General features: G+C 40.6%; 3 protein-coding genes across 6 annotated transcripts in view; 1 reads left to right on the plus strand and 2 right to left on the minus strand.

Moving 5' to 3' along the window:
• klc1b (kinesin light chain 1b) overlaps positions 1–7,223 on the minus strand; it is a 22,826-nt gene extending 15,603 nt beyond the window's left edge. For all 3 annotated transcript variants that reach the window (XM_058651134.1, XM_058651133.1, XM_058651135.1), the window contains exons 1-2: positions 7,154–7,223; positions 146–416 (exon numbers count right to left, since the gene is read on the minus strand). In XM_058651134.1, the coding sequence (XP_058507117.1) occupies positions 146–394 (249 nt within the window). In that variant the 5' untranslated portion in view covers positions 395–416; positions 7,154–7,223. The remainder of the gene's footprint in view (positions 1–145; positions 417–7,153) is intronic.
• A 1,627-nt stretch (positions 7,224–8,850) lies between these two features.
• On the plus strand, positions 8,851–11,962 carry mrpl2 (mitochondrial ribosomal protein L2). The gene is made up of 8 exons (XM_058651617.1): positions 8,851–8,946; positions 9,193–9,276; positions 9,849–10,005; positions 10,354–10,495; positions 10,584–10,699; positions 10,811–10,921; positions 11,467–11,540; positions 11,638–11,962. Exons 2-8 carry the CDS (start codon positions 9,205–9,207, stop codon positions 11,845–11,847), a joined length of 882 nt encoding a protein of 293 aa, XP_058507600.1. The 5' UTR covers positions 8,851–8,946; positions 9,193–9,204; the 3' UTR covers positions 11,848–11,962.
• Positions 11,963–12,933: 971 nt separating this feature from the next.
• Positions 12,934–54,702, minus strand: zmp:0000000755 (phosphofurin acidic cluster sorting protein 2). Of its 2 annotated transcripts, XM_058651615.1 has the most exons (25): positions 54,104–54,702; positions 37,366–37,453; positions 33,128–33,217; positions 31,586–31,711; positions 28,745–28,907; positions 27,386–27,477; positions 27,136–27,216; positions 26,713–26,772; positions 25,269–25,420; positions 24,933–25,026; positions 23,886–23,969; positions 23,134–23,261; positions 22,845–22,977; positions 22,634–22,738; positions 21,880–21,986; positions 20,942–21,096; positions 20,733–20,843; positions 19,285–19,387; positions 18,715–18,747; positions 17,577–17,619; positions 17,452–17,494; positions 17,051–17,189; positions 16,706–16,929; positions 15,082–15,195; positions 12,934–14,913 (listed from the first exon to the last, which is right to left on the minus strand). In XM_058651615.1, the coding sequence occupies exons 1-25, from the start codon at positions 54,478–54,480 to the stop codon at positions 14,798–14,800; spliced, it is 2,961 nt and encodes a 986-aa protein (XP_058507598.1). In that variant the 5' UTR covers positions 54,481–54,702; the 3' UTR covers positions 12,934–14,797. The 2 variants fall into 2 exon arrangements, with proteins under 2 accessions (XP_058507598.1, XP_058507599.1); XM_058651616.1 differs by lacking the exon at positions 18,715–18,747 and having other exon boundaries at positions 54,104–54,623.
• Between the last annotated feature and the right edge of the window lie 17,387 nt (positions 54,703–72,089).

The following is a 72,089-nucleotide window of genomic DNA, read 5'->3' on the forward strand; positions in this document are numbered from 1 at the left end:
CACATAACCATTGAGTTGTTACTATACAATGCAAACCACTTCATTTAACAGAACAATTTCTTTCACTTCTATGATAATGGCGACCAAACAACTACTCCTAATCACGCTTTATTTTCCTCCTCATTCCTCTTTCATTTTGTCTTACCTGTGCTTCTCCCAGGCCTAGTTCAATCATTTCCACGGACTTGCGGAGCAGGTTGGACTTCTCGTGCACCAGGTTGGCCTCTTCATCCTTCTTTAGGCACTTGATGGTCTCCAGGAGGCTGTGGAGGATGGAGTTGTGCTCATTCTTCAAGGCCTCCAGACCCTGGATCACCAGCTTCGTGTTGGAGATGATCTCCTCCTGAGAAAGCTTCTCAAGCTTCTCTTCTCTTGGATACACCATGGTAGACATCTTCTATATAGCCCAAGGAAACCTATTAAGGTTAAAAAAAAAGAAAAAGAGAGAGACACAGAATGGCATTTTAATAGTGATCTTTCTCTTTCAACAGTACACATTACATTTCCTGTTAAAAGATATCAGACTGCTTGTCATTGATTCTAACCGGCGTCATATCATTTCTGTGTTTGGCTAATAAGATTTAAACATGATCCTTCAGTAATGGTTCAATCATAATTATTATCTGTGAGCTTTCTCTATAGCTAAGACAATGGTTTCAAGACAACAGTATACCGAACTATACAAATTCAGATGGGTATTTGAATAAAAAGAAAACAATAACACTGCCACCAAATCTAGGTACACTTCTCACCTGTAAGTACACCTATGTATAACATGCACAGATTGTCTACTTTGTAAACTACTTCATAACAAAAGATTTTATTATTTAGGGTCATCAAGTTCCTCCGACATGTTTTAGTACTGCTAATTCAGGTGGACTTCTTATAATGAGCTAACATCCCTGGAGATCAATTCTTTCTTACACTGCATTTAAGAACAAATTTGAAAAGAAAGCTTATGACCAGCAGTGCAGATTATAATAAAAGGACAGATTGCTGAGACTTGGCACCTATATTTGGGCTTTGGTTGGGAGAAGGACTGCAGCTTGCAGTGTGCCAGAGGGTACACAATTTCTACAAAGTGGGTGCCTTCTTGTGCCAACCCTATCCAGAAGGCCTAGCTGGCGGCATGAATGGCTGAGAGTCACGGAAAAGAAGACTCAACAAAAGCCTCAGCAACACAGCTGCTGGTTAAGTCAGAGGGTGACAATAATATTGTGTAAGTACATGGAACAAGTGCTATTTTCCCCAAACAGTCTGAAGATAACCTATGACTCATTGAGCCACATCACTGAGCCATGTTGGCTCCATAATGCAAATGTCAGTGCAAAAATCAGCCATCTCTGTCCAAAAAAAAAGCTCCACACGATGTTGAGCAAGTAGTGCATTGTATAATTCATCATCATCATCATCATTATCAGCAGCAGCAGCAGCAGCAGCAGAAGTGCGAATGAGAGATTAAAAATGAGGGGGCTTGCGGTAATAAACACCAACTGAGAGCCACCTGTCTCGGGGAAAATGTACAACACCATTAGTGTGCCTCTCCCTGCTTTGCTTTTTGCATTTCAAAAAATGATCTAGAGAAACTAAAAAAGACAAATAACAGCAATAAATAGCTATTTCTCATGGAATGTAACACCATAATTAACAATAACAGGTACTTTGGCTTTTTAAATTAATGGAAGTGAGGAAAGATTTATCTTAAGTTTTAGTGAGGTAGACTGATGGCTGGGTTAAGACTGCAACAAATCAACTGAGAGAGACCATAATAGAAAATTGCTTAAGGACAATTTCCATCAAAAATCCGTAATGTGTGTGCGATCTTGATATGCAGTTTTGTCTAACCAAGGAAACTAGACAGCACATACATATGAGAAGCTTGGGATTTATGTGACAGTGACAGTTAGCCGACAATGACCTCGAAGACCAAGAACCTTCACAACCTTTGGATCAAATTGCCTTAATTTATTTGCTTGTGTCTTTTCAATGAACCCTGACAAAGTTGACACTTGCAGCCGCAGACCCAGGACAAGAAATCAAACTGAATCTGTTACTGGTATCCAGTAATTACACCCATTTTTGAATGTATGCATGTCACATCATGTAATCACAGCAGAGCTCTGTCAGAGTGATGATGATGCTAATATATTTCATGACGAACTCTAGACAAGCACACAGAAACAGCTACTGCAGTCTTTTAGAAGCCAACTGGATGTCAGTCAACCAGTGGAATGGCTTTTATCAGGATGACAGTGGAGCCTCCAGGTAAAAGGCACTTTAGTCAGAAGAGCAGCAGTGATAAATTATAAAATGTGTCAGGTGACGTGCTTCCCATCTCTTTTTCTCATTTCCCCAGTTAAATGTGTTACTGTCTTTAGATTCATGAACCCACAAACTAATATCCATATAAAAAACTAACAATGCATTATTTATGAAGGAAATTGTATCCAATGACTCTCCAACAAAAGAGAGATTGTGTGTATAACCATGGTATTCACATGTTTAGGAGACTAAGAACAAAATGACCAGAGGGCTTACAGTCATCAGCTACAAGAGGTACATCACAGAAAAAAAAACTGCTATTGGGGAAGTTAACCTGCAGGCAACAAGTAACAGGAGAACTGACACTAATGACAAATAGAGGGCAGCACAGACATGTGAAAGTCCTACAACAAGAACCTCTAGATAAAGCTGTATTCTCATTGGCATAGCAATTGACATGAAAGACATTCAGAAAGAAAATATTTCAGTTCACTTCAAGGGTAAGTAGTCACATGCATGCTATGTGACCATTATGCTGTAAAAGGGGGAAAGCCCTGAGTAAAGTCAAGGCAGGAACCATAAAACTCTATAATGAAAAGAACCAGAGACAGACTTGAACAAGTCCACTGCTACTGAGTCTTGGCACCAAAGCTCTTACCTGCTCTGAAAAAGATATGAAACGATTTCTTTGAAAACTAAATCAAACACATTCACAGATCAAGCATCTTATTCCCCAGAGCACTCATAGTCGCAGCTGTTAAACACCTATGGGGATGAAAGAACCAACTAACTTTCTATACACTGTAGCTAACAAAGGGATGTCAGCCAACAGAGAAACCAGCTGTTTTTCCTTGATAAAATACACACAAACACATGCCTCAAGTACCTGCACTCACGCTTTCTTCAGACAGCTGAAGTTAATGTTTTCCAACTCTTTAAAGAGGTGAGATAAAGTCCAACAGGTGCCTTGTTTCCTCAAAAGACTGCACTTGAATTAATATTTAACATTTACTTTTTCCAGTTTTAACTTTGTTTAAAAAAAACCCATTGCAAATTAAACTGGTGATAGCATCGAATGAATAATAAAATGCCAGTGATGTCATAATGTGATGTTCGCAATACAACCACGTAGGCTGTACAACTAAAATGGGCGATGAGGTTTTTGGGGACAGATAAAAAGAACAAGCTGACCACATTACACATTACACCAAACAGCCGCATAAATTCACTTAGTCCAGGCTTTTATCCAAATCCCCTCATGATCAGCTGCAGGAATGACCAAGATCAGGAAAAGTTCAGTAGCAGCAAGTCAGGCAGTAGCTAGTAATCACAAGAAATTCAAAAAAGTTAACTCAGGAACAACAAGGAAACCCCTCATTGTGGAGCTACTTGATGTGACTTTAATATATACTATACACAATACAGAGGAGACACGGTGCATTAAGAAATGTTCGTGCTTCTAACTGGTAGTTTGGAAAATACTGGACACGGTCCTGAAATGTAACCTTGCAGTTGGGTTGGAAAACCACTGAGCATCATTATGGATAAAATCCAATTCTGAACAAAGCTACCATGGTTCTTCTAAATGCACTAGGAAACAACTAGTAAAACATGAAAAAGTGAACATTACATCATCAAGAGGAATCTAAATGCTTATGTCATCCATCATTCATACAAGTAATGATTTGAGCTGCTACAAATTGCTAGACCAGCAAACCAGTCTTGGTTTCAGTGGAGGATCAGAGCTTCATAGTTTGGCACAGGGAAAAGCTGATGGAATAATGTCTCCTCCTCCAGCAATAACATTACACACAAGCTAAACGCATCACAAACCTGCTGTGTAAATCAAAACGAGCAAGCCTTCCATGTGAAACTGAGACAAGAGAGTGAAAAACAAGCAGGACTGTAATGAGGGAGATGAGAGTTGATGTTGGGGAAATGAGAAATGAAATGAGTGACCTTCTCGCTGCTCATTCAGAACAACTCACATCAGCTTAGGCTGCACATCAAGAGACAACCCCACCCAAAGCAGGAGGAAAACAGAGTGCAGAGGAGCAGGTCGGACGGGGGAGGGAGCTATCCTGATCTAGACACTGCTTCTCTATATGACAGACACAAAGGATCATACCTAACAAGACATGATGCAAATCACCTCAGTGACTCCCCTTAAAGACTCCAGGAGCCGTTCACACACAACAGACGCTGACAATACACAACACATAAAAGCAGGTCCAATTGCCTACCACTGTCTACTGAAGATGACCTGGACGGCTGAGAAACTTTACAGACATCGACAACCCACAAAATGCCCTGCTCGGTTAACACCCACAGTTTCTTGGTACTATATGGTGTGTGTGTGTGTGTGAAAGTACTGCACTGCTCTCATCTACTCAAATTTGAACACGCCATAGTTCCCTGGTGAGCTAATACCACGTATAATCCAAAATCAAATCATTCACAATGTAGTCCAGTATTGTCATGTGGCTACAGGTACATTTGGAGCTAACCAAACACTTGCAGCATGAATGATCAAATACACCTCGTGAAATATCTACTTATATAATTAAATATGCTCTGTGGTGATCACTGACTGACTAATACAAATGTGTTGATGAGATCAGCACCAATGACTATCTGATAACATCACACCACTGAACTTATCTAACACACACACCCAATATTTAAATACGCTTGAATTGAATCCAAAACAGATCAGATAGTGTGACCTTGGGTTAAACATCCATCGAAGGATTTATTCATCCATTTCAAAAGTTCAACTTATCCACAAAAACTTCACCGCACAGCATTTACACATTCACAGGGATGTTGTGATTATATATAGTTGGATTTATTTAAATATACTAAGTCCACAAAGACACAGACATAATGGCTGCACCTAACAAATAACTAATATGCGGATAACTTCTCTGCGACTACTAGGAATTCAATTATATTGACAAGTTACATGACTCAATCTCATGGGAGATCAAAGGTCACAAAATATATTGATGTAAGCACCTGACAAAGAAGACAAAGTAGTAATTTGAGAGGAATGCAGTTTTATGAAAGACAAGTCTGTGTTTGCAGAAACAACTCACCACTGGCTGTGCAGTGTTTTCCCCCCTGATATTATTTTCTAACACAAATGGTTGGACACAAAACCTTTCTCTATGTCACATTTGTACACCCAGAGCACTATTCTTCATTGCCTTCATCTCTAGAAAGGCTTCAAGCCTCACACATCTCCATTTAGTATGCACTCTTCACTCGTAACCTCTTTTTCACTGATGCACCAGTCTTTCAACGCTATCTTTTATATCTTTTATGCTGTTCTCAATAATGTGGGTAAACTTAATTATCCTAAATTGATAGTGCACAAGATTGAATCTGCACACTAAAACCAAGTGTAACTTCATGATAATCTTTCTGACTTAATGGATGATGCCATTCTTCACTTTTAAATTGTGTTTTTCTTGAAAATGTCATGCGTTTGGTTTAAGGCAAACATACAATTTAAATATATGAATTACAATTTCCTATTAAAGCTTAGCTCAAATGAAAATACATGATGGCAGAAAAGCAACGTACATATAAGTGTTGAAATAATAAAAAAACACATGGATAGGAAGAGGGAAGACTCCAGTGGGAGCATCAACAACTCCTTGGCCAATAGATAGATACTTTATTAATACCGAGGGAAGTTTTGGGCATCTAGTAGCTCCACACAGTACACCCACATATAACATACACATAACAACACTATACATTCAACCCATGTACGTACATAAACCCACAAAGATAATTGAATGTAGTGAGGATGTAACTGTGATGTATACTAAATTGATTAACTTATTAGACATTATACCTGGCTGTGGGTGCTAAGAAAATAAAGAATGAAGAATAAAGAATACGAGTGCCATCTTGACTGAGATGCATATCCTGTCTACCTTAAGTTTGGCACACCCTTATTAATACCACTTTATCCGTTTCCTGCTCAAATGTCAACCCAGCACTGTGGCCTCCATAACACGGGCCAGACACAAAGAAGAGCCTGCCATCCAGGAGGGTGTGGCAGAGCCTGGGACAGCGAGGAGCGAAGTGCCGCTTGACACTAACCGCGGTCATCCATCACTCCACTGAAACCAGCTGCTGTTTACCTAATCACACGTCTGAAAATGTCTCCACCAAATCTCCAGTGATGCAGTAACAGATGTTAAGAGCATCATCTGCCTGACTTAAGCGGCGTTATGTAGAAAATATGACACCTGTATACACCACCTCTCTCTGCTCTCTCTGTTCCACATCTGAAGCAATGCAGGAAAAAAACAATCGCAAGACTTTTGGTTTAATATCGTGGTAGCTACATGACAATGACTGCGCACAACCTCAGTACTGTTTAAACAGCAATGGGCAGCCTAAAAATATTGTCTAGGAATGTTACAACATAAAATAAACCTATGTTGTATTTGTCATATGGCATAATCTCTACAGCACTGCTACTTAATCACATTGTGTTATGACTTTCGCAGTTCACAACGCGATAATGCCATTGTCTTGCAGATTACATTGATCAGGCCCATACTTATATCATATATACGTATTTTTTCGAATGATTTATTGTGACATCTAGATTGATATTTAAGCCAACCTCACACCAACGCTTACAAAAGGTTGCTTTTCGATGTGTTTCGCTCTCCCGTCAGCAATTAGTAATAAGCTAGCTTTGGCTAACTAGCTAGCATCACCACTCCCTAGTTGTTCAGCCTATTGAAACCGCAAAACTCGTGATTTCTACCGACAGTGTCTTGAGATTATACCGTTCAAATAAACGGTCATATACGAATACCTCGCAAATATGATTTAAATTAGTAGGAATACCGCTATTACTTACCGAGAGCTAGGACTGACGGACGTTCAGCCCCTTTAAATCCAAAATGTCTCCGGGACTGCGAAGATCTCCCAGCAGCCTCTGCGGCTGAGGAGAGGGCTCGTGACGTCATGTTATGTTTTGCCCTCCATCTTTGTTGTTCCATAATATGCTATTATTTTTAATTTTTTTATTATTTTATTTATTTAAACTTCTCATTGTATGGCATTTGAGATAAACAGAGTATAAACAACACTACAACAGACAATTAGATACCAACCATTTTTAACCATTCCAAGTGTTTCCAGAATAATTGAGCATGAGAGCACGAAACAAAGAGATGTTCTGTTGTTTTAACATCACGTTTACAAAAAAACAAAAAACATTACGCTAAGTCTTAATCTTATAAATTTGCTGGAAGGGTAGATATCATTCATTATTTTCCATTTATAGAAGGTGTGGGTAAATGTAAATGTGAATTGGTAAATTTCAAAACTGTATTATTCTGTAACAGAAAAGCTATGAAACACTATGTGCTCCAAATGTAATCATGTACATTTTTTGTTAGGTTAGATGTAAGGTGTTACGGTGTTTTCTATACTATTCGTGTAGTTATATGTTCTTGCTTTAAGTACAAGTTGTAATTTAGTCGCTTTGTTTATGTTGTTCTATTGCTGCTTCATTAATATTTCCATGACGATATTTTGCATGTACCAGTGTGTATAAAATACTGTGTGATATGTGAACTGTTACGCTTAAATAATAATGATGACGATCCAAACAAAACACTATTTTTAAGAGAAATGTGTGGCACTGAAAATACCATTTACAGCCAATATCCATAACATTCCTCAATGTGACATACAGTATGTGCCTTGTTTGTATTTGCCTCTTTTCATATTCTGAATATATTCCAGTTGGATTAAATTAACAAATCTTGCAAATTGCTAGTTCTTTTATTGCTGAATTTACAGACAATTATAAATATTGTATAAACAAAATATAAACGTTATGTGTCACATTTTTGGACAGATCTTTTTTCTGAATCAACTCTTTCACTATCTTTCTTCCATCAACCTCAATGCTATTATATTTTAGTATAATAATCCAGTACAGTTCGACCTGCACTGTGGAAAAAAATGATCTCCATCACAATTATTTACAGTACATGAATGTTTGTTGTTGGTTGAATCTCAGTAACTACACGGAAACACATGGTTTCCTTAATCAAATACAAACTAAAAAACAAACTAGCAGATTATAATAAAGGCTTGGCAGATAATGGCTAATTTAGATGGAATCATGACAGTTTCATCATGTTCTTGTGGTGTCATCGTTTCTCTGTTGGGACTTACAGCGACACCAAGTGGCCACAAGTTAAGTCGCTAATGCAGCTTAAACAGTAAGTAAGTAAGCAAGTAAAAACCTTTTTTAATTTCTATTTATATATTTTATAGGGTGATCAAAGACGCTTTAAATGTTTGTTTTACATTAAAGGTCATAAAACAAGCATAGGCAAGAAAATACACAATTGAAATAGAATAGGTAGTGTCTAATCAAAACTCAACTAAAAATACACACATAAAAAAATGCCCAGGTTTTTTTATAAGAATCTTTAATTTTTTCAGGTCATATAAAATAAAAAATCAACCAAATATATATATATATATAAAATAAAAAATCAACGTTAACTTTAGTTTGTAAATAAACATGAAAAGGAGCTCCTACGTCATCAGAGCGCGACTCGGCGTGTACGACCGTGAAGGACGCCGACGACAGGCTTGGGATGAAATATTAAAGTTAAAACAAACTTAAAGGTGAGTTTACGCTGCACGATGAATACGATCGATGGGCTGCCTTTACAGGGGATTATATTTTGAATCGTTGCGATCAATTTTTGTTTTTTAAATTGGGTTAGCTTCACGTATTTTACAGATGAAACTAGCTCTAGCGCACAGTTGTTAGCCACCTCGGTACTGATGAATACAGTTATGGTTGTGGCAGTTAAAGCACAGTGGTGGCACAAATAGAACAATAAAACCTCCTCTCTTCTGTTCCGTCAGGAGGACGCTGAGATGGCGTTGTCTTGTCTGACTCGAGCTCTGCGCTCCCTGACCGTCTCCCAGAATACCCTGCTCTCCTCACAGGTAAATGTCCTCTCTCTCTCTTTCTTCTCCCTGAAACATCACCAGAATAAAAAGTAGAGAATGCCAGACTCAGAGAGCTGAAACCCTCAGTTTCCTGCAGTGTTATTCAAGGGCCTATGTTTAGTTACAATATTGGTAGGGACACTGTTGGGCCATGCAAGACTTCAAGTTTTCATCTGTTCATCTTATGGTCTGTGTGGTTAACCTCGTCTGCTGATTTCCCTCTTTTTTGGTGGCATGATGTCTACAAAAGATTAAACAAATAGGCATGGACAAAATGACATGTGCCCTGTCTCTAATATTAGGAGGAACACATTTGTTTTTCTCCAAATATTAGCGTCCATACGCAAACCCACACCCGTGGTGTCAGTACAGTCACAGGTGAAGTGGATCACCACCAAAATGTCTTCATTTCCTCGTTGGGCCATAACAATCATCCTGAAAAAACGTCGTCAAAGTTCGTCATTGTCCTTTTGAGTTCTGCTGCTCACAAACACAAAGACAAGTGTGGGCTAAATCATGACCTCCTTGGCAAAAGTATCAAGCTCTTATCCTCTGTTTGTGTTCGACAGTGTGAGCTGGGGGCTCTGGTGTCCACCACAGTAGCCCAGTGCAGAGGCTTCCTCACCACAGCCTCTCTGGAGCAAAACAAGACGCTCTGGAAGCAGAGGGAGAAGTACACCATCAAACCAATAGGAATGAAAAAGACAGGGGGCCGAGATCACACAGGTAAAGAAGAGAGTGGTCATTGCTGCAGAGTATTTTATCGTTAACAAGCAAGGTTCAGCTTCTAATGTGCTGTTATTGATTCGCTTTTTCTGTTTTTTATTTATTTTCCACAATCCCCTTATTTTGTGGAACAAATAAAATTGAATTATACAAAGCATAAATACAATTACAGTTTTGAGGTATGAATGTAAATCATGTAAATCTAAGTGCAGCTTTATTCCTCCGACCCTACTTATTCTACATAAAATCTGAAGTTGCAGATAAATTAACTATACAAGCCATGGTACTTTAGTCGTGTATAATAGAGGTGAGGGATAATCGCCGCTCGTCTGTCTTTCTACCACACAGGAAGGATTCGGACTCATGGCATCGGTGGTGGACATAAGCAAAGGTACCGATGGATAGACTTCCAGAGACTCCACTATGAGGAAGGCAAAGAGGGCAAGCCCTTTGAGGAGAAGGTTGTGGAAGTGCGATACGACCCATGCAGGTCAGATGTGCTTAAATCATGCATAAGGTACTGTACACGTACAGAAGAGATATATAGTCAGTCCTCATAATCAGTGTTGTTTGTACAGGTCTGCTGACATTGCCCTGGTGGCTGGAGGCAGCCGTAAGAGATGGATCATTGCGACAGAGAACATGCAAGCCGGAGATACCATTAAAACATCTGCAGTTATTGGACGCATGGCAGGTATGAGCTCTTTGTCTAAAGCAGATTTGAAACAGTTGATCTTGGATCGTGTCGATCTTTCTTACCTTGTGTTTGATACAGAATAAAAATGAATTTTTCTTATTTTTGTAGTCTTGGCCAATGAAGGTGATGCCCACCCACTAGGAGCTCTTCCTGTGGGAACACTGGTAAACAACCTGGAGATACAACCAGGGAAGGGATCAGAGTATATACGTGCTGCAGGTAATCTGTCATTGTGCTGTCGGTTCATACTTAGTCTTTTCAAGTCTTATCGAATAATGTGATCCTATTCAGACATAGCTTCTGCATCAGTTTTCAAAGGAGACCATTTTTTTCCCCCTCCATATTCACATCAAACAGCAAAGCTGGGGTGAGGGAGAAGTAGCACTGGCAAACTATTATCTTTGTTCTGATTTTGTTCTTAGTTTAACATGTTTGTACAATTTAGTAAAGCTGCAGCAGCTTCAGTCATCTCAGCAGCTCCCAGGATGTGGTTGCTTAGTAATGACAGACACAACAGAAGCACAAATGAACAAGCACTTGTCATCTGACTTCTTCCACATGTCTCTGAAGGATTTTATGACGCTGCATGTTTACAGCCCAGCAGATTTACAGTTTAATAAAAACAAAAGGTAGTGGATTAACAATTCAAGTCAAAAAAGTATTGAATTTGTATTTGAATGACTCATTTTTCAAATGTTTCGTGAAATAATCCCTAATACAATAAGTCATTGTAATTCAGTGTACTGTGTTTCTTCTCGTTTCAGGCACAAGTGGCGTTTTGCTCCGTAAAGTGAACGGAACAGCAATCGTTCAGCTTCCCTCCAAGCAGCAGGTTCAGGTGAGATAATAAACACTGGGATTACACCATCTCTGTTGATTAAACCACATTCTGCTCTCAAAATGAATTGAAATTTGTCTATCTCTGACACACCCAGGTACATGAGACGTGCATGGTAACAGTGGGACGTGTGTCCAACATTGACCACAACAAAGAGGTCATTGGCAAAGCCGGTCGCAATCGCTGGTTTGGTGTTCGCCCTTCGAGTGGCCTGTGGCAGAGGAAGGGAGGCTGGGCAGGACGCAAGATTAAACCACTGCCTGCAATGAAGAATTACGTCAACCTGCCCTCAATCACAGCTCAGTAACAACAAAGGCCTGGACAAGTTTGTTTGGGAATTACTGTACAAAGAAATGATTTACAAAAAGCGAATAAAGACGACCTGTGTTTATACAGAAGATTAAAAATTTTATTAAACACAACTGCTTGTGAGAGCATGGAAAGAAACAAAACAATATAAAAATCCAAAACATATTTACAAAACATGCAGAGTAACCCATATTTTTAGTGGTAAATTTAAAAATACTGTCATGTCATTTTTAAAATAGGGTTTGTGCAAAGACACTGGGTGGCATTTCAAGTAACGGGAGCAATGAGATGGCATGTTGTTTGACCATCAATGAACAATATCAACACAGATGTTAATTTTTGCAGTGCTAGAATATGGTGAAAACATAGCCATGCCTGCTCATTGATCCAGCCTTGTAAAACACCCCCATGCTACCTCTAGACTAAGGGCAAAAATAAAAGGAACCTTGAGGTCATTTAGCCAATTAACTATTTAAAAGGCCTAACTCGCATGACCAATTCCCTCAAACAACACTTCACAGCCCAAGTGTAAAAAATATAAAGGTTAGTCGGCAACCTCACTGCGAGGAAAACCATAAACCCTTGAAAAAGACAAGAAGCAAGGAAACTTGACCGTGTCGTCATGGGCAGACGGGGACTGTGGCAGTTGCAAAACAAGCTCTTCAACATCAAGTGGCCAAACTTTAAGTAACAGACAACCATGATGGTTTTCAGACCACAGGGGGCGTTTGAAACCCATTAACAAATAACACAAAAGGGTGATTTTTTTTACCCCCAAAAAAAAGAAAAAGAAAAAAAGGCCTTCTCTCGACTATAGGTAGTGGTTTACATTTCATAACACCTCCACGACTTCATCTCAAAATCAAACAGTTTCCCAATTTGAGCCAAAATGTGTATTAAACCACATGAAAGTGCATCACAAAGTGAGGGAAATGTGTGAGAAACAACATACTCTGATAGTGTTTGCATTGAACATGTCAACTTCATAGTCACGAGTTCTGCAAAATATATTTGGTATTTATGTCAAGAAATACAGGTAAGCTATTTGTGCTTTCAATTTAGTGGGGGGGGGGGGGGGGGGGGGGGGGGGGGTTCACGATAGTACGTCTTGTATATATTCATTTATATACAATTTTCTTTTTCTGTTTTTTTTTTTTTTTTTTTTTTAAAAAGCCAGCCTACCAAAAGCTTTTACATTTTCCACGCTAGAAAAAGCAACAACAAACTCATACAGAAGGCTCTTTGTGTCCAAAGGTTTCCTCTTGCAAAAATTCCTCATGACTCGACTGAGGGAGTACCATCGAACATGAAGCATACCGACACACACAGACACACACAGGCAGTGACTCGGACATCTGGCAAGACTCCATACACTTGGTATCATGTTGGGTTTTTTTTTTTCTTTAAAAAGCAGTTCAATACTTTGCATTGCGTTTGAACAATACTGTCAAAGCACTTTTTCAAATCCGACCAATTCATTACCCTACGTCACAATACTGAATGGCCAACCTCTACGGAGTTTTAAGTTAAGTACTACTTGCATGTCCAGCCATGACACAGCTGCATTAAAGGGCACAGCGGTTGGTTAAGATGTGCACCAGACATTTACTCATGCACATGTACTGTAAATAGTTGATGTGTTTACATTTGGCTGAATATGGAACATTAATCTGACGTTAAATATATATATATATATCTATATATATGTCGTTTTGTAGAATAAAAATTCAGTAATCTTAATACTAGTCTCCACGGAGACCACATGTACATTATATATATTTTTTTAAGTTTAACATACTATAAAGTTTGGCCAAGCCAAGAGCTCTGGAGCTTACACTATAAGAAAAACAAACAAACTTGACTTTGGCACGTCACTGCACATTTTGGAGCAATCCGTGTTTTTAGCAAAGTTACTGCAAATCTGGGAGACAAACCAATGACGTCAAGCTGAATATAAGGTGGTCGTGTTTACCAAAGAAACAATGGATTTGTCCCAAGGCTGCCCAATTACAACACAGGGGGGGAGGGGGCGGGGGGGGGAGAACTACAGTTGGGAAAGTGTGAAAAAACATTTCAGGACCTTGAAACAATAAGACGGTTCACACAGTCACAACTAAATTTGGCGTTTAGCTGTTGGGAGTTGAAATAAGTTGTTAAGTTACTTAACCCTGCTTCTAAGCCGCTGTTACTGTACTGTCCAAATGTACACTAACACGGATACAAACTCTCCAGTACTTACATTAATGAAGTCATGTGACTAACTGCTAACATCTTACAAATGAGTCATAGCTACATTCATTATAGCTACCTTCAAAACAATAACCTTGCTCAATCACTTTTCTTTTTTGATTTGCTTAAAAGTAAACGAAAAGTTCCTTTCTATGAAAATTGACCTTTGCGATGAAGTAAAGGGACGAGTAAGACAGTTAGAAGAGGATTCCATCTAGATTCACAGCAATATTCCAACTTTCAACAACAAGCACAATACACGGTCTCAAACAACCTCACGCACGCCACTGCACGTCACCACCACACTCCTCCATTGTCTATAGAGTAACAATAAATGTAGGATTTCACAGAAATAATAAAATGTTAACAAAAACAAAGTGCAAACACAGCTGCCATTATCAAAATGTGGCAAATTGTCAAAAAACCTCAAAATACCTCAGAGGCGGTAGCACAAATCTTACAAAATAGTACTTGTTCTTTCTGTAGTGTAGTAAAAAAAAACAACAACACCCGACAACATCAACATCGAAAACATCAAATTGACGACATGAAGTTTGTGTATTGAACACGGCTGTGAGTCAGTAAGATTTCCACAGGAAAACTATTACTGCCTGGGGCTGCTTGGCGTTTCCTCTGATGCTCTGCAGCCTCTCAGTGAGACAAGTGCAGCGGAGAGGCCGGTGGTGGCCGGTGGTGGCCGAGGTGACGGCTGGCCACGGTCACACGGGCTTAGTGTAGCCAAAGACTCCCACCGGGAAGTGCTTGACATGTGTCGGCCACTGGGCAGCAAGCTGGAAAAACTTCACATCATTCCACTCCACTCCATCAATAGTGACTACGGACAAAGGGGAAAAAAAAGACATTAATATATCCATGAGTAAGTGGAAATAAAACCCCCACAGCAAACAGGCCAAGCCATGCAACAGTTTAAATGCAAAGTCATGACATCAGCACCAGGTGGCAGTGTAGCCTCAGCTGTGGGCTTTTTTTTTTATTGCATTACCTCTCAACATGGTGTGCTGGTGCTTGGCTGTGCAGATCAACCTGCTGATGCCATCAATCACTTGGCTCTTAGAGTCCAGCTCTTTCTCCTTGGGCTTCTTGCTGAGGAAAATCACTGCAAAAATAGAAGGAGATTGAGAACACTCATTTTCTCCTCTCACACACACACACACACACAAACTTGTTTTCTTATGAGGACACATCATTGACGAAATGCTTTCCCACGCCCCTTACCCTAACCTTAACCATCACAACTAAATACCTCACCTTAACCCTTACCCTAACCCAGGGGTGTCAAACTAATTTAAGTTCAGGGGCCACATGCAGAGCAATTTGAGTGGGCTCAACCAGTAAAATAATAGCATAATAAGCTATAAACAACAAGAACTCCTAATGTTTCCCTTTGTTTCCCATTTAATAAAGTGTCTTTTTTTTACAAAACATATTATGAACAACCTGAAATTTCGTCACAGGTATCTGCAACTGCAAAAATATAGTATTTCACATTATGATTAGAATCTATGTGAAATACAGCATTTTCGCAAATTCATCCTGCGGGTTTTGGACTCTCTGGTGGGCCGGTTCTGGCCTGCGGGCCGTATGTTTGACACTCCTGCCCTAACCTAAACCCAGTTCTAACCCTAATCCTAAAACCAGTTCTTAAGAGTTGTGGGGCCCAGACTAAATGTCCCCACAAAGATAGTTTTTTAAGTTTTGTTTGGACCTCATTAAGATATAAATCCAAGAGAACACACACACAAGGATGTGGAGTTATGAAGGTGACGTGAATCTCTGGACACCACACTGGATGTTTGTAGGACACACACACGCACACACACACACACACACACACACACACAGGGAGTGTGTGCTGTACACCTGCCCTCTGGAGCTTCTGCTGTGTTTTAACCAAGGTTTTGCCTTTGAAATTCATAAGAAATATACTTTTGCACCCTCCAAATACTTCTCTGTACTCAACTTAATACCATGACTCTTCAGTGTAAAGCTATGTAGTTGTTCCCACAGCAAATTATAAGGATTCAGGGAAGGGAAATGTCAAAGCGCTTTTTTAATTTGGAAAACAAAAGGCAGGACATATACTGCAGATCTGATGAAACGGTGGTAATTGCTCATTCTCACGGTCTTTTCTGGTGTAAAATGCATGTGGCTTGTTCAAAAAAGAAAAAAGAAAAAAGAGAGAAGTCTATTTCCAAAAAAAAGAGCCTTACTGCATCTCAGTGTGGACGCTCTATCAGGGGTTACAATCATAGCACATTCAAATTCTTGACCGAGGAGTTTTTGACAAGGAGCAGGAATAGGAGTGGAATAAAAACCCTGCTTTTATTAACCCGCATGTGTGTGTGTGTGTGTGTGTGGTGAGTCTGTCACATTGTGGGAGTGCAGTGCTAAACTGGTGGATTACCCCCTACCCTGTTCCATTTGACAAAATAAAACCTTCAGTGTGGGGTTATTTTAAATGTGTGGGCTTTGAAGCTAAAAGCAGAAAAATGATAGTTCTTGTAATAGCTTGCACTGCAGCCAATGACACGGTTGCTAGCAACAATATTTTTTGACTTATTTCTGTTTCTGTGAGCACAGTTGAGAGCTACATTTTCCAAACCTACCTTTCTTGTTCTTCTCCTTGGTAACAACAGTCATGGCCATGCTGGGCGGAGGGGTGAGTTCCCCTCCACAGGGTAAACGACTGACTTGCAGAGAGCGGAAATTACTCTTCAGGGTGTTTTTCAGTCCTACGTCTCTCTTCTCACCCTCCTTCTTCTTCTCTGGGCCTTGCCACGTCCAGTAGTCCACCTGGAGCCCCATCACCTCATTGCCTGAACACGGAGAACTGCAGGAACGGACAATAAGAGACATTAAAGCGAAACCTGCTTTTGTTTTTGTGTCGACTGCAGTACAAAATGATAGAAAAGTCAAAATGGAAAGTGAGTGTTTGTATTTTCTGATCATACCCAGCTCCAGAGAGGGCGGTGGAAACAGAGGGAGACTGAGGCGGAGTTCCCCCGATCTCCTTCCCATACAGACCAGCTGATGGGGGTGTTGGGGACATCAGGATGCTTGTGTTGCCTCCCATCGCATCATCTGAGTCCACTACAAATTTGGGGGAAAATAATAAAAATCACTTGCCTGTGTGGAAATGGAACAATTGTAGGGATGGTGAAATAAGAATTTCTTTATGGCCGACTGCATCACAACCTTCAATTCCTTTTAATAGTAGTAGCCATAATTATGTACAGTGAATAACTAAATACAAAACAAAGTTTTTTGTGGATTCATTTTGGGTTTTTTTCTGGTCTGAATTTGCATTAAGTCAATCTGAAAATGACACAGAAACAGTAAGAATCTTTCTTACCTGAGGTTGAGAGGCTTTGCTCCACAATCCCAACTTTAACCACCTGCATTAATAACAAAAACAGTTTTAGCGTAAAAACAAATTGAACACAGAACAAACTCAGGAAATAATGAACAAATTCTTACCCCGATAAATGGCACAAATTTCTGACAGGAATCCTCATCAGGACTGTAACGAGAAAACGGAGAGGCTGTGAGTGAGGGCACGGCCGAGTTTCAACACAACAGCAAAGTCTCACATAAACAATCAATGGTCCTGAGATGACTCTGCCATGACCCCATCGCGGTGGGAATGGCATATGACTGGCTAGGGTGGAATGAGTTCATCTTGGGGTCAATGAGATGTGGATGAGGCTTGCTCCTTACAACCAGACAGCTCGTTTTATATGTATAAAACACGGGATGTTTCAGTCCAGGCATAGCAACGGAGTGGCTTTATTACTTTACCACTCTGGCGCGTTAGGGCATGTCACCTGGTTAACAGTACACGCCAATTTAAAAGTAGGACAAAATAGGACACCAATCATTGTAAAATGATGATGATTAGCACACGGGCTGAACTTAGGAAAACGGATTCTAAGAAAGCAAAATATGCCCCGTACGACTCGCCGGAGAACAGCTGAGAAAGTGTTTCATTAGCGCAAACGTCATCGAATGTGTGGTAACCACCAGTGAGTCTCTGCCTCTCTTTCATCATGAGCCTGCAAAATAAGACTGCACCCACAGCAAACAATGGAAGGACAAGGAAGGGTGCAGGCTCTTGTTCCAGTGCAGACGCAGGACAGCGGAGCCCAGCGGTCTCACCAGGTCTGGTGCTAGCTTTGAATTACATCATCGTATCATATCATTATATATCAGTGGAGTTACATTCTGCAAGCTATGCAAGCACCGGGGGAAAACATGATAGGTCTGAACTAATCCAGCTTTACTAAGTGTATCTTTTCTAAGTTCTTTGTAAACAAGTAGTTACAGGTCAATTTTAACGACATTCAACACCAGTACTGCTGAATGCAAGAGCCAGAAAACCATTCCACTTTGTTTTTAAAGGTTGTTAGGCAAATCTTCACAGCAACAACACAAAAGACAGAGTCAGAATCAAAGTCACACCAAAAACAAGAGACAATCAGGACAGAGTGCAAAGTGAGGTTGCGGTGAGTATCGACCGTGGAAAGGGGGAAAATGTTAAGACACAGCGAGGGTTCAAGCCAAATGGAGGAGTGAAAATAAGGAGGGCAAACCAAAAGCAAAAAGTCAAATTAGATACCTGATGTAAAAATCAAAATACAAACTCCTTTTCCTTGAATGCAAATCAAAGGGAAAGGGGGGGGGAAGAAGGAATTCAACAGTGTTAAAACTATGTGTTGTATTTCATACCCACTGACCAGCAGAAAGCCACTGTGTCAAGAATTCAAAGGAGTGTCGCTGTGTTTGTGCGACAGCAGGCCTTCCCCGATACTAACATTTAAGCCCCTGATCTATCTAATGAAATCATCAACCGTAAATGATTCTTATCAAAACAGTGAGCTGGAAATGCGTCTGACCCTTCAAGACTTGTTACCATCAAAACAGATGCGACTCTACAGTGAAAATAACTTGTGTGTATAATAAATAGGTCCAGTACAGTGTGTATGTGCCTGCAGACACGTGCCAGCATGCATAAGCATCTCAGTATCCTCCTCATGCATTTTTTATTTGCTGATATTCACTTGAAGAGTAAAATTAATACCAGAACGTTACAAGAAATAATTCCACCAGATACATACTCGTATAAATGCACAAATGTTACACGTGTAAGCGCACAAACATCATGCAGAACATGACGAACAAACTTTACCTCTTCTGTTTGTAGGTGAGCATGGCTTCTGAGATGGGGAACTGGTGGGAAACGTTGGCACCGGCCAGATACTGAACCACTCGTCCTGCTACATCTATGTTATCTGCAGGGAGCGGGGAGACAGATTGTTAACAACATGCCGCTCATTTTCTTACGCGACAGGTCGATAGAGTGCTGTGCATTGATCATTAACATTTCGCCGAATTAGGGAGACAAGCGTGCCGAGTGTAAAACGTAATTAAAATATGGGTCTGCCGTGCAACGTACAAGATAAATCGTGTCCAACAGAAGGCCTGTGGGGCAAATGCAGCTAGGCACACATTTTTGAAGCAGGCAGATTTTTATTGATGCTTTGTTTTGGCCTATTGCCTCTTTGGAGACAAAGCAAATTCACCTTGTGAATGAAAAAGCCACTTCTATCCAAATATTGTCATTGTATTGAGCTGACAAGGAGAGAATGATTGGTGGGGGGATAGAGGAAGGACTTTTTCTACAGCTTTGATGTTTTTTTCTTGTTACTCTCTTCATCTTTTGAGACTATTTAAAAGAACAAACTGTTAAAAACTGACTGGCATCATTGAGGGATATATTTAGTGAAATACTGTGTTTGAGGTGAAAATAGATAATAACCAACACTTTTATTTATATTAAATTATTAATGAAGTACGTAAATGCACAGTTTAAATCGAGCTAAAGCCTTAGTCTAACCTAGTCTAAATTGGACAACTTGCCCAGTCCGAGTATTTATTGGCCGTGTACGTCTGACTCCGTCCCCATAGGTGGCGCTGTGTCTCTCTATAAACTAGTGCGTACTGACTCAATTTCCTGTTGTCAGGACGCCAGTTCGACTAAGCGTATACACGCAGGAGTAATCGGACTATGAATCCGACTAAGACCAGCTTTAGTTTACATGACATTGAGAAAACAGAATTATTGTCTTAGTCCGACTAAAATCGGACTTTCAACATGCACGTAAATGCACTAACTGATCCAGAGTGTTTGGTCAGTGACGTGACTCTCTCAGTCTTATGGGTTTGACGGTAAATCAGACAGACACTTTGAGTATTCCACAACAAGTTGCCCAGTTGGAAGGCGGAACTCCTCTGTTTATGAGCTTACGCTGTTTGTTGACATTAGATGTAAAGGGCAAAACCCTGAACACTAAAACCCATTAAGTGTTAACCAAAGTGTAAAGCTAGGGGCCAATATCTGAGTCAGAGTTCTGACACTCTGCTCATGTTCGTCACCATCAACAGTAAGGCAGAGAAGTGGCGCCATGATGTCGTGCCGCTTGCTTTATTAAATCAGGCTGTGGCTGTCGTTTACAAATTAAAAGATGTCTCTCCATCCCGTCCATCAGCTCCTGACCTCTGTCCACTTTTCTCTTCCTTTCAAGTTAGCTGATCATTCGACACAGGAGACTCTGCCGTCAGAGCTGGGAATCCTACCTGCGACAGGCCGCTCTGTCCTGCAGAACAGCTCTCTCCACGCAGTGTCCATAAAGATGCTGTTGAACCTGCTGTCAAACGAGGCCACATACTTTGCCAGGGGATGAGAACCTGAGCAGGAGAAAGATGTCTACGTTTACAACACAGCTGAAACAATGCACCATGTTAAGTTGGTATTTCCAATAAAAAAACAAGTGTGACTGACATACCTATGGGGATCACCAGGAAGCGTATGTAACTCAGCCAGTCAGGTGTCTTGTTCGCCAACTGCTCCACAAAGAAGCGCAGAATGGTGCTGAGGTAACCCTGGTCGCCAGCCACCGCCACTTTCATCGTTGGTGGCGTTTGTGCGTTGCAGTTACAGCTGAAAGGGTTAAAATATGGGGCGAGGGAATGAGTAATTAAGAGAAAGAGAAAGCTGAATCATAGAAGATGTGGGTCAGAGGTGTGTATGTGGGTGAAAGTAAAACCGATTTACATCCCAGTGGGGGGTTTTCATAGTTCAAAACCGGTCTTACCATTTTCTTTTATGAGCCAGTTTATGTCATGCATCACATGTTCTGGCAAGTATTAGCAGGCTTTCTCAAGTGAAACCAAACATTAGAACAGCTTTAAGGGCTTCGTAGAGACCTGAGAGTGAAACTCTTCGCTCAGTGAGGAAAAACCCGGCAGCCAGCTGAAGCAGTGACAACACTGAGTAACATGAGAGATATGCATGACTCTACATGACATGGCCACAGCTGGGGTAAACACATTGAGTGGGGAGCAGGTGTGGAAATAGTGTTAGAAAGCAGCAGTTTGGCTGGATTAATAGGAAAACAGGTTTAGCAGAAGCAGCACAGTCAGGCAGCCTTGTGTGTCACTGACATGACGTCCCGAGGAGAAGGCAGCAGAGCAGAGGGATCAAAGGAGGGAGAAAAAGGTTCGGCTTCAGCTTTTTCATGAGAAAAACAGACACACTGTGATAGGATGAGTTTGCAGACAGAGGGAACGAGCTTTTCAGCAGCATAAGCACCGGCATGCTGGAATTCTCTGGCAGTGAGCCACCATTAACAACATTTTTTGTAATTCCGGGCAATGAGCAGCAAGACCACAATTTCTGATGGGTCCATTCAACCAATGTATGTTATGTATGTATGTGACTCACAATCTCTGGATGCGCGTAACGATGGTGTTGAAGGCAGCCTGAACATCGGCAGCAGAGCAGGTGGACACAATGGGCTGGCTCTGTTCATGGAGCAACTCGGCCACAAACTGCACAGAAAGACACATGACAGCGACGCGATGAGTTTATATGGAGAAACAAGAGGGAGAGCGGATCAGGTTAGAAAGCAGGAAAAACAAGCAACCGGGGAACACACAATATACAACCTCTAAAACAAACGGTATGTAAGGTAAGGGGGTTTCTCAATCAAGACAATAACAAAAGAACCCGTCTGATGATGTCGGCGAGCAGAGTGGGATTCTGGGAATCGTAGTGTTCCCTTGTACATTTGAGATTTACGGGGAGAGCTTCAACCGCAGAATGTGCAGCGAATGGCAATGAGTGGTCGTGATCCATTAGTGACAAATACACATAATAAAATGGAAAAACAGCGGCATTATGTGGAGTATAAGTGGAGTTTGCTCGATTAAGAAGTGGCCGTAATGAAACGGTGAGTTACCTTGAATAGAAATACAGATTTCTGTGAATTTAAAGAGTTGGGAGTGTCTTGGCTACTTTAAGTTCACTTCTTAACAAAACAGCTAACATTAGTCTCATTGTTTTCAGATATTCTAATGCAGAAATGTGACATATCATATCTTTAACTATAGCATTTTTCAATAATGTCAGAAAATGATTGAAGCAGGAGATGAAAGTAAGGTGTTCATGACCGACATGTTGCATGAGAGGCACTCACCTGTCCTTGCCATTCCATGGTGTTAATAAGGATGATGCTCTCTGGAAGGCGTTCATCAGATATGAGGATCTGGTTCAGTTGATCATACACAGACTTCCTGGGAACCTTGGACACAAAGGAGAGGCAGAGTGTCTTGAGTCCACCACAGACCAGCACATCCCCACAGTAGTAAAAAATCTGCAGCTTCACATTACTTCTGTGTGTTTCTTACCTGTGCTATGAGTCGTGAGTCTGGGGAGCATTCACTCTCCATGCTGCTGGTCCTGTCGCTCTGAGCCTTGGAGTTCTGCCGGTCTTTCATGGAGGTGCTGCGAGGACGTCTCTGCAGCTTGTTCTCCGCTTTACTGTGAAGCAGATGAAGCGCAAGATGGGGGACACTCAAAATACATGACAGATGGAGGCACAACCAGAAAATGACAGGAAAAAAGGAAAAAAAAACATTGTATGCATATAATAATGTGAAATTTGGGCATTGCCCGATGTAGTGATCAGCAATTTACCTGGGAGACATGTGGTTTTGGGACTCAGTCTTGCAGAGCTTTCCCACAGAGCTGGTTATCCGTTCAGTGTTGATATCCCAGGTGCTCACCTCTGCCTGCCCTGGCCCGTTGTCGTCAGTCTCCGGCTCCTGACCCAAATGGGGATGAAGGATACTGATGTAGACGTTACAACACTGGCATGGTCATGTCTCACAAAACTACACCAGTTTTCCATCTCAGGCCTCAGTTACATTCTCTATTATTTTTTCTTTGTGATGCATCCGCAGTCAGCATTTCAAAGACACGAGCTGTGGTGCGGAGGGAGGTCGAGAGGTGCTGGCTTGCTGAATAATTGAGCTTAGCTGTTGAGGTTGGAGATAATGATGCTATCCCACTATGACAGGGGGGATACAAAAGTCATGGTCTTTTGGCAGGCTGCAGGGAAAACACACTGCAGCACAGAGTTCTAGTTTGAACTGGGTTAGCGGAACAGTGAGGTGCACTGGCTGCCCGTTGCTCTGAGGGAGAGCCGGGGTCAGACAGACGGAGCAAAGACAACAGCAAACACAATCACCTCTGCTTCCATCCTCAAGACCTATCCAGAGTGGGGTAGCCTTGTTTGCCCTTTCACACTCCCTACCTGTCTGCCTTTTCTTGGTAAAAAAAAAAAAAAAAAGATCCATGGAAGCAGAGGGGAATCAAGTAGACAGGGCAAGAGAGAAAGAGAGAGATGCTCAAGAGAAAAATAATCTACTCCTGTTCCAAAAACCTACCCCAGTAGTTGTATCTATGATGCTGTCATCCTGATAACGGACTCCTTGCACTTTACATCGGTCCACAGTCAGAAAGTCTCCACTCTGCAGGGTAAATGCACACACATTAGAACATTTTAACATTGAAATTTGTTTTTTCGATTCATAACAACTGCAAAGAAACAGACGGCTCCAAACGGCTCCTGTCAAGATTGACCACTCACGGGGTCGACTCATTTCACAGTGGTATCTCCACACATTTAAGGTACGCGACAATGGCCGTGCATAAATAGCTCTAAAAGCTGCTAAACATTTAACTACAGTGGCGCACAATATATCAACTCCAGAAGCATAAATGACACATTTATGTGCTCAAGTTTATGTGACTTACATTGTTTAAGTGTCATCTCATACATCCAGTTTAATTCATTTCAATAGCAGATCAAAGACATTCTGTCTCTCAGACATGTTTATGAAGTTCAACTTGAGACGTTTATTGAGTGAAGTGGAGGAATATAGCAGTCTGAAAGGCTTTGGGTTGTTTCATTACAGACTAAAATAGATATTTATAAACAGCATTCCCTCTCTCACCATTAGACTCAAAAGGTCTCTCTTTCCCTGTCCATGTTATTTCCAGTGGGCCATAAATCTGAGTGGAAATGCAGGGACTGCTGCATCCATTTTTTTTTCAGTGCTTAGGAGCATATTTGTGTGTGTGTGTGGAGAGGTCATTTGGTGTCAGTCCCTAAAAATACTGAAGGACTACAGGGGTTAATAGGGTAAGGACCACAGGCCCCATTCCATTTTGTAGGAGTGGGAGCTGGTGGGCTGCATTGTGCGCATGCTTCGCATGTCTTGCCTGAAGTGTCGCATTTCCTTGGGAATCCCTGTACTACAGTAAGCACAGGGGACTGCCAGACATTTAAACACTAACCAGAGGCAATTCCTTTAAATAACACTGTTTACAAGAAGACCCTCGCCAGAAAAAGAGGGGCACAACTTCATGGGTAAACGATGGAGCTGAAAGGCATCAGAGGAGGCTCTTAGAGTGTCTGGTGATCAACTTACAGGACAAGAGAGCTCTCTCTGCTGGCTTTTTTGGCTGTGTATGCTTCCAATTTCTGTCTGAGAGCTGGAGTGAGACATCCCTTCGAAAAACGGCCTGACAATGGAAAAAAAAAGGCCCTAATTAATTTTATTCATCAAAAACAAATATTATTACAATTTCACACACGTATAAAACGAAATATATATATATATATATATACATATATATATATATATATATATATATATATATATAAAGATATATATATATATATATATATATAAAGATATATATATATATATATATATATAAAGATATATATAAATAAAGATAAAGGAGGCTGAACAGAAACATACTTGAGTTTAGGCTTAGGCGTACTGAGGACACTCTCGTTGTCCTCCATCTCTGGACCACTATCACTCTGATTGTACACCTCCAGACTGTCGTAGAGTAAGTCCAGATCCTCCTCCACCTCCTGTGTCTGGTCCACTGGATCAGAGTCCAGGACCTGCCAAACATCATCAATTAACACATCAGCAAACTGTAATCAGGGACTTTGTAATTATGGCTATGGATACGGACGTGAGGGGAACGACTGCATTTGCTAATCACTCTCACAGTTCAGCTCATGGAGCTTCAGGAATGAGCAAGATCACTGACGGCTGTAAAATAAAATAGTCTACACTATAAATACACCCTTGCCTTGACTACAAACAGGGTAATTAAAAGGTAAGTGGGTCCTAGGAGAGATCTAAGGTGCTGTGCCTTGATGTACCAGCTTCACAGCAGGGATGTATATCATAGAAAGTGCACACACCCAGGCCTGTGGACTAATCAGGTGATTAATGCCACTCCATAAGTGCAGGAGCTGGCAGGGAGCAGATAAACACAGTCTGTCCACTCTCCTCCTCCCGGGCTATGTATTTATAGAGCTGTAACCCTGCACACTGGCCCAGCACTAGGAAGAGATTAGAGACAGGTAACGTGATAAAAGATCACTAGGCCACCTGGATCTTCCAGAATCATCCAGCGATGCACAAGTCTGACGGTGTAGAAGCTCCAAGAAGCATCACTAGCTCTAATAACAGTATCAGTGCTGATAGTTTAAGGTGAATAGAAACCTAAATGGGTAAGGAAAGAATAATACTTTTGCTTTCAAACAGAAACTGTGACTGCAACAGGTTCCACAGTAATTATTACTCTAATGTCCTGGCACAGATTATGTATTTAAAAGGGCATCTAAGAGTTGCCGCACGCAAATGGTTGACATCTTGCTGACGCCCTGATTATAAGCTTTTATGGACAAACATCTCACATGGATTAAAGAAGCAGCACACGGAAACCTAAATAGGACCACGAGCCTGCATTTACCATACATAAGGCCGTTAATGGATTCTGAATACAGAGTGCAGCTAATGCAACGTATGAATCATACATCCATGAGCACAGAGGTAATGCAGCCTAGCATTATAATGATGCTTGTTCTTCTGTTGTGGACGTGATTTCCTCATAGACAATTCTCCTCTGGACAAGAGAACATTAGAATGGGTGTAGCATTATGCCGCTTCGACAGTCCATACAGAGATTGCTCTCCCTTACCCCGAGAGCATATTAAAATGTAATATGTTTTAAAGCCGACTTCCTAAAGGACTTCCTAAAATAAGGACCGGGAGACTCCAGGCGAGGCTCACTAGAGGGTTGTTTCCTCTACATTTCATCACATTGTTTTGCTTTGCCAGTGAACACATCTCTCCTGAATGTCCATCAAAACAAAGTTAATGATTGTTTTGCACCACTCACCTCATCTGTCACCTTAAACCTCTTCAGCAAGGCCACAAACTTCTGCTTGAAGTTAGGTTGCTGCAACACACACACAAAAAAGGAAAAGCATACCGTTAAGCTGAAAATGACACAATGAAATGGGAATAGCTGTCACGATTAAATAACATGACAGCTGGGTTTGGGCTTAGCAGTTCCACAGTTACTGTCCATTGGATTACTCAATCACAACCACTCTATATAAAGACCATTATAATCAGTCCAGTGAACCCAGTGTTCATTTACATGCTCATCCACATCGTCCTAATGGCTTGAACAAATGGACCACAGAGTGTACTTTCTCTTAAAAGCTTGTATGACATCAAAGGCGGATCTTGTGTTGTTCTCGGAGTCAATCATTGGTGAGCGTGAAAGTCCATGCAGCAGAATAAGGAGGCAACTAACCCTGGTCATGGACGTGGTTCGGATCATTTTCCTCCGGGCCTTCTTTGGCTTCCTGACCTCATCGTCTTCATCATAAAGATCCTTAAAGACGGACAAGGTAGATAAAATGTCAGTTGATCAAAACTGGTCAAATGTAGATTTAGACTAGTGCACAGTACACTAATTCTTTTTAGTAACATCACATTTTCTTTGACTCATATGTGATTGTGAATGCGTGTGATTTCTATATGGAATATATTCTTGTTCTTACTGGGCCATGAACTGCGTCATCGCTGGCTTCTTGCTCTGAAGAGTAGCTGTCATCATCCTCCTCAGAATAATTATCCATGTCAGGGGAGCGGTCTAGGCGTAAGGAGAGAAACACACACACACAAAAAAACATCAACATATAGGCATACACATCTGGCAATACATTAGGCAACGTTACATTCATACATATTAAAATTCCCTAGTTTCCCCACCAACACATTTTTGGAATTTGGAGCGGAGAGACATGGGGTTTAGATGGCGAGGAGGAATCCAAGGTCACAACCTTATTACTGCTGAAACTCAAACTCAATTTTCTTTTGGAATGAAGAGCCACTACAGGAAGAGGAATCATGAAATGAAGCCTCTAGAAGACGATTTGTTGACTTGACAAAACACATTCTACGCGAGGTTACATGAATAAAGTGAAAAATACACATCGCACTGAGAGCGGCATTTAAACCACATTTCCATTTTGAGTGGATAAAGTTGTATAATCATATTCTACTCAGCAACAAACTGCTTTGACTGTGACAGTAATGAACAACACATAATGCCAAGTAATGTAAAAGATATTAGCACATGAAAGACACAATTAATTGCTGAAACACTCATCGACGAAACTCTTATTAAATGCAAATTAGAGTGCCAAGCTCCTTTTGTGACGATTAATTCAAATGACATGTAAGTGGTTTGTTTAGTGGCAGATAAACAGACCCATTTTTTTTAAAGAGGTCAGTTTCCCTACGAATGAAAGCTGATGAAGAACCGTTTTTTCCCTTCGCAGCTAATTCATACTTCCTTCTGCCCCGTGAAACATCCTGTTCCATGTTTCTAGAAAGGGATGGATATTATTAAGGGTCGCTGCAGAGAGAGAGAAAGAAAGATAAGCATCTTCTCCTTCCCTGAGAGTGACACTCATTTAATACTCGCTGCATGAGCTCATCTGTTATGTTTGAGCGGCCTTCTTAATAACATCCAGAACAGTGAGGGCTCAGCATAGCAGGATGAAGGCGTGGAGTATGAGCCGGGCCCAAACCCCCCGCCACCCCCACCCCCCACCCAGAAATAAAGTAGTGTAATGCAATAGGCCCTACATCTGTTCAACTCACGAATCAACATTACAACCATAGCTGAAGAGAATAACATATCCCTGGCAAAAGGTTGGCCTGGGATTAATAGACTTTATTCTGTCCAGGGTCGGGAAATTGATGCCATGTGGATGCAGGGAAGGGAGAGGCCTGGACGGGGGAGGCGGGCTCAGGGGTGATGACTGAAATTACAGCCAGGGTTTGGTCAGGCAACACGAGTACAGGCCTGTCTAACAAGCCCGTGTATGGGGACGAGAGATGGCTGTGCCCACCTGAGATCTTGGTCTTGCGGCCAGCTTGGCCACTGCCATCTTCGTGGTCGATGGGCTGGCTGGACAGAGAGAACACACTGATCTCTGCCACACGCACTGGTGCCTCCTTCACGTTGCTATGGAGACCCAGGATCTGTCCCCCGTCTGTTGGATGTTGCATCACCTGGACACAAGAAGATTAAAAATTGGGTCTGGCACTGATTTTAAGAATCTATGAAAAATAACAAGACAGTAGGTTTCAATCTATTCTACGCCTGCACCAAACTGATATTGTTTATTTCAGAAACACTGGAGCTTCATGACATGGTCAAACTGTCATATTGCAATTTTGACGATACATAATTGGTATTTTTGAATCATAAAGATCTTTTTTGTCACATGAAAAACAATCTAATCTGAAAAGATGGTGAATTTTCTGCGACACTGCAGTGTTTCATCATAATATTGTTTTGTCAGACATTTTATCTTTATCAAACATTTGCAGTGGCTATCCGTTTGGATATTGCGGTTTTGTTTATCTTAATTGTGCAGCCCTCATCAATACAACACAGGAATCGGATAAATGGAATGAATCCATCTCAACATCAAGTCCTCTTCAGCAAAAACATGTCTTCATGTCCTGTGCAATTACGTTCCATCAGTCGTTCAGTCACTCAGCAAAGCTACCTCAACGCCACATGAGACAATTGTTCATCAGAAGTGAGAGAGAATGGGAAAAATGCATCCATTTTCCTGTCCGAGTCCTAGACGGCATCCATTACACTGCTTTATGCTCACAGAGATTTACCAACTGATTACAAGCTGAAAGCGACACTATCTCTCGATCAATCATCATTAGCAGAATACTGCTTGCCCGTTTTCACTGTCTAAATTACCCGAGCCAATTTGCTTATATATTTTCTCAGTCAGACAGTAAACGCACAGTTAGCACAAGTTGCTTTATATCACAAGAGATGGCTTTTTCTCTTTAAGCACTATCTGGGGGGTAGTTTAAATATTGCACTTGATGAATGACTGCACAGGGAGCGCGCTCAAATACTGCCAGGAGAGCACTTGAACGCGTATGAATGCGCCAATAAGTGACCTCCTCCCATATAATGCCGTGACAGATTTAAAATGAGGGACAGAGGAATTTGTTTACTGTTCAGCATGTGACAACATAATTACCTAATAGGGCTGAACAGCATGTGGAGATATTGCCAGATATTGCAATTGCGATTTGATTCGCAATATTAAATTAAGCTTAAGATTGAAATAAAGCTTTAATAGTCACAGTGTTATAGCTGTAAAAGTCAATGACGCATGAACGCGAGACAAATATTCACTACTCTAAATTCTAATGAGAGGATGAGGATTCAGAGATAAGAACAGCTTCGAACATGCATGTTAGAGGAAGCTTGCAGTATGTGTCCTTTCAAATTGTTATTTTGAAGATTTTGCCTCACGACCTCGCTTGGCTGAATTATGGCCAAGTGAGCTCTATTCACAGAAGTGTATGGCTTGTTGCAGCAAGCGCAGCAAATCAAGAAAGCAGCTGAGGGATTGCAATAGTGCATTAGTCTTCTTTTCAGATGTCAGTCACTTCCTGTCTTGGGGCTCCAACAGGAAAGCAGTCAGACTCACAGGTTCTGCACCGTGGACAGAAGCCTGCCACTGATCTTAGGCAGCATTTCACTCCCCTTCTGCTTCTTCTAGTTAAAATCCCCTTTGTGATGAGAAACAACAACAACAACAACAACAACCCCAGAGCTACGAGCTAAACCTATGTGCTGAAAATGTTTTGGATTGCATAATGAATGTTGTCATATGTCCAACACATTGTTTTATTGAGGCACTGTTTTTCAAGAAATAAGGGCCATCGATGGATGCAACCGGACCACTGCTCCACAGCATTGATCCAGCTATATGAGACTAGCAGGAAGGTAACATTAGCCGAGCATGGATCGCACGTCAGCAGCTGTAATTAGTATTAGAAAAATGCTACCTTATTTTGTATCTTGATCTCATTCGCATGCATTCATTCATTCATTCATCTTCTACCACTTTACCCAGCACATGAGGGTCGCGGGGGGCACTGGTAACAATCCCAGCTGAGGGTACACCCTGGACAGGTCGCCAGGCCATCACAGGGCTACATAGAGATAGACAACCATCCACTCTCACACTCATACCTACGGTCAATTTAGAGTGTCCAATTTGCCTAATCCCCAAATCTGCATGTTTTTGAACTGTGGGAGGAAACTGGAGAACCTGGAGAAAACTCACGCACACACACACACACAGAGAGAGAGAAAGCATGCACACTCTCTGCGAACGGGTGGTGAACCCAACCATGTGGCCCCATTCACACACAAACACCCACTAATTATGCCCTGAGCAAGGCTTTTAAGTGATATGTGCCTGGTCCAAATTCTTATTATTATTCCTAATACTTATTTTCACTTAATCCATAAACATATGCCTGCAAAAAACACAGAACGATAATAATAATAAAAAAAACAATCAAGTATGTCTACATCAAAAATATCCCTGTGCTTCATATCAGCTCCTAGTCTGTTATTAATGTATAGTATGACTGAATACACACTTGGGGGGGGGGGGGGAGTGCACATGGAGCCAGCTCCAGATGGCACATATTCTCACACAACAGTATGTGTGATGAGCATGAATCATCTGAAATTATGCAATAACACATGAGGCTCTCGCTTTGGCAACCGAGACATGGGTAAAAACCACACCGCATCAGTCACTGTCAGAGAAGAAATGAAAAAGAAACAACAGAAATGAAACCCGGGATGAAATGATTGAAAGTGATGCCCCTGTCGAGGCAAGGCACCGTACCTCAGACATGTTGATAACCCCCACAGCCAAAGTCTTGTAGCCCAGGATGGTTCGATTCTTGTAGCGTTTCCTCCTCTGCAGCATGATCTGCAGTCGGTTAGCATCCCTCTTCAGAAAGTGTGGATACTGAGAATCAAGATAGACAATGCAGACAGCACGATATATTAATCAGCCTTCAGACAAAAACCCATTTCACCACATTCAATGTGATGTTGTCTCATAAGAAAACAAATAATTTCTTAAACCCCCCAAAAAAATAACCACTTAATCTAACTGCAATTGCCTGGAGTTACTACTTCTTTTTTAATCACACTATCTGTATTTGCTATGTGTATTTTTAGAGTTGCATCATGAGACCATTGAAGGCCTAAAAGAAGGTTGGATTTCAACTTCTTTTTTTTTTGAAGACAACATTTTGGTTTTTCATTTATTTCCGAAAACCTTTTATTTTCAGACAAAGTATTTTCTCTGTCACTGACTTAATAACCACCAAATGTTGGATTTGGTAAGAGTGTGGCCAGGCAATATAATTGCCACTGGACATTTTCAGTGTTTCATCAGTTAATGTGCTTCTTAAGCCTGATTTATACTCCACTGTGCAAAACCTTTAAATGTCTCAGGCAACAGAAATGGGAAGGAAAAAAGGCCTTTGTGTACAGTCACAATCTCCATGTCGAACACTATCAAAGTCATTAAACCCATCCATTATCAAACCAGAGGAAGGTAACACGTACAAATACACAAATAAACAGTACCCATTAGGATGATACAACATAAATAGGTTACTGATGGAGAGTAGAGACACACTGGAGGCGTGTGGTAACAACAGACATGACTGAAACCTTTACTGGGAGCATACAGTGAAAATGTTGTGCAACGTTTAGCAAAAATGTCAAGTTAAGGAATATAAATCATAAATCATAGCTTTATAAAATGGAGGACATTTTTAGGTCTCAGTTGGTCAGTTCTCGCCATGGTTTTTCTGCTTCACAAGATTTATCTGCAGTTACATTGTGCTTTCCATTGAACAAAATGGTGGATGTCCCTATAGATATATATATATATATATATATATGTATATATATATATATATAAGAAGTCCCTGCTGTCCATCACCTGTGGTTGAACTGTTGGCAAGCCTTTACCAAAATTCTGCACCTCACTTGAAATATCTCTCTGAGACTTGAAGCATTTCACATTTACTCTTTTCCATTCTCCTTGTCCGTTTCCCCTGGAGCCTTCTATGGCTGATCGTTTGCATGATAATAGTTTGAACTTTCATAAAGTTTTCTTGTTAAACAGTATTACACTCGTACAATAGCCATGTATATATATATATATATATATATATGTATATATATATATATATATATATATGCATGAAGCATGACTATCTCGACCATAAATGTTTGCTACCAGAAATGAAGTGTTGAGTGAAACGTGGGCAACAGTGCGAATGAAGACTTCAATACAGTCCTGTCTGTCAAGATAGTAAGTGCCATATCAGTGCGAGAATTCACAGTATAATGTGAGAGGACTTGCCTGGAGTGAGAATGTCAGCTCCAGATCGGTCTCCATCAGTCCATTGGGTGGTAGGACGTACTCATTTGATCGGAGAAGGCGTTTAGAACCCTGAAAGACAAACAAAGTCAAAGTTTAACTACACTTTAAGCAGAAAAAAAAAACAATGTTGGTTTTCAGCAACATTTTGATGCCGAGTGTGGACTCAAAACTGGTCGTTTTGGCTTTGATCATTTCAAATAGGAAAAAACTGATTTTCTGATTCATGTCGATCTTCATTTGAAAGATCAGATATCAATTTATAAAATTGTTTAGTATATGCCATTTCCTATATCCTCTGCAAAAACTCATGAGACTATCTACATGTGTTGGTTGATTTGCCATCTATGATAAAGTTGTTAAAAGTTTAGTGGCTCCACGCTGAGACATGGTCACATACCAATTAATTCATAATACATAAGCTTGTACATCTTTCATATAACACACTCAATTGGGAATGAAATCAAATATCCGATAAGCACTTTGTTCAGAAAGATGCTATAGAAATAAAGTGTATAATTATTGATTATATTATGTTGCATCTCAACCCTCATCTATCCAGACAACAGTGGTCTGGCGTGCACGTCTCATCAGTACCGGCCTGCTTCACATTCACACATTTACGCATCTTCACACCTTGAGGCTGCCCAGAACAAACAGTCCAATACGCAGTCACTGCTTTCAGAAGAACAGCATTGTGAGAACAGCTGAAACAGAGGTCAAGTGCACTTGCCCAGGAGTTTTCTCAATTTAACAGTTAAGTTTCAAACTACTGTTTAAGAGTCAGCATTTTAGACGCGGCAGCCAAAAGGTTCTTAATTATGCCGACAGAGGGATATTTGGTCCAGTAGGAACTGTTACGCCTCCGCAATTAGAGCTGCTATTCTGTTTAATCTTTTTGTCAATGATTAGTGTTGGTCTATAAAAGTGACAGTTTCAAGCTATGAATTAAAAGCTCATTTGGGTTTAATATCTTGAATCTAATGCTTGCTACTGTGTTTGAGAAAAGACTCATCAGCAAAGCTAATTCTGGCACTAATTGGCACAAAGTTGGGATTTAAATGCCATGGGTTGCAGTAGTATCTTGCAAATGTAATAGCATCAGTGGACAGTGTGACCTCAGAGGACCTGCCCCAGCTGCACATGTTTCTTGCCTTGAATTTAAGTCTCTAATTAAGGTCTACTAAGTCCCTCGTCAAGTGAGTTCAATTCTTAAAACAAAGCTTCTTCATCCTCGTCTTCCACTTTTTAAAACAGAAAGTGAGGAAACCGTTAAAAGCCGCTGATGTAAATGTGAGAACACAAGCAGCTTGTTATGGCTTGGGTTTGCAATTTAATGTCAAGCTGTGAGTGCTGAAGTCAGGCATCTGTTGTGTAATATATTTGGCAACTCATCAACAGTCGTTAAGATGACACAAGTCCTTAAAGCTTCCTTCAGGTATCTCCTCAACTTGCCAAAAGAATTAAGTATGACTTAGTGAGCAGTACCAAGCAAGTAAGCAATATCCTGTATGTGGCCTTACACCCTGGGGAAAAACTCTTTAATGGTCCAGTGCAGTGGGCACGACACTGGATCCTAATGTCATTAGAGTTGCTAAATCATGTAACAAGACTCCAAATGAAATGGTTGGGTGTGTGCTGAAGTATCAGCACAAGATACTCGAGCAGGTACACTTACTTACATGAGTGAGAAATACAAAATAACTTACTGTATTTATCGTATTGTGACTAAAATCTAAATCTCAGTTTGGTACTGTCATTTTAAAATTAAAATGCTGCATTTTCCCCACAATTAACTACTTACACCTGACAACTAGGTGGAAGGACGATGAAGGTGGCATACTAAAGAAAACCACAGAAAAGCAAATATCCAAAGGCTTTTAAGATGATCACAACTGACACCATACAAATGTATTTTCTATTCCAATCAAAAATAAATCTCATCAATGTATCACCAGATTTTAAGATCAGGTAGTGTTGCATTTGATATCCCAATTTAAAACCCAACTACCTTTTTCCAATGACATTGGTAAACGAATGTTAAGGATTTGGCGTGTTATTCACAGGGAAAACGCGCAGTGCCGAGTTCTAGCCTACCTCACAAAGGACAGCAATGTTTTAACACAGAATCTATGTCACTGACGATCATTTAAAATGCATGAAATTCAACTCATGCATTAGAAATGCATGAAACAAAGCTCCAAAGAGCTAAAGAGAACATGGGGAGAGAAGATATAAAGCTTTGCTGACACTTTCAAAACATTCAGTTGTAATAAGCAGTTTTCGACATGGCCTATTGCCTCATTTTTCTCCAGAAAGTGAGACTGACAGTACATTGAAGGTGGCTACATAACTAGTTTGAAAAATTAGGTCAAACTCTCGCACAGTCTGAACTAGAGGTCCACAAAGGGGCCTTGCATGTTCACTTTTCTCAAGCTCAGTTGCTGGTACAATGAATCAAGGCACAAAAGCCAAGCACTTTCAAACTGCCTGACATGCATTAACAATACAGGCCATTGGCATGGAAAGCTTGTAGTGAATGTCCTTTGCCCCCTCCTTTCTCCTACCCTCTCTCAAGCTTCTACAAGCTTCTCCGCTGTCTTTCTGGGGCCACATGGGGACTGTTACAGCCACTCTACCACTCTCCACAAGCATGAGGGAAAACAACTTAACACTTCCTCTCAACGCAACGCAAAAAAAAAAAAACATGGTAAGTTCTCCCAAATTACTCATTCATTTTACAGCATAGACAGGAGGTGATTCGGGGTCTGAACAAGAGTGCAATGTCTGATTGTGTTAAAGAGGCTTTCACTGACGTCTGCTCACCCAATTATGTACACACACACACACACACATACATACATACATACACAAAACTGGATTTTATCTGCATTTACTGATAATGGAAAATGTGTTAGTGGTTTTCCACTGAAATATAGCTGGTACTGATCCAGCTGATATCAACATCTTATACTATATCTATACAACCCATGGCAACAGCACACATGTGCAGAATGTATAAACATGTAGTGCACTCGCAGTAGCAAACCACATTGGAGTTCAGTGGACAGAAATTGAAGCAGAGCTTTGTGTGAGGAGGCCGATGCTGCTTGAGGTGATGCAGTGTTAAGAGACGGAGGACAATATCCCAGTGAACACAGAGCCTCCTGCAGACTCGAGTGCAATCTCATCATCCCTACTGCTGCAGTTTTGGGAGACCATCCAAATGGTTCGCCACAACAGGGATTGTGTGCATGTAGGCCACTTAACCTGCTGAGACCCAGAGACAGCCACTGTATACAGAACAGGGAATCAATGATAGGATGAAAGCTTTGTAATTTGCCATCAGAAAACAAAACCCTCTCATTCCTCTGTCATCTCTGTCTCTTTATCCCCTCAGCGTCTTCGTTCTCCCCAAACAAACCTGCTGGAAATTGCGTCGAACGCTCTAGTTCCAGAGCTGTGGTTGAACAGAGCTTTGCTCGGCTGTCCTCCAGGTGGAGATTTCATGCTCTGGAGACAACTTAGCTCATGGATAAAGCCATACTTTGGTTGCTTTCTCCTTTAGGATGATGGCAACAATGTTGCACAGCTTTCCATAAGCTGCCAGCCAAAAGCAGGCTACTCTAAGCATTGAAATCTAGGCCAATTTTATTACCTTTCATCCTCTAATACTAACAGGAGCTTCATTTAACACAACTGCAGAAGGCATGATTCCAAAAAGATAAAAAAAAGGTACTTATGTATATGTTTGCCTTAAAAGAAATGTAACATTCAAAGTCCTCATTCTGAATCAACTGTACCATGAACAGGAGGCCATTGTCTTTCTGTTTTTTATTTAGCCGAATGCTGGGTTTGTTATTAATTAAATGATTTGAAATTAAATCTTTAGAATGTCAGTGTTACTGGTGGTGAAAACAATGCACTGGCAAACAATATTATCCATGATAAAGTGATGCTTTGAGTAGTAATGCTACTTTACCATTTAAAGCACCTCATCAGCGCTTCCTGTGCAGCTAAGAAGATTTTTTTTTTTCACCTAGCAGGATTAGTAGCATGTGTTCTCATCAGATTTGTGATTATGTTCAATAATATCATATAGACATACAAGGACTTTGAAAATGTGAACCACTGTCTCGACATGCAATTATGCTCAATTATCAAATATTTGGCAATTGAGCTTCTTATTCTCATAACACATGGGAGATTAGTGCACCCACCTGTATTTTGACAGCTATAGAGAGGGAGTTCAGCTCTTTATCCAGTTCTTTGAGAACAACCAACTTCTTCAGTGTGAGGGTACAGAGCCTGTGGAGAAGACAGGGGAAGACAAGAACAAGAGAATGGGGAGAGAAAAGAAAAAAAGATTAGTGGCATGCCTGTGAGAGACCATCTCCATTGCAAGCTGTCAAAGTAACACTCAGTGCTTCACACATATAATTTTTTTTGCTTGTGATATGAAGAGACAGCGACTGCTACTCATCAATAACTGCAGACAAGACGAGCAAACGACCAGGAGAGAGAGTACTCAAATCACTGACCTCCTGTGAATGGATGATGCACCAAAGGGCTACTAAATTGTACTGTCAAATGCTGTACTTTATGAAAGCTGACATAGAAAAAGGTATTTGACAATCCCCAATGTGATAAAATGTCCTCAGTCAGCCCTGTTTGAACATGCGGCTACATACTGAATCAAATAGTTAAGCAAAGAGGTGTATGTTCATTTCTGCTATCTGCTTGTTAAATAATCAAAAAAGAAAGAAACATTTTATTTAGACATCTTAAAAAGATAAATGTATATTTTTGCTAGGCCTTTTAATACTATAGAGCTATTATTGAGATCCAAAATAGAAGGATTACAGCTGGGTATTGCTTAGGGTTTTTTCCAACACAGCTACTGAAATCAGCCAAACAGTGTTTTGCTGCACCATGTTCCGTTAATCATATACAAACACATTATATACCAGTTTTTGGTATGAACCGGTAGACCTAATGTAACAAAACAAAACTGTTTTATACAACAGTTTTACCCTAAAGAGACACAAGTTCCATAACTCTTCCACAGGTCTCCAACAATTACTTGTTGAGCTCTAAAACCTACCGTCCATTAATCTTCACCAACACTCACCATCTGTCTTTCCGTACACTAAGACATTCCACCAACAGCCAAAACCTCTTATTCCACATTTGCTAAATTATCTTCTGACACATTTTCCAACAGTCATGTAGCATTAAAGCACGATCACCCTGAGACTCAGTGCAGCGGAAGACAGACAAATCAAACAAACTGTTTGTTTTACTTGTCTGTCAACTGTGTCTACCAAGTAAAGCAGGTGACTGGCAGTCAGTTTCCTTGGTAGACACTTCGCAACACCAACTTCATTCAGGCACTCCCTACTAGGCAAGTATGATTCATTAAGCTGAAGCACAAAGAAAACTTCAGTGTAAGAGAAATCAACAATAAGGGAGGTAGATTACAAATGAATGTATTGGAGCGTGAATGTCTGTCTGAAATGTTGTATGCATATGTGTATATAACACATGCATACATATACATACATGTTTTATATACCATATTAAAACTCTTTGCACCCAACAAATGTGTAAGGCTGAATGATTGTGTCAAGCTCAACTTTGAAAAATTAAGAAATGGAGAATGAACAGATCACAAAACTGCTAACAAGCCAGAGTGTGACATCCCAAATGGTCAGCTAGTATATTCTCAAACCAAATATAATATATCTGCCAGCACAGTTGCAACAGGATGTGCTTTAATAATCAGTCAAGAAGCAGTGCAGATGTTCACTGGAAAAAGGCAAAGAGAGAAATAGCAGGTGGGATTGTAAAACATTTCTCTAAATGTCTCGACTGTGTGTAAAGCAACATCAATTCCACACGCGCAGAAGTGAGAAGGACAAGGAAGGAAGCCAGCCAGCGGTCATCTAATTCCATGATGGGTGATTTTAATTTAAAAGGGGGAATTTGAGTGTAAATGGCCAAACCACTTGGCTGCACAATTACCTAAGTTACCTTGTATTAGAATGGGAAATGCACATCTTTTTGAAGGTGGAATAATTCAATGTTAAACCATGTAGGTAACACATGGATCCAGCTCACCATATGGTGAGGATGAGTCACCAGTCAGGTGCAGATTTTAGTCAGGAGGAGAGAAAGAGAAATAAATGCTTTAACAACATCTCTCTCTCCCTTTCTCGCCAGAATGGTATTCACAACTCACATGTAATTACAAAGGCTGCAGGTGCTGAAGGGGTCACCTAGGGAAACCGGGATTATTTATTATTAGACAGAGGCGTTATTGCCACTCCTGCCTGCCACTTTTTTGTGTTGCAAGTGCAACCCGTGGCCATCTGCTCTGACCTGGTACCACTCTGTCCTTGTGCGCTGAACCAGTGCCAGCTCACTTTGCCACCCAGTGACTACAGAATCAGGCCAGGTGTCATTCAAAAGCACTAAACCCTCGTGCTAAAATAGCTGGCAGAGGCTCACACTTGGTCAGAGATAATTTGGCTAGTTTCAGTAAGGATTGAGAATATAGGGGTGTACACTGGCACACACTCAACATTGAAACGGGGGTTCAGAGAAGCCCCTTCAAAAAATACATTAATATTTCTTTATGGTGTGTCATTGCCACATTCCCAGAGAAAGCCTGGGGTTGCATCACAGCACACATTACTGTGCACACAGGATGAAAACACTACAGCGTTATCAATCCACAAAGAAGGCTGTGTGGGTGGAGAATCTATTGAGCTGTCTCCAGTTCAATATTTCTGCGAACAGGCGGTAGAAAGCAAAGATAAGTGATATGCTCTGTCTGTTTCCCAGTTGATAGGAGCCCATGGGGGAAATCCCTCTTACAGCTTCAATACGTGTGCTGGTTAAGCCAATTCATCACCTGCCAAGCTCTTCTGATTGGGTCATCATTGTCATAGACTTTATTGATGCCTCACATGAGGCCAGTGTTTTCTGCTAGTTTTGATCACACTCTGGACATGTCAATAAGGATAGAGAAACTATTTGAAACAGAAGACCCCAAGTCCCATAGAGATGACTGGGTCACAAAAATAACTCAGAAAAGGGCATGGCATTATATTAACTAATAAATCGATTACTACAACTTTACCAGTTGTTGTCACTTAACAAAATGAATTGGGCAACTGTTCCAATTCTAGTGCTGAATAGTGTCCATACTTAAAAACAGTTTTTAAACCGCCCTATATTCCACACAAGCTCAGATTTAACCTTCAATTTACAACATTGATTTAAAATTGTGTAGTCAACAGGACAACCCAACTCTACACCAATGGGCAGTCATAAGCATACCTCTAATTATTGTTGATGTGTATTTTTTTTTGTACATGATATGGTTTAAGAATGATATTAAACTTGCAAAGCAACTGCCAATCGTGTCATATCATGTCACAGTTAGTAGTAATTGACTGTTCTGCAGGACTGTGCCCAGTAGGTGCCTGGATACCCTGCCGCTAATAGCTTTAGCCTATATGGCATCAATCACAGCAGCACAAGTAGTGCTGCTCCATCTAAGCCCATTAGTGCAGCCAAGTCACTCGCTGTGCCATCACTAACTGTTGACCTTTTCAGGCTATAAAGTAAAGAGAAGGCATTGGATTACAAGGCCATTTCCTTCTTTAAGATTGCACATATACACAGACACACAGAGCTTTCTGTGACAGGGCAATATTATCAAGGAAAAACTAAATCTATGGAGGATTTCGGTTTGAGGAAAAATATTAATACACCCATATTTTTTGGTCAGTTTCTTAACCGTAAATATTGTAAAGAAATCAGCAAAGCAATGACAAACCTATTTTCTTTTTACTATCACTGCTTTATTAGAGGCTAGCCTGTGCTCTACAAAGTATACAAAGCTCTGACTACAAAATGATGATAAAATAACCAGGACAGAAAAGAAGATTGCACCTCACTGCTACATCAGTTGAGTCGGTCAGTAATGCATGCTGGTTTACATCTCAACCCAATCATCATTGGTAAATGTTATGACACAGAAAAGGAAGTGGGAGCTCTGTGGGTACGCTTGAATCCTTTCACTTTATCTATCTGTGCTAGACAAACAAAACAACTTGTCAGGCAGTACACTCAAACAGCAGCAGCCAAATATTTGGTTTCAGATAAGAAGCCTGTGATTGTGGCTTGTATAGCATGGTGTATTATCTTATCTCGGCCGCTTCATCCATTTTCTCCACGGAAATAACAAAGCGGCAGAGCAAACATTTGAAGCTTGCAAATTTCCAGTCGTATACAAGTTTAACACCCCATCAATTCGGTAAAATAGGCTTTAACTCATCTGAATCACTATTGATTCAGATGATAAGGAGGCTAAATAGAATGCATCACATCAGTGTTTTACAACAGACAGGAGACTGACCATAATACTGCCATGACTCAACCTATTCCCAGTGCAGGATGAATATCTTAGATCACCTAAAGCAATGCTGGACATCAGAGGAAAGCCCACTGAGGGATTAAACATGAACACTGAGAAAGAAGTCCATAGAGGGGCCTCATGCATTTTCCTCTGGAGTCAGGTCTCAAAGAGACCTTCTGGCACAGCAGCAACCTTTAGTCACTTGCTACTTTGAGTTTGGCTCTTTGGTAAATTGATACGTTTGTCTGAACACTGCTTGTTTGACAGCAGACAATTTACATTGTCATCAAATGGTATTTTTTAAAACTTTAAAACCCCATTTCATAAATCAAATCCCCAGGCTCTAAGCCTCCACTTCAGCTTTGAAAATATGTGAGTGGATGCATCTGAAGAAATAATAATTAATGTTGAAGGGGAGAGCACTGATGCCAGTGAGTCGACTGTGTTGACTCCATCTTGTTTTTGGAAAGTCTCAACAAGGCTAGAGCACAAACGAGATTTCCTAATATTGTATGAAGGAACTCATTAAGAACTATAAAAGCAAACACAGTGATATGATTATATAGGGATGAGAATCAGTATCGCACCGATAATGGTCAAAATCACTGGATTGGATATCGGACAGATAAAAATGTAAAATCCGATATATGGCATGCTTCACTATGCACAGACTGTAAAAATGTCAATAAATACCAGCAAAAGATTTTATTATGTCTTTGAAATGACATAATAATGATCAGTAGATACTTGAGTCTATGATATCAGTATCAGACACAAAAAAGTGGTATCGTCCAATCCCTATGATTAAACTCGCACAACTACAATTATGTTGATAATGACACTTTAAAAAAATACTGCAAAAAAGCCACACCATTCATTACATGAATATTCACAACATAAGTGTTTCTTGTCTGAACTGGCGCAAACACGCAATACAAATCCCATCTACATTGGAATCCGCCAAAGTCAATAGTTAAAGATGTCCTTGTAAGTAAGAGTACAGGGCCACTATCTCTGTGCTATTTCTGGACCACTCTAATGACACCAGTATGTCAGATAGCTGTGTGATGGAAACATTATTATGTTTAAGTGCCTACAAAGACGCAGGAGCTTCAGCACTCATCCAATGAGCAATAGTTTCATGATCGCCTTAAGTCCATTGTTGAGATGAAGTCCGCTTACACACAGTGAGTCACAGTTGTTAATTTATACATCTTTTACCAATGCTGAAATTCACATTCGCCTCAGGTGGGAAAATCTAAACATTGGAAGAACTGCCACTGTTTGTGTAATTTCTCTGCTCGGATCATAATTTATCATACAAACATGGACGTGGGTTTGGATGAACTGCAAACGAGCATGCATGGAATTAACAGGGAGGCCAACACACCCTCTGGAATGAACAGTAAAGCGGCCTCGGCAAAACCACTTTTTTTTTTATTCTTTTCCCCTGGTCAGCACTCTAGTTGATGTTTTGCCAGGTCTGTGACCTCGGCTCACTGCACAGCAATTGTCAGTGGCACAAAGCAGAGGGAAGTGAATGATGGAGGATGAGCAATGTAACAGAGAGCTGAATGAAAAAGACTATGTTTGCTGTGCGCTGGCGGGCTTCCGTGCAAGTGGGTAAAAAGGACTTCAAGTTATGCTCTTGCAGCTTTTTAATGTCCTATCTCCACTTTTCACTGCTTTAGAGGTGAATGAGGCCACATGCCACTTTTATCAAAACATGCTTGAACACATTGTGTTCGTGAAATTCTTGTATGGTACTGGCTTGTATGTGCGAGACTAACAAAAGCCCATTTCTCTGCAGCCAAGGCTCTTGCTAAGGAAAGCCCTAGCACTTAGTTCTTTCATACGGCCATTATTTGTTCATGTCTGTTTGCATAATCTAGCCCAAAGAAAGGGCTCATCGAAAAGCTACATCTTCTGAATATTTCATTCACCTAAAGGAAAGGCAGGAGTAGGTCTATTTGTGGTAAGTGCAAGCTTGTCGAGCTAGTATGAGCAACACATAGATGTTTCCATCCATCGTCTACCGCTTTATCCTCCACATAATAATATGAGTGATAAGAACTAATCCAGAATACTGACTGTATCAGTAATATTAAGTTCAGACAGTAAGATGTTCCATAAAAGCTTAGCCTAGACTAAGGCTTAATGCAAAAGCTATTTTAGCACAACAAATATCTGGGTATGTGTGGCAGATGGCCATATGCTAGTTGAGCTTTAATTCCCTGAGTGAAATCTTCTCAAAGCCATCATGAAAAGGAAGAAAAAGCTGTGACTCAAAGAGGATGCACAAAGAGAGCAAGGGCCAGCTAATAAGCTGGAAGCCCCTGCGTTTTATGGCAACATGGATAAAAAAAACAACCTTCTTCTGATAAGATCGTGGTGACCTTTGTAGCATGTTACTGATGTGCAAAAGCAGGTTTATAAAACCACAATCAGAGCTTGAGGGGAGGATGAATTCGTGTCCATTAACACGCCACAGAGGAATTACAAAATATCCCGTAAGCCTCTATAGATGAAACAACATTTCACATCAGGCATCGGTTCTCATAATGCAAAACAACAGATGGTTTGCATTCATTAATCAAAACAATACAAAATATTTTGTAATGAGATAGCAGCTTAAGCTTGGAAAAAAGTCATGCGATTGAAACAGAGCCCTTAAAAATGTTCAGTATTAAATCTTTGAGCAACAAACACTGGACCCATGCGATTTGAAAGGAGGCCTTAAATATGGATATGTTATGTTTGTGGAAAGTGTCACAAACCTAGATCTTGAACCATCTTAAACTTCTAGCTTAACATTTTTGCATGTGCTTCCACTCCTCACTGGCCAAACACGAGCTAAATTCACAACTTCAATGCCAATCTTCTTGAGCAAACCAAGCAAAGATATGACACAATACAATTCATTTCTAAGGGATCCATTGTGTTTGCTGGTGAAGAAAGAAATCCTAGGTGAGCTGGTGTGAGGGGGTAAAGGCACCAAGCTACTTTTTTTAAAGGCCATGAACAAAGGTCAAATTGAACTGACTATTTATGAAGGTATGGCAAAACCATTCCACTTGGTCATGTTGTTTTAAATGCAGCCACACAACATCCTTTTAGCTATTTTTTTAATATATATATACTGTATATATATATATATATATATACTGTATATATATATATATATATATATATATATATATATTTTTTTTTTTAATCCCTCATTTAACACGAGCCAACCGGTGTATATACAAGAACGGCTATGAAGCTACAGTATTTGGTGTAACAGGGAGGAAGAACAGGTGTCATCATTCAGGTATGAAACTGCCTTGAGGGCTTTGTTATGAAAAGAAAAAAGATCAGGGAGGAGATAAACTGGTTGTTTCCGAGAATGCGAGAGTAGCGCATGTAAAAGCTGAACTCTTGTCGGTCATAACACTCTAAAATATGGTCTGTGTTAACCCTGTGGTCCTGAGGTTCTACAGAGCTGTGGACAATCTGACTTTTCAAGGGATAAACAAAAAAGGGGTTGGTGCATTAGTGCTCCGTGCCATATTTGATCTCCATCTAATCATTTTAGCAAGAATTTTCCCTAAATCACACGTTTGAAAAAGTGTGAATCAGAGACTTAAACACTATGCTCAAGATGTGTGGGTGGTTTCGTAGAAGCCTCGAAGGTTGCACAAATTTCCTATTGAGAAATATTGGGCAGAATTAAAGGTCTTGTTTAAACGAAGAAACAACTGCGAGAAGAGTAAAAAGAGTAGAGTGATCTTATCCACTTGAAAAAGAGTTCCTCCTGATCCAAACTTGAAAATGACACAATAATGTGTGCAATAATACCGCCCAGCCCACTATGGGAAATTCTATCACTACGACAGCTCAAACAACTGGTGACAGGATTTGTGAGTCAGCAATCATAATGCACTATTTTCATAGTTCAGCATTGTCTCTTCCTTTTAAACAAATGGTTCCAGATGCATAGACCCCCCACAGAAGTTTCTCAACTCTTCAGCCTGTTAGATACCAATTAAACATCCAGTAACTCTGAACAAGGCTGTCGACCTTTGTTTCCATTTTTGCAGTGCTCAACAGCTCTTTTGTTCAGCTCTAACCACAAACTGATGAGGTCAGCAGGCACATGTTTGTAGTGGCAACGGAAGACAAGATCAGATCAGGCATGACATGTTTACAGCAAATCTCTTAGTCGAAGACACCTTGACCAGATCAACTATAATACACGACGAAAGATAATACGCTAGATTAAATCTCTGCAGCGTACAGAAAACAATGAGATAACAATTTTATATATTTAAACCTGTGGTTTTGCTGCAACCAGTGAGTTAAAATGAGTGTACAGTGACCAGTGCAGCAGATACTAGCAAATCCTTTGAGTGTCACAAACTCCAGCAAGGTTATGACTGAGCTTTAAAATCCTATTAAGGTAGATGGTCTGCCATGCGGGAACATTCCTTTGCTTGGAGTCTACAGTAGGATCAAAAGCTCAAGAGCAGAAGCCTTGTTTAAAACAATCTCTCCGTCTGGCCTGCTGACAAGAACAACTTAAAAACCTTAAAAGAAGAAGTTAACGCAACACCTACTTAGCTACAACAGGTTAGCTAATAATCACACTTTATAATGAACTATAATGAAGAACTGAGCAGAATTATGGTGATGTGTGCCATTTTTTAATGCAACACATGGGAGCAAATATTTGCAATTGCAAAACAGCTCAAATAAAATGATATAAACTTCACCACAGTCCAGTATTTATGGCATGACAGGACAGTGACGTGTGTAGCGAGAGGGGGAAGCGCTACCAACTGAGCTGTCCAGCACCCCATAGTGCAGGATAATTGAAAAGTGATTCATCATAAAAAGCCCCGATGAATAATCTGGATTGTGCAAGGATTAAAACACGGGCAAGTATAGTGAGGAAAGCCAGCCAGTAATTTGCATTGACCCGTGAGAGTTGTAACACATCTGAGCTTTTAAGCTACTGTTAAAATTTCAGCACTTTGAGTATGCAAGGATCCGATGGGGTTTGCACTGTGTAAATTTCATGACAGTCGCTTGTACACAAGGCTCTCTACAGACGTTTTTTGTGTCACATTAATTTGTCTGTGCTGCCACTCCACTGCAAGAAGACCTACTCTACTGCAAGTAAAGTAGGTCTGCTTAAAGGTAAAAAATGAAATGCCACCATGTACTGTGAAGCCAATGCACAACCGTCAACATGCGCAATTATGATTCTATTTAATATCCTTAACATTTTTTTATTTCCATAAAATCCATTGTTAATAGTACACCTGGTGCATTTGAATATACTGACATTGGGCTATGAAAGCACAATTGTGGATAGTCATTATTTCTTCTTCACCGAGTCCATTTCCCTTGGCATAACATGTCCACATAAGTTTATGTAGAGGAAAAAAAGCTACTGCAGACGTGGACGGCAAAAACCCACTGACTTTTTGCACAGAGGACAAGAAGAATCGCACATTGGTAGTGTGGAGTAATTGAACAAAAGCACATGGGTAGCAGGGGGGCTCCAGACAGTTCAGTACGATTAGACAGAAGTGCTATTCAAGAGTCGACACTAGGGGCTATGTCCTCAACTCAGCAGCAAAGGCAAACGTGCACATTCTCTTATTCAACAAGACATTTCCCATTTGCTTTGGCTCAATAAGCACGACAATAAGATCGGGGAAAAAAGGCATTGGCAGCATTTGTAAGATTTTTACGTAACAATTATTTTAATTAGAGATTGTGACCATTTTATTCTGAATAACTCAGTAAATATAGTTTGATGTAATGGTGTCATCACCATCACTTGTTGACAAGACAACGCTCGTATGTAGCACAGGGTCTCTGACTGCCATTATGACAATGCTTCATGTTTTCAAATGGTCCGTCATGTGCTCTCATTCATCCACACCACTGTGTTTTGTGTCTGAAATAATGGCCTGTGTTTTGTTGCTGCTGGCACTTACACCTCAGGAAATGCCTGAATGGGAGAGGTGGGAAATAAGCAGAGCAAGGACAAGAGGGAAAATGAGTTGAGAAACATTGTCCCAAATGTGCTTATTTTGACAGGAGCCTCCCTGTGTCAGTGGACAGTTTCCTCGCCTCACTTGTTGGCTCAGGAAGTTGGATCTCGTCGCTCGCTGAGACCCCAGTATCCACCCACACAAGAATCTGGCTGTTCTCCCATTCTGAGGTCCAAGCAGGGGAAAACAAACCTTTCTTCCCTTTGTGGGGAATTCAACATGAGCTATGGCTGTTCAGTGTGACGATCTGGGCCAGTTCAGCATAACTTTTCAACAGGGTGAGCAAGCCAGGCCTCCAATCCTGCACACCCAACACATCCACCCTTCAAGCACCAGGTTGTTGGTCAATAACAGAATACAGAAGGGACACAGCAAAGTGTCCTGGCATTGACTGCTCCAGCAGCTCTCTAGTTACCAGGAATGTGAAATGTTTCCCAAGGAAATTCCTCCTCCTGCAGGAAGGCAGAGAAGGAAACCAAGAGAATTTTAACACATTTCAGGCAGTGGGAGTGAGCATGAAAAAGAGGGGCGCGAACGTGCTGATTGGCCTACTGTTAGAAAAGTGTGTGAACAGCATGGGGAAGCAACATCACTTGTTAACAAGAATGGCACCAAGTGTATTGAATGCCAGAGTCTAAGCAATCCTACACATACCCGGCAAGCTCTTATAGTTGATCAACAAATAAATAAATCTTAGAATGTAAAGGCAACTTATCCCTGACTGCATCCAACAAAATTTATTGGGTCCTCCTTTGGCCAGTGCTCCATCGCTCCACTACGTTTACCTCAATATCTAACCCTGCTGACAACAGTAAAAACTCCCCCCTTACAGAGATAAAACTAAATTTGGTTTCATGAACCCAAAACACATGGTTTGTGTCTCTATGTAGGCCCCAATCAAGAAGAAATACACCGAGCAGCTGTTTTACTTTGCCATGACAGCAACACTGTCACTGCTACACCTGCACATACTCAGTTGTTTGTCATGCTGCTGTTTGCTATACAAAGACGAATGTGACACAGACTGACACAGTGTGCTGTGTCACAAAAAAACTGAAGGGCACTGGCGATGGTTGATTGGGGCCTTGTTTATGATTCCAAAAGGACGCAGAAGATTAAGCAGGCTGCGTCTGTGTGAAGCATCAGATTACAAGCTCTTCTTTTACCGTTATAAAATCAGATTACAGCAGCTCCCCTGCTGGGAGAAGCAATATCCAAGCCTTGAGATCGAGGGGTTATCAAGGAAGTGAATGGGTAAGTAAGTCCCTATTATGTGACAGGCAGGCGTCCTTTGTTTGTATCCTGATTGAGTGGTTTTATCTTCAAGGTTTAAAAATGAACATAAAGCAAATCAGACATGAAATCTCAGTGATTACAATAGAGATTGAACACTAAAAAATAAAAGTTCAGTATATAAACAGTCCCTGCAGGGTTCCTTTTGGGGATTGTTGTGGCCTGAAATACCTAGTTAGATGAAATCCTTGCTAGAAAAAATGTGACACACACTGGGATGTTTTCGGGCAATGAAATAGGGGGAGCAAGTAAAAGTTCAAGCACGCTGTTTGTCATGGAAACGAACACAAACGCGAAATCTCACTGTAATTTATACCACACCAGCAACACCAGAAACCATGCACATATGATCTAACCTCACCTTGACTTTTTAAAACCCTATCAATAAATCTGAATTGTAAAGTCTTTGTCATGTTGATAAATCTAGTCTGTTGTGCACGTTACAGCTATTTTCCAGTTGTTTTTTTTCCCTTTCAATAAATGGATTTTGTTTGTGTTCCATCACAGTTATGCCTACAGTACCAAACAATTTACCTTTGCCATAAAGAGCATCATTAAGCTCCTTAGTGGTCTTGATCATATCTACGTCTCACAAAAAAGTGAGTTGGGTGATGCACATGTCTAGGATTCGGGGGAATGTTATGATTGGTGAAACAAATAAGGAAATTACAATGATTGGTCACATTTGTAGAACACTTTGCTGTGCAGAGACAAAATTGGGGCAAAGGAAATAAACATCTAAGCAGATCAAGTACACCCAATTACTATTGAGATAAAGCTCTGCTGCTCACGGGAGAATAAGGTCATGTTGAGATTCACATGAATCAAACAGCTAGAAAGAAGGATGAACTGCTCACCTGAGATAAATGTCAGAGGAAAGGAGGAATATGTTATTTTCTAGCTTGTGGGCCTACCATTAACCTTCGCCTCTTTTCAGCTTAAGGAATAAAGCTTTTCAGAATAAAATACCATGGTATTAAAATGTAAAGTGAAAAATATCTCCACGTTCGTTCACTGACCATATGAGACTGTGCAAAATGCCAAATTGGTAACAGATGTCGATCAACTTCCCTGCCATTCTGTTAACATTGAAGCTTAGCAAGCACTTATGACTAACTTCTTTGGTTGCTCCCACCATGTTAGCAATGAGAGGTTATAACATTTAACCCCAAGTTGTAAAAGATCTTTGAACTTAGTTAAAAAAAAGTCAGCTCCTTCATACTGCTGCACATTCTTTATTGTTACTAGATAAACATAGCACCATCCTGAAAGTCGCATGAGTGTCACTACTGAAAATAATACAAGCAATGTCACTAAACTCTTTGTAAATAATGCACAGTCATTAACGCTCAGTCACTGTTATCCTTAGCTGTGAAGCCATGTTTCTGCTCTAGAAGCATGTTAATCTAATGTCTGTCATGATAAGAGGGAAACAATACCAACTTTCCCTAAATACATGTGTGGTGAATGTGTATGTGAAAATGTATGCTTCACCACACATGTATTTAGGTAAAGCAAAACTTCTTTTCACAGTGTAGCATTTGGCGCCAAACTATACCACCAAAGCATTTACACCATCTGAATGATTTCCAAGTCATTAAACATAGATACTACTGGCATAGTCTTTTAATACAAAATAAACACCCCAATTAATGTTTATTGTAGTACGTGCATCCAACACACCCTGTACAAGAGACTGCTGTTGTGGAAATCAAATGAATTATTCGTATTTTCCATTTTCCACCGAATAGAACGGCACAGTTTGGTACTGTGCCCTTTGTATTTTTTGCATTTACATAGGAAAAGTACCAAAATAACCAGTCCCGACTGTTCCATTCTTTGGCACCCTTCCTTTGGGGCACCACAGTAAAATAGTCCAGTATGGTCTAGCTAAATCAGTATGACGTTGCGCTACATGGCTATTGAGCACAGCCCACACCCCGTCTACCAAGTACAGGTACTGTCCTCAGTTGAAACGCAAGCCTGACCCAGGGCTTTACCATTTCCAAACAGTACTGTACAACCAACTAGTTGTTGAGGGCAAAAGGGAGGAATGGCAGCAGTGCTCCCAATTCCCCTGCCAGAGGTTTCGTGTTACTTTAAAATTAGGGGGGGGCTCAGCTTAAAAGAAATAAGCTCCAACACCATTAACACATAGTATTGAAAACATTTGAAGGTGGCAGACCGGCAGGCCTAGCAGGGCTGTAATAAAAACAATGCTCATCCAACTAACTGTTAAGGACTGAGCTGCCAAAACATTTGTCTTGCAAGTTGAAACCTGACAAATACAGCATCACACACAGTAAACAGCCTTGTCCGAGTAACAGAAAACAAATAAAAATTTCTAGTTTTTAAAGAAGCCCTTTATTGGGACAATTCTATAAGGTGTGACCATAACAAATCTGTCAGGTTCCGCAATGCAGGTGTGCAAAAATTGACAACACATTTTCCATTGTGGATATTCCCACCAAGCTATCGCAATCAAGATGGCTGCAATGTTTTCAACAATCATGTTTAAGAATATATATTTTTGGAACTATTAACACGCATCTCTCTCTCTCTCTCTCTCTCTGTTATTTAGATTATAATAACAAAAACATCAACACCTACAAGGCCCAAAGCCTCATTTGTAATCATGTATCCACATTTGCTTAAGTCTAGTGGAGGAACAAAAGACTGCAGACAAAATGGTCCACCCCCTGAAAGAATGCCAAGGCAGAATCCCCAAAACCAGACTTTGGGTTGGGCTCCATGTGAGACCTTTCACACCAGACTGGGATTAGTGGTGTAAAAACAAATTAAGCAGAAACGAACATGAGTAATATCAAATCCAAACCATAATTTTTCACAAAAACAGGACCTTTCTAGCTTTGATAAACAGTATCACACATTAGTGACAAATAGAACTTCTCCTCAATTACATATAAGATCTATTACATATAAGCAGCTATTGCAGTCTTGTTCTGAACAATGACTGGTAGGCATTTACTCTATACCTCATTAATAATCCATTTCATCCTCACCCTTATTCATCTTTGATACAGCACCATGTATGTTATCCACGACAGAGAGAAAGCAGACAGTGTAGAAACAGCAGTGAAGTGAGAAATCAATGTGCCATGTGTGTTACACTCTATAAATGCACTGACATGTCCCCAGCTTTTTTCTGCTAGCCAGTGGCCTTAAAACTTAATGGATATAGCACTAAGAAACACTCAAAGCCATATGTTACAGCACTTCACCGATAGTTACTTGAGCAGTACATCAGTTTTATCCATTTGTGACTCAAGAGAACACCTTGAAAACCACGGGTGTTTCATCACAGCTGAACATGAACAACCTTATAGTATTTTGTACTGTGACAAATGTAATGTAAAAAGGTTACAATATCAAATTCTCCTTTCAAGACTTACAATAAAAAATAATGGAATCATATTTTCTGAAAAGTGGTCACCATAACAGGGAAGTGAAGCAGTCTAATTCTAGTAAGCTTCAAACCGGCTGAGCTCCATCAACACCCAAACACAAATTAAAATCACCATCACTGTAAATTATGTATGTTTTCCTCATGCTATGATCCCATTTACATGCTTATGCTGACACTAAAGAGGCAGCAGGCAAACACACACACAGGCATGCACATTGACCCTGCAAGGGAAGAGAGGAAACCCTCCCCTTGCAAGCCCACTTTTCAGCCAATGAGTGGAACAGATCTAGGTCAATGCTGATTAATGTGCCCACGGATCCCAAGAGGTTTCTGGTCAGGTGGCAGCAGTGCCTGCTCACCGACAATGAATACTAATGCACAGTTTTGAACATCTCAGCTGTGCTCAATATTGAATAGTGTCATTGGAATAACATCACGGATATAGCAAATGAGGCTGCATTCAGACTGCAGGCAAATCTGATTTTTCCTTTCTCCAATCAGATGTTTTCAGACAGACTGTCTGCATTGTTAATTCCAAATGGTCAACACAGATGTATATCCATACATTACAACATACATTATATTACGTGAATGCAGGTGTAAAAAAATGGAGGTGTATCATCACGCTCCAGGTGGAGGAGTCGTATACAAAATGCATTCTATGCTGTAATCACTGTTAGTTTAAACTGTAGTCTACACCACAAGCTTGTACGCAGCTTGCACTTTTGTCACACATTTTGATGTTGTTATTGTTATGTTGTGTTAGGAATGTTGTGAAAGACAATTACAAATCTAATCTGAGCAGGCAGATTGGGACGCATGAGTAGAAATGTGATTCGAATCGCATTTCAAGCCAACATCAGATTACATGTGTTTTCAAGATCAAGTAGCCTTGATATGCAAACCAAACTATTTTGTCTGAGCAGGTGTACAGACACACAAGTGACAAAACAGCTTCACCCCTCCTAATGTGGGCTGTTGTGTCAACACTGAGCGGTTGTTGTGGTGTTGGGACCAGTTAGCCAACATTTGAGACCACTGAAACATATACAGCGACAATAGATGCGGACTTCAAATGGCAAGCCAGCAGCTGAAATGCCCGTTAGCTCAGACAACAGACAGCTCATGACACACAAGCGCTGCTCAAGGATGACAAGGATGTATGCGACTAGAAGAACGGCATCCATGTCAGCGTATTTATAGATAGTTTCGTTGATATTGTGAGACATGCATTCCGTACATCAGTTCAAACACAGGTCATAAGGAACACGAGAAAATATGACATCAGTTTAATACAACGTACGAACAAAGCAGGAAACTCGCTGTTGAGGCTAGTTGGCTGAACTTTAGGAGCTAAATATAACGGTGGAAATACAATTGCATACACCAAGTGGTAACAATAACACACTGGAAGACCACGTCTAAATTGTTGCTCCAAGTGTGACAGTAAAGCGTTCCATTATATCCGATTGCATCATTACTTGGCAAAATAAGAAACGTGCAAAACACTTTCGCACGAAACATGAGGAAAACACCAGCGCTAATTGCTATGTAGCATTAGCCACCTAGCTATTTAGCTTGCTAGTTAGCCAATCCAACAATGTTTTGAATATGTGTTGCGGCTCGTTTCTTTCGCTTAACGTTACAGTTGCCGAGGGCGTTGTTTGTTCAAGGTTGCAATAATATTTTATTAAAACATGTGGTGATTTGTATACAATGCGTTTTTGTGGTATTGTTCGCTAACACGACAATGTTAACGTTACCTCGGAACGCAGCTTGGGGATGATCGGTCTATCTCCCAGGTCGCGAAGAGGTTCATGGGTACAGGCATGGTGCCGGAGCCCGAGCCCAGGACCACAGCCCCGACTATCGCTCCGGTAGGCAGGGTTGTTGGTGCTGCTCCACCACCGCCGCCGCCGCCGCCACCGCTGCTCGGGTTCAGGAAAGCGGCCCGGACGCCTCCTCTCTCTACAGCCGCCGCCATCATCACCTCCACTGCCTGGGGAGCAGCTCTGGCTAAGTGTCGGACGAAAGCGGGAGCCGCTAAACTGTGCGCTGCCTGCTCCTGCTCTTGCTCCTCCAGACTCCCAGCGCTTCTACGCTGCCTGGAGATGCTGATAGGCGAGGCGGGGCGGAGCATGTCACCGCTGATAGAGGAGCAGCACGTTCTCTCTGCTTCTAGTGTTGGGATATCTGTACAAACACCCGCGCTTAAAACAAACCAATGTTATTGAAACAGCAACAGTGTGGTTTAAATAGCAATTATGATACAAGGTAATGTTATAACAAATAATAACCAGCGTGCTTCAGCTGCACTCTTTCAATGACTTGATCCCGTGACCTGTTTATGAAAATATAACTGGCATGAAAGCATTTATTAGAATAATTATTGACTTGGGGCTTTGAGACAACTTCTAAGTGAATACTTTCACACACACTTATTTCTCTTCATAGCCCTGTAGAATACTTTATGTCTCGCATTTCACTTAAATGTACATGATGAGAAACTGTAAGAGGCAACTTTTTCAATAAAATAAAACATCCACCAATATGACTAAAATAGTAGGCTGGAAAAGCTGTTACCTCCTTGACTTCTATGCCAGCGACCTGTACAGCTTTATTACAGCTATTATTTTTTGATGCTTATTTATTTTGCATGATAACGATCTTTTACATCCACATCTGTTGCAGCATATGTATGAACAATATTATGTTAATTTCACTACAGAAGAGACTAAATGACCCCTGTAGTTGGGGAATCGGCAAAAAGTCAATTTTTTTTATATATTATACAGTTATATACTTGTCATTTTACTGTTGTGCCTTAGACATCAGCTTATCTTCATCATAAGTCAGTGCCCCACAGATGCTGTGGCTGCTCACATGCACCCACATCTGCCTATGAATCCATTTTACTTTACCAGTTAGTCATTAGAGTCTCTCATGCCCAATAAAGCTCTGCATTTTGGAGCTGCCACATCAGGCGCAGGAACCCTGTGAAGAGAAGTTTGTGAAAACAGTTGCTTGTCTGAGCCATTTCTCCACATTGTGGTTGGTTTTCCTGATAGAGTAGTAGAAGTGCCAATGAAGTCTTTACAGAAGACCGCACTGCACTGGTACTGCCAGATATGCATTAAACCACTTAGTGAAGCATTTAATCAGACTGACTCAGGTTCACCTCAGTTGAAGGCTGGACTTACTGGTAACATAACCTTCCTAGATCACCATCCTCACAGTCTTCCTGAACTTGAAGTACATCCTTGCCCATGTGGATTCGTTCCAACACTCAACTTGCTTGTACATCACTCACAGTTGTTATTGTGATGTCAGCTATGAACTACTGTAGAGCCAGCTGAATGATATCTAGTACTTCTTTTGAAGGAGTTCATGTTGGACTGACCTGTAGGCCTTACAGTATTATGAACGCCAACTTTAACTTAAAAGTGACCAAACTGTGTTTGTGACAACCTACTTACATTAACCAAAACAATGAATAAATACAAACACTTTTGTTATTTGTTAATGTACTATTGGGACAATTATTCTTATTTTTTTTATCAAGCCATTATTTCTGACAGCATTACCTTTGCTTTGTTGACTTTATACATTGTTTGTTTAGACTTTTAATATAGAAATAAACCACAGCTCATGTAGACACAAAATGGTGAAGTAATTCATTAAAGAGCTTTATTGTGAAAATCAGCTCAGCACTTTCTGTTATGATCTCCTGGGACATACAGTACTGTTGCCACTGCAACATCGAAACTTCAATTATATACAACAACTTCCACATGATGGCAACATTCCCTGAGCTTGTTAAAATGAATGAAAAACATAACAAAATAAATAAGCAAACTTCAAACGTGTCATTAATATAGATTCTAGAGCCAGTGGTGATCTGGGCCCAAACTCCATTCTCCAGGATGACAACGCTCTCCTCCACAGAACCAGGATCGTCACAGAGAACCTCCAGAATTTGGGAATGGAGAGGATGGAATGGCCTGCCGTGAGTCCAGACCTCAACCCAATTGAACACTTGTGGGATCAGCTTGGGCTTACTGTGTGTGCTAGAGTGACCAAAACAACCACACTGGTTGACCTTCAACAGCTCCTGTTTGAGGAATGGGACGCCATCCCACCACAAAATGTGACCAGCACGAGGAGGTGCCAAGCTGTTGTGGCTGCATATGGATCTTCCACATGCTACTACTGAGGTCCAAGTGTAAAAATGGAAAAATATGTGGTTTTTTTTTTAAACTTATTACTCTGGGGGTTATAAGCACGATCCTAACAAGTTATACCTTGTTGTAAAGGTGACTAATAGGCTTTCCAACAATATATAATACACCAGTTGGTATTATTAAGGGGGAGGAATAATTGACTGAAATAACGTTTTCTATCTATCTATCTATCTATCTATCTATCTATCTATCTATCTATCTATCTATCTATCTATCTATCTATCTATCTATCTATCTATTTATCTATCTATCTATCTATCTATCTGTGTGTGTGTGTGTGTGTGTGTGTGTATATATATAGAGAGAGATACATTATACAATTTATTTTGGTTGCTTCATTTTGAAATGCCTCTATATTATTTGATTAACTGGTATGTTAAGATGTGAAGTGCACTGCCACCTAGTGTTTGGAAAGAGTGTTACACCAAGAGTAGGTATGTTGATTTGTAATTCATCCAATAGATGGCAGGCTCTCTCTGCATTTTTGTTGGGCAAGTAAAAAGATCTATTCCCTCTTTTCCCTCTTTTTTCCCCCTCTTTCCCCCCCTCTTGTCGGCTCACTTTTCCCTCCTGACTGTGCCTCCTACTGTGAGTGTGAGTGGGTGCATACATGTAAGTGACACCACTGATGTTTCCACAGTAATATACTTTTTAAACCAGCCATTCATGTTTATTGAATTTTGGAGACGGTAATAAAATATAAAGGCATCAGTGGCAGGACTCTTCTCACATAATCAGAAAGAAATAAGAACTGACAATGTGTCTCAGACGCATTATTGTTCATTGCCTCTATATGTTAAATTAGCATAGAGGCAATGAACAATAATAGCATCTGTTAGGTAACTGCGTCTTTTTCTTTTACAGGCTGCAACCACATATTTTCATCATGCCAGACTGACGAAGAGAAACTGTTGTTTCCAAGCAGATTTTTATTTTTAGGTGTGTGCTATTGTTTTAGGCTTGGGATATTGTTTGTATGCCACCTCCTCACCCATCAAAGTCACTGAGACGCTGACTAAGCCTTTGATTAAAAGCTTAAAAAAGAAACAGTTTTCTAAATCATTACACAAGGATTAATATATTTCCATCCACGTTCTTCTAAATTTAGAACTTAAAAACTGTGATGTTAAATGAAACATAGCAAAATGCAATGAATGAGATCACTGGAGAAACGCACATGACTGTACCTCTTTCTCCAAGAATGATCAAAGTTACTGTTTTAATTTTTCCTGCGAAACACACACCACTAATTTACCAAATATGATATGTGTTATTACTGCAATAGTCAATTTACTTGAGGGCCTTAATGTTGTGGACCATTTTCAACATTAATGAGATGTGTGTGGGAACACTTGAGCTGCATGCAAGAAATGATGTGCAGCCATATGCCGATCCCTGAGGAGCTGAGCAGCATCGCTCTGCACAAGGACGAGCATTTGTCTGGGTGTTGGTGCCTCTCGAGGCAAAGTCAACATCTGCATTCTTTGCGATGATAAAGATCTTAACTGCACAAGATTAGAGAGACAAATGAAGATGTGGTCATTCATAAATATTTATATTTCTGAAATATAGTTTAAATTTTGCATTAAAGCATGCTCTATATACTGCTGTATTGGTATTGGTCTCTTAGCTTTCCATTTTATGTGAGTGCAAAAGATGAAAACAGTGATGCCTTTGTCTTAGTAATGTCTGTCCGTGTCGATGGTGTACTTCACAAACAAATGATGGAGCGATATCCCAAGCTGCGGTGAAAGAAAGGGTTAACTTTCTGCTCTATCAACGCCAACCCATTTAATATGAGTTTAAATGGGGGTCTCATTCATCAGGGAAAGTGTGCAGTGTTACTGCAGTGTTTCTCATTTCACACACATATTATAGCTGCATGGCTCCAGTCGCAGCATAGAGTGATTGGTCTCTGGTGAGCAGTCAAACACAATTTAAAGGTCCTGTCTGTTTGTAATCTGCTGGAAAGATTGCCACATGCCCAGATACAGTACAGCAGATCAATCCAAGGCACATCTCTTTCTCGCTCATAAGTTTCCTCTGTACACATCTCATTGTAGAATTCACCCCTCTACAGATAAGCTGCTGAACTAATTAAGGTTTTGCAAGCCTAGCAAATTAAAGATATTACGTCTCATGGATTATGTCCTTAGTAACGGCACAATCGATGCCCAATTTCCTGCAATTTGATTCATTTCAGGTAGTGTCATTATTTCCGTTCATTGGAGTAGATACTGATTAATTACTGATAATATAAATGAGAGGAACGTATTGTGAACTTCAAACCATTTAACATGTCTGTGATCACACGCCGAAGATCTCTGACAACCTTTAAAAGGAAAGAGCAAAGTTATACCTGCTGCATGTGAAATTCAACCCCACATTTAAAAAGATAATTCCATTAGAATAACTCAAATATCCTGTTGGAATTTATTGTAATCTTTAAAAGCACTGCATTTTTAACATTTTATAATTTCAGATGGCACAAATAATTCTCTGTAAACATCTTTGTTCAGTCTTTTTGTGCAGTAAACACACACACTGTCAAATTGATCAAAATTAGCTTCATGATGTCATCATAAATCAGTGATGCTGAGCTTAGAACCACAGGGGTTATTGTGCTGCAAAGACAGCATCGCAAAAATGCACCCGTGAATAGAAGTTTCTAAGAACCTCGTACATTTGCACATGAAAAACAATGGCATCCTCATTCCATTCATTCTAGTCAAGATGGCTTTGTGTTGTGTTTATGGAAACTCTTCTTATGCAAAGTGCATTAACATTTTCAGCCAAATTTGCCCTTCAATCTTTTCTCCTCCACAGAGATTTGCACTAAAAGTGTACTGAAGAAACACAGATAGTGGAGAATAATAGAATAGAAAGGCAGGGGAAAATGGGAAAAAAGTGATGGAATGAGTTGATGAAATCCCATAGGAACATTAGGTATACAAATCAAGAGAGATGCCACGTACCAGCTTCATTTCATTTCCATTTGACAGTACATGAACTCTCCGTAAAAGCATTTAAAATTCCCATCCATTCCCTTGTACCGGTGCAGCTCCATTGATCTCTAAAGAATGTATGCACAGATTCCCCTGACTCTCATTGTGTTTTCCACACTGGTCAATGCAGCTTGGGCAGACAAGAGAGACACAGCTGTATGAATGTCAGAGAACAGAGAGGAGCAGCCAAGACAAAAGCTCTGCAGTCGTCGAGAAGACGTGCAGCGTCTCCTATGAGCGGCTGACCAGGTCTCACAGCAAAGTCAGTTAGTCTTACAAAGGGAAACACTGGACACGGGCCAATACTATGTGAAACCTACTGCTGTCATTAAAATGACAATTTAAGGAGACGCAGAAAATGCACCTGCTGGCTCGCTCTGTGTCCGCTTTTCTTAATGCTTTAAGATGGGAGCTTTTGTAGAAAGCAATCCGATTTCCCAAAGTAAAAATAAACGCAAAGGGAAACTCCCTTTCTCTGTGACACTCCGCTTCTCACAAAGAGAGCTTCACGTAATAAGTCATTTTAAGCTGAGATGATTATTTCCTGCTTCCGAGTTGTAGCTGGAGTCACTGCGACGTGTTTTCCCCTCTATTAACCCACATATCCAAAATGGCTGCCCCAGGGTGTGTTTAATTGCTCTTCCCAAGTCCTTTGAACTCCACTGCGATCAGACGACCCAAACGTCAGCTCCTTTTCACCATGAAATTGAAGAATGTATCTGTCTATCACAGCGTTCCCCCGAAGTCACCTATGGAGAAACAAGTCTGTGTCCTAAAATCTTTGAACTGCAGTGCCTATGGGTGGCAGCAAGGATATGTGGAGCTTCGTCTGAACAAACAGAATAATTCAGCCAAGGTTATGTGGAGTATGTCTGTAGCCAGTGAGTGTAATTCTCACAGCAAAGAGTTTACCACGTCCGTCCAAGGGTAGACTGTGACACAAGACACCAGCTGCCGAGACCAACCAACGAGCTTCTCTGTTTTCTGTCAAGGCAAAACTTGGTCTTCTTTATTGTAGAAATCAGTATCCAGACAGTATCCAAATTCCAATTTTTTTTTCAACTTTTAGCCTTGTAAAAATGTGCTGTTGGATGCTGGATTATTGCCCCAGATTTCCATGTTATACCTGGAGTACAAAAAGCTTCTGTGAACCACTGAACCACTTGAGCCAACTGTTTCGAAAATGGGTTCATTACTGGAGGCTTCAGATAGAGTGACCTCTCCTGGTGAGGTGCAAGGCTGCAGTCAAATTAGGCAGATTAGTTGGTGAACAGAAGGCTTGTAATTACACACACATGCACACACACCTCAATGAGCAGAGGACCTTTTGTCTCGTACCATCACCCTTTTTGTGTTACTGAGGAGAGAGTGTTGGGAAAATGCTTGGATTTTTGGATCGGTTACTGTATTCGCTCACAACTTTTCCACATTTGGAAAACACTCGCAAGGACCAGTGCCAGTGAATCACCTGATTAGACTGCGAACCAGTATATGTCATATGTGATTTTTTTCCCCCCCACACCAAAGAAAGTTGTATGGAATTTTAGTTCAGGGTTTGAAGCACGTATCGAAGCTTCAGGGATTGCTTCTCTGCATTAGCAGAAATCACTGCAACATTCATAAGGACAACAAGTCAGCCAAAACTGAAAGTAACGGTGGTAATTTACTGAAAATTTGATGGCGAAGTTCTAAAGAACGCTACACTGATGTGCAAATGTTCTTTCTTACTACAGACTTTTCAACTCATCTGTCCATACTTAATCAACTGTGGTAAATGAATGGAGGGGCACTGCAGTGATAAAGTCTGACATGATGTTGCTATTTTTCTGATACCACCCTCACTGCTCTGTGGATACAATACATTTCTTTTGGCTGCCAAGTGCCACTGTTTCCTTGGAGCAAATCCAACAGAAGATGCTTAAAATGTGTTGCCAGATGAAGTGGTGTACTGTGTTGCTTATCCTTGCTTTAAGTTCCTCTCAGCCTGGAATTGAGCTGTGACAGGAAGCATGGAATAAATTTCCGAATGTCAAAGTGCTACGCTTTGACCTCACCCCTGTCCATAACTTGTCACAGATGTCCCTCTCTGCTCTGCCTGTGGACACTTCATGGTAACAGGGAGCACTGACATATCTGATTTTGTCAGCAGAGCAGAACTGGAACAGGGAAAGGATCACCTTGCTAACACTACCCCGAGGCCCAAAACAGCAAAACAGCGCTGACTTGATCTAGTCCGTGAGCTTTAAATGTCAGGAGTGTTTTCCCTGACCCCTGTCAAAACTATGCACTATCAAAACCGTGTTTTGGTGTGTGATTTGTGTCTTTTCAAAATGAAAAGTAAAGAAAAGAGGTACAAATGTAACCAGGACTTAGGATTTGGGGTCACGTGAAGCTTTCAAAAATATCAGCTGTCAGAGATGAGTATGTTCTGTCAAAATGCCTTCACATGCGATGTTGAGTGAAGGTCATTATTAGTATTTAAGGTCGCTGTATGCTATTTAAAATGGCACGTTGTGTACTCTGGAGCCATTTAAGGGACACAGTTTCCACTTTTCAGGAAGGCTGTATCAACAACAGTTTACACACTGTGACACATTGTTGACAGTCACAGGAAACTGAAAGGTACGGATGCGAGTAGAAAAATCAAAGCACTCTTTCTTTTTGAAAATAAAACTTGGCTTCTCAGTGGGGTGGTTGACCCAGATATGTGAGCGAAGATGTCTGAAGCTACAGGCTGTGTCAAGCATGAATCCAAATCCTCATATTCTGTTAAGTCTACACAGATTAACTAGAATAACTGTTCATCAGTACAATTGTTGAAAGTTGTGAATTTAAATGTGAAGACACCCACACGGTTCGTCTCACGGTACAAAGAGGATGTCGTCGCTCCAGGAGGTGAGAGGCTATTCTGGATTCACATTAAGGCAAGATTCATTTTGTTGATTTATACTTTGCAGAGCTTCAGCATACAAAAACTTTATTATTATTATTTTTTTTTTTTTAAAGTTCACCTTCAAGTATATTTTGTTTTTCAGTAGTACTTTGTCCTTGCCAGTTTTTTTTTCTGTTTACCTAAAATTCTGCTGAAAATGTTTCTTCGGCTGTAGTTTTGCTGAAGGCAAAGTACAAATAAAGTAGACAGGCACATGAAGAGCTGTGAAAGCGAGTACTTTGGGGCATTCTTGAGTCTGACAAAATACTGAATGGACTTCTCAAATGATATTCCTATTTCTCAGAGCTGCCACTGTTCAACCTCTGAAGAGTACTGACAGAGAATGGATTTATTTCTCTGCACACAGATGGAAGAGTTTCTTTCACTAAATCACTGGGAGGGAACAAACACAATGTTAAGGTAGAATTGCATTTTCAAGATTTATTGTGAGATAGATGCAGTAATTGCGCACAACATCAGGTCATTATATCTAATGGCTTGTATTATAACAAAAATACAAATGTGAATACTGAGAGCTAATTTGGAACCGAGTCCTGGCGCACCAGTTAATCCACATAATTTCAAGTCTGTATGGAAAACAGCTGCGCACACTTACACAAAATGATATATATACATATTTATGTGTATGTGTGTGTGAGAGAGCGAAAGCGAGAGCGAGAGATGATTACTGAATGGCTCCTGCTGAACGATCTGAGCAAAGGGATTCGAAAAAGGATAAGAAAGTGACTTGTAAAATGGTCTGTTATCTCATGCCAGGGCAGAGTGTGGGCACCAGATGTTATCTTTCTTTGGGTAATGGGTCATCACATCTTTAGGCACAGATTACAGATTTATTATCATTCTCTTCCTCTCTCTCTCTCTGATATTAACATTTTCATTATCAGGTCTACACACTGTCACCTCACTGACTCCGCTTCTTCTCCTCAGCCTGACGCATACAAAGCCGCTTAGTTCTCCGTCACCTCATTTAACCTCTCACATCAATCCTAATAGCTCCTTATCACCAAATATATGATATGAATCCCAGCAATGACCTTGCAGTTATTAACGTTCATACACTGCAGTGCTAAAGCCGATAAGAAGATGGGCTATTAATTTGGTTATGGACAGATTATAAATTAATGGTTGTTGTTGTTTGGTGTTGGTTATTTAGAAAGTGATTTTTAGACACACTTATCGAACAGTAAAATGAATACTGGGTCAGATGTCAAAATACAGCAGTTTACAGACAATATATAAAATACTAATTTGATATCTAATTCCTTTGTATCCTTTCAAATCTTTCAAATTTAACTACACAAATGTGAAAGAGGTTGCAGGTCACATTGATAGACATTTTCCTGCCTATTCACAGCCATTATCACCTTTTAATTAATCATATCTTCCCCACAGCTGCCAAATTAATTACTAAACCAACTGTCAAAAAAGAAGAAACATCTCTAAATTGGTGGCGACTCTCTTCGCCTGTCCTTCCGCCAACCACCGGGAAGACACCGGTGAAATAAACTGGGATTAAAATATATTCTGTGAGCCCATACGAGCTGTCACATTATCATGCACAAATGTAGGAAGGAGAGAGCCAGATATTTCTTGCTTCATATTCACCCCTAAAGCTCTTCTGCTCCATATAGTGGATATTAAATCTTGGACGCCCAAGTTTGGAGTTAATGTGTATACCGTGGTTTCAGAAGAACTGGCAGGAGTGTGAGGTGCAGCAAGGCATCATGATGTATTAGCATGCTAGTATTTACTATTTATCCCCAAATGCCAAGTAAAGCAGGGGGATGTTATTAGTTACAAAGTTTTTGGTCATAAACCAAGACCAAAAGTCTCAGACATTGTTGATGATGGATGCTATGAAAGTCATAGGCACTCTGTATATAACTGTATATGGACTGGACTCTCATCAAAGTCACGACAATCCTCTTATCAGTACTGTTAAATGACATGGATGTCTATACAGGCATTTCAGTCTGGACCAAAGTGGTTGAATGAACCTTGAGCCGTTCTTAAAAAAGACCAGTGAGCAGATGAGGGAATAAGAAGTCCATTAAAATAACACAAAATTTGTCACTGTGTGCTTTGCTGGTGGTTGAAGCTGTTAGTCTCTTCTGTCAGTAAATTGGATGGAGATAATTATATCAGAGACACTGGAGGTAGAAGCTGTTCTGCAAATCCTAAGTATGGCACAGCCAAAAAAGCCAAAAAAGCTGAAGGATTTTAAGCAACTGCAGCTCACGTACAACACAGTGCGATGCTTTTTGGAGTCGTCCATCACCGTGTAGTACATAGGCTGTTCAAAACACTGTACAGTGGAATACAACTCAAGACAACCTTGCATTTACCCAACTCTCTCTGAAAAACAGAGACTTCATTCAAGGCTCCTCGAAGTCTGGGACTTGGATCTAATTCACAGCACACCCTGTCCATAAGATCTGACAAATACACCATCACCTGCTGATCCTCATGCAGCACACTTCCACCCGCACACCCCAATGCCCGGCACACCACGCAGCCATGCCATCCTGTAATTTATTATTGAGTAGAGCGCTTTAAGAAACAGCCCCTGACTGATGTGACTCACTAGTGTGAACCCGAGGCCAAATGTCAGACACTGAGTTGACGTTTGCTTCTATTTTATTTGAAACTTTTATCATTATATTTGTCAAGGTGGAAAAGTTTTGGTGGAGGCAAACGCAATCAAGCATCCAGTTTACTCTCACAGACAGAGAGAGCTGTGCCAGGAATTGAGACGTTATTGTTTTATGTAACGGCTTAAAGTATGCATAGATAAATCAGAGGTAAAGATTTGAAAATAAAACAGGTGTTAAAAGATGAAGAGTGGTTTAATGTGAAAACAGCTTTATACCCTAATGTCTTGTGCATCTCCAGGGGAAAGAGAAACAAACTCATCCAGCGGTTTGGAGCTTGAGCTATAATGAAGATGAAAAGACTAGATATCTCAGCCTCTGCTGCACAGATTGGACCGCACACTTATGGAAGTGCACTGATAAAATGTTTATTTAAGTTCATGTATTTCCTACACGAAAATCAAGGAGAATCATGTTAGCAGGGGCTCACACTTCAATTTTCTCCATGCAGGGACTAGCGTGAGGATTATCCCATCTCCTTGTCTGTTGTACTTCCTGGAATAGACTCGACCTGAAAGGCTGCGCTTCAGTCTAATATAAATTTATATGTTTCCATGGAGTTTTTACAGAACGTGTTAAGCACACAGCTGTGCGCTGCATCTGTCCTGAAACAATGCCTATTTACAGTATAACTCTCCATCCTTCAAACAACACCTTCACTTTCACGATGTCATCGCCCTGAAACAAAGAGCGATTGTTTTAATTCACACCACCAATACTTATCACACATATGCATGTATTATACAAGTGTTTCAGCAAAGCCGAACATTGAGTTGGTGCCAACACACACACAAAGCTTACCAGAGTGATCTTATCCTGATCCTATCCTCTTGTCCTCATTGCTCGGCTCAAATATTGGCCTCATGCTCATTTAGGCTGCTGTTGCAGAGCCCAACGCATACAAAACGGTGTGTAATTTGCTCCCGGTTCTGTTTCTCTTGGGTGGGTGTTATTTTTGGGCCACATTCAATTCAACAAGCCATACACAACAGGATCGATATAAATGGACTGTTATTAAATGTTATTTGAGGAGGATGTTTGGGGACTTTCCAGCAATTTGATGACTCCCGCTACATAACACGGTAAGAGATATAAAATGGCCACAAAAGCGATGCAGTGAATTCATCATCTCGCTCCATGAGGCCGTACTGGACTGCTGTAACCAGCCTTTGTGGAGGGAGCGTGAGCTCCGCAGCCTCAGGCTGTAAATACAAACTTTGTGCTCTGAGATAAAAAACAAATCAGCTTTGTTTCCACAGATTTAGCAAGATGAATCTGCTCATGTTGTCCGTACAGTATGAAGGATTTCATGTATTTGGCATCCAGTTATCTTGGTGTGATGTTGTGTTTGCTATGGGAACCTTTGCTTGGACCAGCAGGGCAGACGCTTCGGCTTTCCTCTTGTTTGTTTCATACACAGGAATTCAGTGCAGTGCTGCTGCATATTAAGGAGATCAATTGTAGACTCTGCTCACACTCCCAGCCTGACTGTCATGAGGACAGATACTGACTCAGACTATGAAGACTCACATTATAATGGGAAATATGAGTAGTACATAGCCCTCTTTCTGCTTTGAACAACAAAGGGAAGGGGGTCAGAGAAAGAGGAATACAGTCATCTGAGGAAACCATTTCATCAACAGCTTTGCCAATTAAGACACAGTTTTCATCAAGAAGCACAGGATTAGTATCATGGCTTCCCTTTCTTATTTCTCTAAATTGAAATCAGAGATTAATGCCAAGGTGATGAGTCAAGTGAGGAGGAATATTTAATTTATTCTCATTTCTAATACATTGCATACATACATGCATAAACTTGGTTCACTGAATTCACTACCTTGCTGTAATGAAAAACAGGTTGTTATGAAGCAATTGGAGGGTTTGATGGTAAAATGTGATCGATAAAATAAAAGTAACATGGGTGTTATCAACCAGAAATGTCAAAATGTTTAAAATGTCAGATAACATCACGCTCAAAAATCAGACAGTTGAGGTTAAAAAACAAGAAAAAAGGCCACCCTCATTATAGACAAGGACGTTCAAGTAACACAAATATCAAATTAGGATTTGCTCTTGCGGTCTCTCTACAGTTGGAAGGGAATTAAGAAAAGGGATCTTTATTGTCATTATACAAGCAAAATTGGGTTGATCAGAGATGCTGCCACTGAGCGCGCCGCCACAGAATGGACCAACTTGACTGAATGTGTCCAACATTCATACATGTTTTTAGCTCAGAGGAAATCCACGCAAACAAGGGGAGAACATGCATCCTCCACACAGAAAGATCCTAGACCTGGAATTTAACCCAACCCATTCTTGCTGTGAGGCAAAAGTGCTAACCACTAAACCTGACAAGCCAATGAGACCAGTGAACTCTGAAGCAGGAGTTCTAATGTACAAACAGGGCAGGTACAGTAGCCAATGTTATAGCATTTTATACATTTTATATTTTAAGATATTAGAAATTGGGCCACATGGTTAGCACTGGGTTTGTGACCCGGGTCGGAACAAGGGCCTTTCTGCATGGAGTTTGCATGTTCTTGTCGTGTGTGTGTGTGTGGGGGTTTTCTCTGAGTTCTCCGTTTCCACCCACAGTCCAAAGACATGCAGATTTGGGGATTAGGTAAATTGGACACTCTAAATTGACCGTAGGTGTGAAGGTGAGCTTGCACACATTGATTATAAGATAATTATTTACATTTACTAGTCCAGTGAGAGAAAGCGGAACCACAATCCTCTCTTGTCCAGTCTCTTATTCTATCACTCTCCTTAACCCTGTTCAATTTTTATTGTGTAAGTGTGGGCCCTTGAAGGGATTATTTTTCCCCTTCACTAAATTTCTTGCTGTGAAGCCTATAACTACGGGGTTTAACAATGACTTCAACAAACTTATCTTTGCTTCGATGTCTGCCTGTGAGAGATACTCTGCAGCTTTTTTTTTTTTCTTCCACTTCAGAGCTCTCTATCCTGAGCTAGTACCTCAACTCCCTTCCCTCCACACACACTCACACACCAAAAAGACCAAAACATTCTCTGCACCAAAAAGTCACCTTTAGACACATAATTAACACATAAAAGAGGAATAACAAAGAGGAGATGAGAGAATAATAAAGAAGCAATGTCATGTTGGCTTGTTGTTAAAACATACTGTATCTGCCAAACTAATAAGGGTCAGTACTTTCCCGTATGTATATACATATATATATATGTATATATATATATATATATGTATATATATATACACACATATGTCCAAAATCCTTGTCATCTAAACGTTTGCATTCCCTTGTGATGATGTCCCACAGCTTCAAGTTTCTCCTCTGAGATCATAAACAAAGGTGAGTCCATTTTAGTTTTGGCACCATCTGTCAGACATTTGTTGTACTGATATGAAGGTCTGACCTCAACAGTTAAGCACCTGAACTGACTGTGGGAGTCAGCGCTTTTTTAGAAGTCTTCGTCACATGACGGGCGAGCGTTGCCGACATCTGTTTTCCGTGTAAGGTTGTGCCTTCTTATAGCCACTGCCCCGCGTAAACAGCCAGCACTCAATAACTCAGGACAAAGGACAAATAGATGATCTTTTGATGAGACGGGGGGGCCATCTGAGGTGTCTGTGGTGATGCCATATGGGGATTTTGATAGCACTATCAATTACCCAGAGAGGAGCAAGCTCTTTATTGTACATAAGACCTCTGCTTACAAAAATGTGCTGTGATATTGGTGTTTTTTTTTCTTCTTCTTCTTTTTCAGTGACCATAATTCAGGTAAAACTCATCTATGTCAAGTTGTCAACTATGTTGGGACGATGTTATGATTTGATATATTTGTGTGGTACAGAACTGTTAAAATGTCTTAGTGACTGTTGATAAATATGGAGTGAACAGTGACCTTCGATGACAAAGTCCAAGGTTTTGCAGTAGTACCATCTACTCGCCCAGACTTCTTACAGCTAATTGAGCATTTGGTGGTTTTACAAATACAGTTGTAGACAAGGAGGCAGATGTGGTTCTTTGATTTCTCTTCCCTTAATTTAATTGTACCGTTCCATCGTGACAGGTGCATTTTATATCTTAATATCTAAATTACAAAATGAACAGCCGTTTTGATAGGTCACAGGAGGTGAAATGCTGGTGTAAATAATGAAATGAATGATGGCCGAGTTCCATTTAGCTTTGTCAGTTTCAGGGTTCATCCTGTCTTACTGTCCTGACATATTTAATCAAACAGAGCCATTATTAAATGGTGTGGAATAAAAAAAAAAGTTACTGCTTTTTCCTGAAGCCTGGACTTCATTGATTTTAACCTACTGCCCAAAGGTCTCATGGTCATGAAATAACTGCTGATACTATGATGGCTGCTGAAGGGCCATGCAGAAGTCATATTATGAGCAGTTGATAATTGCAACAGCACTGAGAACTAATTTAAACCCCAGCACTATTAGTTAGTGGAAGCCCATTGCACATATTGCTTTTGGGGAAAAAACAAACAACTTCTTAAGTGAATGGGCCCTTTGAAAATAATGAATAATGAAACTAATGATGCTTGAGTTCTATTTAATGTCTTCAGTGTTAGCGTCCTGAACACCTGTGCTTTTCATGGTAAAACTGTGTTAAGCTCAATGACAGACATAGACAAAGCCACGTGTTCTTGGACAATGGCTACTGACATAAAACAGCCAACAGTAATGATGGCACAGCTGGCTAAAATGTCCAAAACCTTTGAGTGGGTCTTTCAGAGTTGATCATGGTCAGCTGCTACAACATCCAGTAAACACGGTGCCCTGGACGTTTAGCCTTTTAGCCTCAGTACATAGCAATATAATTGGAAGAAGACGGCATGCACCTGGGATCCCTCAGTATAGCTCTTTCACTCCTAAACATGTCCACTATAAAGAGAACTGTCTCTGTCCTTTTCCATCACCAATATCCATAGTGACACTTCACAGGCATTTGAAGGCACAGCAGCAGACTAAATGAGCTGCATGCTGTTCAGTGGAGGAAAATCAGTGGAAGCGGGGATCTGTTTCTCTGGTTCTTGGGAGGAAACAAAGTGACAGTCATGGTGACTACCAAGTACCTAAGTTTTCAGGTGGACCTTGGAGGGGACGTTCAGATCGACCAGGCAGTGAGGAAAGACTCAATAATGAGTTTCACTGTGGGTTAGGGTTAGGGTTAAAAACACACAGCTGACTCTACAAAAACCTCATCATCATCTACCATGGCTTTGGTACATCCATGTTTGGAATATAGTTGTGTGGTTTTTGGTGGAATGTAGTACAATCCCAGTTTAGTGCAGGAACACAGCCAGTTTACTCCTGAAAGGTTCACATCTACTCAAGCACTTTCTCCCACTGACATAAGTAGTTTAATTTAACACAATTATGACTTTATAGAGCAGAAATATGTGTTGAAAGTCTAGAAGAGACTTTGGTGCTTGAACCCAGATGGGGAAATCCAAGCCAAGGACATTTGCTTCTGACCAGTGACTTAGGAACCCTCTGAATTCCAGACACTGTGGTGGTTGGTGACCTGATGAGGCTGATGACGGATGAGGAATGATGGATCAGAAGACTTGGATATTGATGTTGGGAAGAGAGCAGATGAAAGAACAAGATGATTAGCTTAACGGGTTTGGTGCATTGCAGTGCTATTTGGGGCAGAAGAGACCAGGTGATGAACAGCTGATTGTGGCATTGATGCCCCGGGATGTGATAGTGCACATGCATGAGTGGCAACTTTCAAATTTAACACGCAAAATGTACAAAAACGGTTTGTTTTTCTTCATTTTAAATTGTTAAATACACTATTGTAACATGCAGTGAATTGTAAATAACTGGCTGAAATTGAATGTTATTCTGGAAAAATGGGCAAAAGCAAAAAAAAATGGACATTTTGAGGCTTAGGTATTAAAGGATTAAAAATGTTTATAATTGTACGTAAGTGCTCAGTTGCATTTGTAAATGTGTATGATAAGTAAGAGCGTGTACGTGTAGTTTTTAAACTTTATGACGCACTATCATGTATTGACGCATATTTCAATTTGTAACAGTGAACATTACTATTTTTATTTTCAGTCGATGTCTGCGAGCAAGAATGTTAATAAAGTCACACTCCCTGAGAGTCAGTTGTGTTTATATTCACCACTGTGGATCAACAGTTCAAAAAACGCTTTCACACATTGCAGGAGGCATCAATACTGCAGCGGGGGCAACAACATGTCAAACTCTCTGCCATAGCCTCAGGTGGGCTTTTGTGCTCGGCAGGATGTCCCACACCAGCCGAGAGTTTGACTGCTGTCAGACCCTGTAAGTCATTCTGATGCCTCTCTTGCACCAAGGCCATGCAAGCAAATGCTGGAGTTGGCTTTTATCATGTCGAGATCCTTCGTATCTCGCTTAAAACTGAAGCTCAGAGTGTTGACCTGTGTTGATCCCAGGGCATGCATTCAAAAGCACCACCTCTTACCCAGTATAATCCCATGCAAGGTTCACACAATATAGAAGAGACGCCTTGAAAGGAAAGGCCTCCATCTCCCATGACATGAAGCTTTCACCTGGTTTATAGGCACAGCCGGACCTTTTCACAGGAACCCTAACTTTTCTATCCCTAATTTTACAAAGACTCTAGTCTTCTGACCTTTCTGACCTTTTTGTCCTCCCTGCTAATACATCAGTGATAATAGTGAGCTTCCTGCACTGGCTCACAGATAATAAGAAACTCGCATTTTCTGACTGGAATCAGGAATATAGCCATCTAATAAATCTATTAATGTTCTATCTCTCTCAGTTAAACTTAAAACACACAACATTTGTACTTATTTACTTCTGTAGGTGTCTGATGTGGTCTTCCTTTCAATTTAGCTCTTTCATGCTCCTGAGATGAGTCCGATCCCACCAC

Source organism: Solea solea, chromosome 15 (assembly GCF_958295425.1).
Source record: "Solea solea chromosome 15, fSolSol10.1, whole genome shotgun sequence".
Classification (NCBI taxonomy): Eukaryota; Metazoa; Chordata; class Actinopteri; order Pleuronectiformes; family Soleidae; genus Solea; species Solea solea.

Excerpts from the sequence above, each read along its gene's own strand:
- mrpl2 (XM_058651617.1), top strand. The coding sequence starts at position 9,205 with ATGGCGTTGTCTTGTCTGACTCGAGCTCTGCGCTCCCTGACCGTCTCC. Across the intron at positions 10,006-10,353 it reads AGGGGGCCGAGATCACACAG|GAAGGATTCGGACTCATGGC; the intron begins GTAAAGAAGAGA and ends TCTACCACACAG. Across the intron at positions 10,700-10,810 it reads AGTTATTGGACGCATGGCAG|TCTTGGCCAATGAAGGTGAT; the intron begins GTATGAGCTCTT and ends TTATTTTTGTAG.
- zmp:0000000755 (XM_058651615.1), bottom strand. The coding sequence starts at position 54,480 with ATGCTCCGCCCCGCCTCGCCTATCAGCATCTCCAGGCAGCGTAGAAGC. Across the intron at positions 37,454-54,103 it reads TCCCCAAGCTGCGTTCCGAG|GCTCTGTACCCTCACACTGA; the intron begins GTAACGTTAACA and ends TCTTCTCCACAG. Across the intron at positions 27,478-28,744 it reads CCGCAAGACCAAGATCTCAG|ACCGCTCCCCTGACATGGAT; the intron begins GTGGGCACAGCC and ends CCTTACGCCTAG.